The sequence below is a fragment of the Berghia stephanieae genome, chromosome 3, assembly GCF_034508935.2.
Source record: "Berghia stephanieae isolate SIO BIC M18660-M18661 chromosome 3, UCSD_Bste_1.3, whole genome shotgun sequence".
NCBI classification, from domain to species: Eukaryota; Metazoa; Mollusca; class Gastropoda; order Nudibranchia; family Aeolidiidae; genus Berghia; species Berghia stephanieae.
The window spans coordinates 79,024,977-79,097,065 of NC_088362.1; the positions used below are offsets into that span (position 1 = coordinate 79,024,977).

Consider the following 72,089-nt stretch of genomic DNA (forward strand, 5'->3'; position numbering starts at 1 on the left):
ATTCATCTCTTACCCTTATTAATTTCCCAAGACAAGATTATTTAGATAATTATCTGAAAAATTGTGTATGATACAATATCAAAGCAAGAAAGAAAAATACAGGACAAAAAAAAAACATCTCAAAGGAAAAAAAATCAGTCATCCTCAACTGGAGATTATTCACCTCTGTTTGCCCCATTGTTTTTTGTATTCTTTTTCTAGGCAATAAAATTAATAATTAAAAAACTATTTTAAAAAATGGACCTCGTACAAGGCTTCATTGGTACACAATTTTTTTTTTTTTAAATGGATTCTGCACATTTGAGGAGTTTGTAAATGTTCAAATTTCACACACCAAAATGTCCAATGCCATTACAGAACAAAACATGATTATTGAAAAAGAAAAAAAAACAAAAACAAACAAAATAGAATACCACTTGTCAAGTCAAAATAAAATAGATTTCTAATTAAAAAAATTTGGTCACAATATATGGAATAATAAATAAAACGTTCATATCTTCAAGTAACGTCATTGATAAATGATTTAACCCCCCCCCCCCCCCCCCAATAAAAAAACAAACAAACAAACAAAAAAAAAAAAAAAAAGACAAACTCTAATTTTCTAAACAACCAAAACAATCGTTGTAACTTTATGCTAAACGTCCCATGCAATGGGAAATCAACAAAACATAAAAATGGAACACAATGCAATTAGCTACAAAGTCAAATCAAAGAAATAAATATCTCAACATTGGAATGTTGAAAAGCCAATAATCAAAACAAAAATGATAATCACTTCACACAAAAACAAATTGTTTTTAATTAAAATTTCTTTGTCTATTGTTATATGGTTGTAAACTATAAATAAAAAATAAAATTTTTATGAATCATAATAATATAAAATAATAATAAGTTATCTTACGTAGAAGCTTTTGATGAGATAATCAAACATACGATTTCCAAATTTGACTGAAAACTGCAAACTGGTTGTGGTTTCTACAACACTATAAATTCATATATGATAAAATGTCGCCTTATTTCTGCTTCCAATGTCATGCACACTACACAAAATAATTGGAGTAATCCAATGTTGTTATCTCAGCATTACATACTTTTAAAAGAGCACTTCAAAATTTTTGAACAAAAAACAAAACATTAACACAACATACGAGCCAATCTTTCACACAATTGGACAAGCAATATCTGAGCATCATGAAAAAATAAATTAAAAAAAAAAAAGCAGGGGTAAAAATATCATTGCTGTCTGTAGTATGGTAAAAAGATATGATTGAAACAAAAAAAAAAAAAAATGATGAGAGGTCACTATGAAGATGGAATTCCACCATTATATGCATAGTCTGCCTTGTTATGCATGATGAGCTTGTCCTCTACAAAGTAGAAACTGTCTGATCTTGTCTCATAGGGATGCTGGACCATGTCCTCAACTAGGCAAAATAGAAATAACAAATGAGAACCAGAAGTCAAAATAAATAATAAATAAGTGAATCAACTTACTACAGGACAAGATAATATCATCTTTGTTAAGTCAGAAAATAAAACATTTTGACACTATAGCAATAACATTTGGACAAGAATATGAAGTGGGAAGATGCAAGATCATTATATTGGCAAAGCTATACCACTGAAAAATAAATGAAATTTTCATCTCTGTAAAAACACCAACATCAACAGACCCAGCTGTCCAATCACTGCTGAATGGACAAGGGGGTCAGAAAAAAATCTTGACTGCACAAAGTTGACCTTGGCCCCTTTGCATGTGAATCGGTTGTTCTACCAACTGAACTATCAGGACCTCTACTTTAAGTATATGTCACTCTTGTTCTATTCTTTCATGGAAGTTTGTGATTTTACATAAAATTAACTCTATTTCTGAATATTTTTAATGGATTTAATCAACATAAGTTTTCATTAGTCCCTATTACTTTTATCAATTTTGGAAATTTTATTCACGAGCCAGATGTTATACCAAGAAACTATTGGGTGTGAACATGTTTTAACCAGTCACTGTTTTTACCAACATATGAACCACCGAGGTGGAAAACGAAAGCAGAGACCAATGATCGTAAGAACTGGTCATTGGTATACCCCTTGTAAGCACCCCCTAAGACCCCCACCAATACTGACAACAGTTTGACTAAAAAACATGCACCTCGCGACAACTCACCAACATCAAAACACATTTTTTTCCAGTAAACAACAGCAAGATCAACAAACAGCACACAAAAAATCAACTGTAATTTGTGGACGGTCATCCAGTAACTACCCTGTTCCTTAACAACCACCCAATTAATGTTCTCAATTTGACTTGAGTACTAACAGACAACCAATGATGCACCCAACAACAAAACAATCTACACATAGCTCATCTCAACACTCAATCATGCCAAAACAAAACCACTAGGGTGAGGTGGTGTCTTTGAAAGAGGAAAAACTAAATGCACCTCTACTCACCCTGGTACAATGGCAGGGTGAAATGAGCTAAGAGAAACTGTAGGTTGGCTGAGGGATAGTAGAAGAAGAGTGCACTTATTGTAAAACAAGAAATTTATAGACACTGGAATTTTGAGGCAAAGAAAGCCAAATCGTAAACAAATTTGTTTGATTTTCCCTTCATATGAGAGTTAAACAACAATACAGTTTATGTAACAATCTATTGGGTAAGTCTAAATCGCTCAAAATACTTAATGAAAAAGAATATGCAGTTTAATATATGGACAAAGTTGAATCCAACAGGGAATTTTTAGGTTCATATGATGATCATGAGGAACTCACTTCTCAATGGCCCTCAGCTTTCCATGTTAAATGCATTCTCTCAAGGTTTAGTAAAGGACATAATCTTAAAAGCACCAAAACAAAAAAACAAAAAACAAAACAAAACAAAACAATTCATGTTTAATTGCCTTGATGATTTTCTTCCTTCAATAACTAACATAACAAATACTTCTTTTCTTAATGGTATTGTACCATCTTCATTTGGTAAACAAAAAATGGACCTTGATTTGGAAAATTACAAAATTAAGGTTAGGGACAGTGAAGTCAACCTAGGCCTCTCAATGACATAATTTTCTTGAATAAGCCTAGACGTTCTTATTTAATAAAATTGAATGATACTTACTGACATCCTCTCCAAGTTTTGGAAACTCGTATATATGTTCAACTGTGTTTCTACTGTGGGGGATGCAGAAACCAAACTCAAAGTCAAAGCTTTTAAGGACTCTGTCTCGGAAATAATGCTTCTCAATCATACGAAACTTGTTAACTGGTTTGTCACCAACTACAAACTCCACTCTGTGAGAGAAAATATAACAGGAAAAAAGAATGTACTGGAAAATGAAATCTTGAGATATCTTTCCAAGAAAAACTACAGTGCATGATGGATATTTCAACATCAAAAGGATAGTGATTAAATGTCTATATAAAGGAAAAATAAAAAATTATGTAAAACAAAATGCTAAGCTATGAGGTAATACCAATCAGGATTATATGAAGACCCTTAACAGGATTGATATTCACGGCAACTAGTCCACACCACTTAAAATACCATCCAAGTCAAACTAGCACAGGCGTTTTCCCGGTCATATTACAGTCAGTAGTTCTTCTGCCAGGCTAGAATTTTACATGGACAGGATTAAATTTTTCTGTGTTGCCATTGGATATTTGTTGTTAAAAATAATAAAAATATTGCCATACCCTAATTCTTTTTTAGGTTTTAAAGATAAGTTAACTGGAGTTTGTTTGCAACAAAATTGTAATGGCAAACATTAATTTTCGAATATTTGGAATGACATTAAGGGGGGAGGGGGGGGGTGGGGGGCGACATTAAAAATGATGAATTTTGACCCAGTTTGCTAAAAATTAGATTTTGGTGGGATGTTGCCATGTGACCATTTGTCTGCATAAAAAATTGCATGAGAACTTCATCTTCAGTTTTTTCGACTCAAAAAAAACGTATTTTGTGACCCACGGTATGGTTAAATCCAGCCCATTTTTAGTTTCAGTGGACTGATTTCATGAAAGAATATCAAATAGTCTTTATAACTAAGTAAAGGCAAAAACATATCAATCAAAAGTATAAACTCTCCTCTATCTTCAACAACCAATCACTTGGTTCTTAATTATGTCATATGGTCACAATCCAATCAGAGAGCGAGAGGAGAGTTTTTCCCTAAACTCGTCTACTTTGACTTTTTAAATGCGTTTTTCTCAAAACTGCAATTTTCGTCACTAAAAACCTCCTTCAGTTTTCAACCAATCTTTCTACAAATGAGTGTCATACAAATATGCAGGTCCTCTAGGGGCCGGATTTTTGAAGAAAAAATAATTTTTATGAGTAATTTCAAATTATGTAACCTTTTTCAAGGGGAATAATCGAGTAATAACTTTGAACTTAATTTTTAAAGTTTCTAATTAAAAAATTAAAAATCGGGCTTCTAGAGCCTCTTCATTTTCCTTTGTTCTACCTCTGGCCAAAATACTATGGCAATCGGTTGCTAAACAAAAAAGCCTTTGACTTTTTAAGATGTGTTGTTTATTTTCCAATATGGCGTCATTTCCATAGCAACGTGCAACTTTTTTCGAAAAAATTATATGCAATCATCCTTCCCAAACACATACATTATGACTGTGCATAGAAATTTAGGATATTTCATCAAATAAAAAAAAATGACCCTTTAGTGTCGCTCCCCCCCCCTTAACATTGTCTTTCTGCAGCTGAAAATAGGACAAACTTAAAACTCTAACAAATATGACTAAATTGACCTAAACAATTATAAATTGAATGTGTAATCTAATATAAAAATGATATTTTATTCGACAATAGACAAATACATGTAGAATCAGCTCTACTAATGCTCTATTATAGTAAAGCAGAAAGGGAGCTGCTAAAGCTGTTCATGCTAACCTCATTTTATTCAATTAGTCCAGATACTATGAGTTTATATCAGATAATACAGGGAATTCAATACTTTCTGTGGTCTATTTCAATAAAGACCTAGAACTTGTATGTTTTATGCTTGGATATCAAATGTGTGTGTGTGTGTGTGTGTGCGAGTGTGAGTGAGCGAGAGAAATAGAGTGTCTGTGTATGAGTGTTTTTTTTCGTGTGCATGTGTTTGTATTTCCAGAGGGCAGTCCTAGATAGATGTTTATTCAAAGTTATTCCACCTGATGTGAAATCCAGATATTAAATCTTGATTTAATTAATAACAGAAGAGAAAAGATAAAATCTTGGAATGTTGTCCTCCTACCATACTAAAAGTTGTATAAAGTATTATATTTATTAGAAATGACAGAGAAACTTCAGATTTCACATGATAAAGATACAAATTATTTCATTGCTTGTCTAGTGCTGAGTTCATAAGTCAGTTTGCAATATAAAGATGCTCCCATAATGCAAGTTTGATTCTGACTGTCTAGTCTTAGTCCTGGGGGTTGGTTTTTAACCTTCTCAAATGTGGCATTTCACTTCACTGCTAGCCAGTCATCAGATGTTAATTTCAACATTAGCTACCTTGCTGCTTACAACAACAACCAAAAAAACCCATTTTTTTAAAATACTATTTTATATTGATATTGAACTTTCTATAAACAATAGAGAGTTTCACCTTCAGGATGCACAATTTTATTAAAACGTCATGACGTAACCCACATTGACATTTTAACACTGAAACAAACACTTGTATATAAAACGTCATAACTAATTTTCCCCATTTAAGTGTTAAATTTGTAGGCAGTATTAAAATTATTCAGTAAACAGACAATAAGCAAAATAATGTACTGTACTGTACATTAAAATCGAAATATTAATGATTTTAAGAAATAATATAAAGCCAACATGGAAGGTACCAGGAGAAGTTATCTCCCTTTGCTGTCTGAGTAGACAAATGCAAGGTAAGGTCAATTGACTGTGAACAGATGGAATGCTGAAACCTGCTGTAGGTAGATCAAAGGAAACCAAAGTATCATGAAGCAGGACTAGTTGCCATGTAATGAAGAAGATGATAAAATTGGTAGCTCATGGTCTTTGGATTTGAAGAGGTCAGCGATGGGCCTCTGCTTCTAGTTCACAAGGGATCAATTTTTAACTCATTGTTGTTCATTGTTGGGCATATTTTTTTCCATTTTCATTGACTATATATTTTCCTTGCTGCTGAAATATAATTGGCAAGTAATATTTTGTTTTTATTTCTTGCCGAAAATTTTTTGCCTTTATTGATAAAATAATGCGATGTTGACATATCCATCTGCACTATTAAAAAAAAAATTTCAAAATAATTCTTTACTGGTCTAATGAGAATATTGCTACCCATTTTAATTATTCAGGATTTGTTCAAGATTGGAGACACAAAATGAAGGCACATACTATTAAACATCAAATAAGTGAACTAATTACCAGGATATATGCCAGAAGACTGAAAGTTTACACACTGCAGCAAGCTCAATTGGACTCAAAGTAAACAGCAAGAAGACTCAAGTCATGAGAATCAACACATTAAAAAAATATCCAGTGCTTATATTGATGGAAATCATCTAGAAGATATTCAGGAATTCAAGTACTTGGGCAGTAAACTGACAACAGATGGTGACTGCAATGCAGAGATCAAAACCAGAATCAGTAAGGCAAACCAGACATAAGCTTCCCTCAAACAAATTTGGAGAGCAACGGGATTATATTCCAGCACTAAAATAAAGATTTTAAAAAGTAATGTCTTGAGCATCAGAATGTCTTGAGGATCAGAATGTTGGAAGATCCAGAAACTCGAAGTATTCCAAAACAAATGTTTGCGACGAATCTTCAAGATATTCTGGCCAAACACAACCTCAAATGAGGACCCGAGAGTGAGAACTGAAGTGGAGTCTCTGGAGAGTCTCATTAAAAGAAGATGACAATGGTTGAAACACCTGATGAAACACTGGTAAGGAAGGCTCTGCCATGGACACCCCAAGGAGACTTGCCGACGTACAGTAGAGAGGGACCTGAAGCAGGTCTGTCCCTCGAGATGGTCCCAAGAAAAGCTGTTGACAGGACCAGGTGGAGATCCCTTGTATCGCCTCAAGTGCCATCAGGCCCGGAGAGGATTGAGCGACTGAGTGATTGAACTAATTATCTGGTTTATCATATACAGTCTGTCAGTTTCAGAATTTAAACAAGATCAAGACTCCCAAAAAAAAAGTTCAAATTCAACGTAATCAATATCTGAATACAATTCCATATTAAAATGGGTTGATCTATTTAGCCTTGCAACCAATATATATATATATTTTGGGGGGGAAAGTGAAACCTGAAAATGAAATTTCGATCTGCATTAAACCTAGAATACCACATTTAAAAATCGGGAAGGATGTAAATGTAGATAATTTTAAAAAATTTATAAAATATGAATTCTGATATTTCATATACAAGATTTCAAATTCTGTACGATGAATACTAGAAGCATAACTTATACTCACGTGGCCCCAACTGTCCTCAATTTCAAGAAATGAGGAGTAAACTGATATCGGACAAATCGACCTGCATTTGGATCCTCTTCAGACTCAGACATTTCTACCTCTTCCACTTCATCAACTCCTGGTAATGAAAAATATAAAAATGTGTGAAAAAAAAAAAAAAATTGAAAAAAGATAAAAACAAAGTCTTTTTTTAAAAAAAAACAAAGTCATGGATTCCTGAGATTTGGAAAAGAGAGAAAATAACTCACCAGTCTCATAAGATGGAGGAGGCTTGGCTACTTCAAACAGAACTTGGTTAGAATCTACATCACGGAGCTTAAATCTTGTAAAATCTATCCCATAGATATTGGCCTCTGGAGGACACAGGTACTCTGGAATTCAATGTAAATGGTGAAAACCAATTTTTAAAATGAATAAAATGATGGATCTTCGTACTAGTTTACCATATAAATTAAACCATATTAAAAATTCTGATGTTTATTTTCATAAGATTTTAACAAGATTACTCAAAATCTATAATATAATAATCTCCCACTCCCCCCAACTTTCTCCCTTCCCTCCACTTTACATCCATCCAAACCTCTAAAACTATTCACTTGTGCCACTGAGGTATTCATGAAATCAATAATTATAATAAAGAACTTGAGTCAACTAAAACTAACAAACAAGGCTGCTCTTCAAAAGAGTTGCAAAAAATTCAAATGAGGAGAACAATTGCCTTTAAGGTCCATTTTTACTGCATCATTCCCCACCTTTAGTGAGATGATAAAAAAAAAAAAATATATATATATAATATAATTAATGTTATAGCTAACATCTAAAGAGTGGGAAACAGTACGTTCCAACACACATCAACTCTCTAACTGCCACTAGATTGATTGGAGGGGCATGTATTATTTTTAGAACGGGGAAATTCCTCCTCTGACTTTGACTTCAAAATCGCGGATAATAGTAAAACCAATAGCACTGTATATAAACAAACTTTTGACTTTTAAAACTGAAGTAAAAAAAAATATTAAAAAATAATACTATTTATAAAAGCTTTCGATAAGAAATTTCTACTAAGAACTGGAATACACTTTAAATTTGTTGTTTTAAATGTTGGTTGTGGGTAAGCAAGATTTTAATAACAATGTACATGGAAGTTTTCCTTTTTATAACTTGCCAATAAAGTTAAATTAAAACTGCTAAACTGAAAAGAAATCAAAATAATGTCAATTTTTCCTTTTTATTTCTGTCACTCAAGTCACAATCATTAAACCAAAAGCCACAATGCTCAAACTATCTTTAAACTAAAAAGAAATTGACGGAATTACCTAAGAAAGAAAAAAAATTGATTACCGAACAAAAGTCCAGTTACAGCAATTATTTACTGTGCTCTCCCTCACACAGCTCCGTTGAAACCCTCTCCAACCTCCCAGTCCCCTCCTCCCTCCCATCTACAACGCCTGATTCATCTCTCTCCTCCACCGCTCATTTCCCCCTCCTAACCAATCTAACTCCGAATGCATGAGTCCATTCTTACTTGATGGTGAGAGCACAAGAGCAATAATGTTGTAATTCTGTGTAAAGATGATGTTGGAATTATAACTAATAATAATAACACTATTGCACCTACTCATACTCCGCATATAATAGGTACACAACACCCCCCCCCCCCCCCTCACAGACAAACAGTACACCACAGAGTCACAAAGTTGAAGAATTCAATGCTATCACTATCATGCATGCATGTGAGTGTGATAGTGGCGAGATGAATGATAGCAATAGCAGTGGAATTATATACTACTAATACGCTTGGTAAATAATAATAATAATAATAATAATAATAATAATAATAATATTAACAACTTTTTGAGATGTGCCTACTAATGCTACTAAACCGAAAAAGAATATCGAGTCCCTTGAATTTCAATTTAACCGGTTTAACTGTATTTTCGTGATGACCATACTGAACTGGCCAGGGCCTCTCTCCAATTGCCTGGAATTTTTATCGCGATGATATCTAGACTGTCTAGACGTCTATTCTACTATCTAGTTCTATCTAGTCCTTAGTACTACAGTACTACTAGACTTAGACTAACTAAGACGTCTAGTCTATCTATCTAGTTCTAGAGAAGAAATAAAATTAGAGAATAGAAGTAGAAATACTACAAAGTAGTGCTGCTTTTTACATGAAGGTGTGTGTTGCTCGAATAAAGCGATATCTAGTGTCCCTAAATTAAAATAATCGAGATATATTTAGTCACTTCCACGAGAAAATGAGAAATAAATCATTATAAAATCCATCTTCTGTCTATCATTAAATAAACTTGAACTCGAACTCTGTCTTCACTGACTGGCTGGATTGACAAATCAAACTGGTGACTGGTACTGGTGGTGAGGAAAGATTTCTCATTGCAAAAACTCAAGAGAAAAAAAAATTATGACATACTCTCTGTTGGTTTTCCTAGCCGAAGCACGTCATCTGGAAGGACCATTTCTTTTTTCAGGAGTTCTTCCTCTGACACCAGGTCAGTTTTTGATTTGACCTGACGACGAAGGAACCCTTCCTTCTTCTTGGATGCTGTTTTTGATTCTGAACTCATGACGCCGTAATCAGATATCTAATCAGTATTATCTATTGAACATGTGTAGTGTCTCCCAATACAAATGAAATTGAATTAAGCGATCTGAAAGGTCAGAAATATAGGGATAATGAATTGTAATCGGCTCTTTGTTTACTTCTTCAACACCTTTGTGTCACCAATAAAAAGCGTCAATAATGGCGGCGTTGACGATAGGAATGTTGGGATGGCTAAAGGGAGATTATCCTACATGGATCATTTGGGTTTGGGGCTCATTTGTTTTTGTGTTGTGTTTGGGGTGGGGAAATTTGTCCGACCAATCTGGTAACTAAATTAAATTTCAAGGAATACTGATGATTAATTTATCCAACCATTGGAAGAAAATATTTTAGATTTATTAATACTGAGGATGATTGTATTATTTACATATTACTCATATACTGTTTGATGGATGTGCAAACTTTTAAAAGAAATAATGGTAATTTAATATATCTCACCAAAGGAACTGGCTATGTTTTGGATACAAATACAACAATTGTACTTTCACTTTCAAATGTATTACTTTCATTTTCAGTTTTCCGCAGAGGGTTGCCAGTTTGGCATTTTAAATGCCAGATTCCAAAAATCTGGCATTTTTGAAAACCGTTTGGCATTAGAAAAATCATTTGGCATTTGGCATTTTCATTTGGCATTTTCTTTTCTTGTATATTATACTTCAAATGACACCTTTTCTCAACCGTGGTGAAGTGGTTTAGCACTCCACTTAGTAGTCAGTAGGTAAAAAATTACCCCAACAGGAAATTTAGTATAATTCAAAAAAAAAAAAAAAAAAAAAAAAAAAAGAAAAGAAAACATGCAAGCCACCAGGATATGATAGTAAATTGTCTATCAAAAGTGAGTAGTTTTCTTAGTGGGGGTGGAGTCAACAGACTTTGGCATTTTTTTGAGTGTTTAGGCATTTTTTGAGTCTTCCCCTGGCATTTTGTTGAAAAATAATCTGGCAACCCTGTTTCCGCAGTGGTTTCCTCACCTGGCAAAAATAATGTGAAATATGAGCTTTTTACTTACAACTCTGAACGAAAAGAAAGATGTTGACAGAGTCATAACAGAGACAGAAGATGTTGTTTTGGTTTTACGTTTCGGGAGGGACATTGACTCAAGCTGCTTACAGCTAGATGACATTGTAAGTAGGGAGTTTAATAATTTAATAGAAATTCTAAATGTAACTCACACTCACACACTACACACTTGAAAACCAATGTCATATGACATATGAATATGAAAGAGCTAGCAACACAGATAACAAAACAGTTGGAATTTTGTTTCTATCTTGATTAGAAATGTAGTTACGGCAGTTCAAAGTCTGAAATTTCAGACCGATTTTTACCCCAAAATTGCAAAGTTGTGACCGAAATCGCGTGATGTTAATAAAAATAAAAAATGGTTTAAAACTTAAAACGTCAATATGGAGATCTTATCATATATTATATACCAAAATGTTCGTCTTATCGAGGACAATGCATTTACATTAATAATGAGGAAGATAAACATTTCAAATTAACACATTATTACATAATATGACGCAAATGTTACATAATTAAAAACTCGGCTAGACGTGAGAAACAATTTGCTATATATCACTTCTGGATTTGTCCCCAATATCTCACTGAAACAATTGCAAATAATTCCCCTCTTTGATTTAATACATAGAGAATAAAAAAGGGTTTGAGAGTATATAAATGAAAAGATATAAACATGTTGCATAATGACATATGAGTTTATTTTTACCTCTGGCAATTTAATTGCATATAAATAAAATGGTAGATTGAAAAAGTTCAAATAAATTGAAACAGATTCCCTATTTTAATTAGAAGGAAAGTTCTGGCTTTTAATACTTTAAAAAATTATGCTGAACCACTTTGGGTTTATTGCTATTACATCATTTGAACTGACAATTAATATAGGAACTGTGTTTTCAGTCCACCAGTGGACTGAAAACACAGCTGTGTATTCAGTCCACGGGAAATAACAATATTTAAAAAGGACCAATTATCGTCTATACTTATAATCGATAGTGACGACTTTGGTACTGAGCATTATAGGCATCATCAGAAATGCACAGGCATAAAATTTATAGCAATTCAACGGCTTAATAATATCATTTACAGTGTTTTATTTACTCTCTTGATTGAGAGTTGTTCGAAACCGGGTGCCTGAAATAGATCTCAATTCTCGAAACCGATTTATCAAACATTGACGAGATTCTTACCGTGGCTGCGAGATAGCCATTGGCCTGGCCAATTTGGCCAAAATTGGCCACACATAGAATAATGTTTCTAGAATTAATTAAGAATTAACATTTATATCTATTTTTTATTTGTCCTAGTCCTTTAGAATTTTTTTGTGATTATCAAAACCGATGAATTTTCCAAGGAGATCAGAGTTTTAGTATTGCTTGCCCAAGTAAGGTTCTATTTTGTCACTTTTCACATCGATCACTGGCCTCAAGTACGGCTATGCCTCTTCTCCCCCCCCCCCCCCCCCCCCCCCCCCCCCCCCGCCCCGGGCAGTCTTGACCTTGTCTTCTTCTTTCCAAGATCCTTTTCTTTCAAAATCATTCCTTGTCCTTTGAATTGTAGAGTGGGTCTATTGTTTATCGTCTATCTTGTAACACTATCATTTTTTTGACTGGTATCCCATTTATTCCTTTCTACTAGTCCTAAAATGACCTCAATGTTTTATAAGCGCCATCAAACCTTGAAAAACAAAAGAATCCTTAAAAGAATGTAGAGTCATCTTCCTTGCTGCTCACGCCGATATTATCTACACCAAAAGTGTTCCAAGCTGTAACCTAAAAATAAGGATAGGAACCAAAAGAAAAAAGAAAAATCGAGTGCAAGTAGCTACAAAGCAGTCCTAAACCTCTCTCTCTCTCTCTCTCTTCTCTCTCTCTCTCTCTCTCTCTCTCTCTCTCTCTCTTCTCTCTCTCTCTCTCTCTCTCTCTCTCTCTATCTATCTATCTATCTATCTATACTCTATCTCTATCTCTAATCACTCCCACCCCCACCCCCCTTCTCTCTCTGCCGCTCCCTTAAACACATTCAAGACCCTATAACCATAAAGTTGTTCTCTCTTTTTCTTTTTTCTTTTTTTTTTTTTTTCTCTTTTTTCCCTTTTGGTTGGTGTTGTTTTGTTTGTTCGTTTTTGTTTCGTTTTTCTCCGGATTCATATTGCTACGTACAAGAAATACACAAGGCAATACATTTTGACATCTCTGTTCTAAATTAAAATAACAATCTCAAAAGTGAGTAAAAGTAAATAATTTTTTTTTAAATATAGGTCGATCAAACTTCTCGAGTCACCAGGAATGGCATCAACGTGTTGAACTTGAAAATTAAGAATTTTTTGCCAAGGGAGGACACAGAGGTGCTCGAGGCCAGTGATCAATGTGAAAAGTGACCAAATAGAACCTTACTTGGGCAAACAATAATACTAAAACTCTGATCTCCTTGGAAAACTCATCGGTTTTGATAATCATAAAAATTCTAACGGACTAGGAAACATTAAAAATAGATATAACTGTTAATTTTTAATTAATTATAGGAACATTATTCTCTGTGTGGTCAATTTTGGCCAAATTGGCCAGGGCAATGGCTACCTGGCAACCATGGTAAGAATTTGTCTACATTTCAGGCTCCCGATTTCGAACAACTCTCACTCAAGACTTTCCGAGAGTAAATAAAACGCTGTAAATGATATTATTAAGCCGTCAAATTGTCATAAATGTTATGCCTGTCCACTTCTGATGATGCCTAACCTACAATAGGCTCAGTATCAATGTCGTCATTATCGATTAAGGTAACAAGTATAGACGATAATTGGTCCTTTTTAAATATTTTTATTTCCGGTGGACTGAATACACAGCTGTGTTTTCAGTCCACTGGTAGACTGAAAACACAGTTCCATTAATAAAATGTTATTCCCCTCCACTCCCCCCCCCCCCCTCTTCTCTCTCAATGTGTGGGGGTGTCATAATTTATATCTAATAGAACTTCTTACCATAATAATTATTAAGGCTAAGGGCTTTAGAATATGGATACAAATGATAACAAATATATCTAAGCATATGGGAAAGAAACTCATTGACTTGATGGCAAAATAAAATAAAATTAAAGCAATTGGTATTTTTAAAATATCGATATTATCAATATCGGATTTCACATAGAGAAGATATATACGAACTTTTAAATCAAAAACTATAAAATGCCCATAAATAAAGTTGGAAAGTATGTATACAAAATAAAACCATAGTAAATAATAGTACTGAAAATAATATGGACTAAATTTTAAATAGTACATAACTAAATTTAAAATATCGATATGAATATCGATATCGTCGGGCAGCCATGATGAGAAGATAATGTAAATATGGCGCAGAGTTAAAAAGTGTCTAAGCATAGATATAGAGCCCTGAAATTTGTCATGAATAAAGTTTAGATATTATTCTAAAAACATGCGTTTTTATTTTTAAAATACACGCGCTTAATAAAAAAATAAATGCAATTGAAAATTGCCCAATTTTAACTTCATATAATTCTGGAGTTATTAATGGATTTTTACTTAATTGGCACCATTTAAAAGAAAGACGAAAATAATGATACCAAAATAACGAAGTTATGCATCTTTAATTGAACCCCCCAAAACGCGAACGGCAATTTCCAGTCACAACTTTCCTATGGGCGAGTTGGGTCACAATTTGACTGCCACTGCTGCTGCTCACTAAACTGCCTATCATAAGGCTCAACCAACCCACTTTTTAAAACTTGTCATGTCCATGTCAACTTGTCTAGAGTCTAAGTCTGAATAAATCATAAACTAGGCATAGGTGAAGGTGGGGAGAAATTCCATAAGTATATAAGCTTCTCGGGGTAGCATCTCTTTCAATTAGTATTTTCACCGCAGATCTTTTGTCGCGTTTATTTTTTCAATTTGTTAATATAAAGAATAGACTATATCCAATGTAATGAACGACGCTGACCATGGCAGTCCAAACTGAAATGGATTTTGAAATGGGTGTGATTTTATGGAACAACTGTACATTCACAAGAAAACAGTTTTGATAGTTGAAAATAGTATCATTGGAAGTGAAAATGGTTGAATTTTATAATTTATTATGTTTCAAGGGAATTTTTTCATGAATGATGATACACTGCTTAATTTTCTTGCCCACTAACATTAACATTAAGCTATCTTTCCATAACAATATCTTCTAAATGAATTTAAGGAGGGAAACCTTAATTGTACCAAATGTTCAATGCCCTTTATTTTGGTGTTTAATTTATAAAATTTTGTAAATAAACACGAGAGATATCTCAATTTAACCAAGGTTTTCGTCTGCAGCTCACAGACGATAACTAGCGGTCACACAGGTCAATGGGAGAACTGTGACATAGATTTAGCCCATCATTTAAGTGCCTAATATTGGCATTTTTAAACGTCCGGCTCTATTTCTCCGAACGTCCGGGAAAATAAAGTTGAAGTCTGTTTCTCCGAACACTCTGGAAATAAACTTGAACTATGTTTCGGAACGCTCAATGAAATAAACTTGAACTCTAATTCAAATTGTCAACTGTTCGGCAAAATAATAAGGGGAGGGATTATTATCTATCTAGCTCTAGAACATGCTTCCTCTCGGTCCTGGTTTTGTTTTGTTGGGTCAGTCCTGGCAGGCTCTTCCTTTTTTCCAACTTTTAAACCATGCCTACGGCCACTGCTACAACAAAAACCACCACCACATCTTCATTCCTACAACAACCACCACATTATCTGTACCACCACTACTACAACAACCACCACCACATCATCATCTGTACCACCACTACTACAACAGCAACCACCACCACATCATCATCTCTACTGCCACTACTACAGCAACCACCACTGCCATCACATCGTCATTTCTACCACCACAACAACCACAACCGCATCATCATCCCCACCACCAATACTATTACAACCATTATTGCCATTATCATTCCTACCACCACTACTACAACAACAACCACCACCACATCATCATTCGTACCACCACTACAACAACTACCACCACATCATCATTTCTACCACCACCACTACAACAACAACCACCACATCATCATTCCTACCAACACCACTACTACAACAACCATCACCACCACATCATCATCTCTACCACCGCTAATAGTATCCACAAACTTCCACTTGAATAATCGAGAGGCAACAAAAGAACTGAAGATCACAGCCGGTAACTCAATACTACCCCCAGACCCCAATCCTAAATACCTTGGCATTACATTGGACAGACAACTAAATTATTGCAAACATATTGAAGGAACCGCAAATAAAATTGCAAAAAGAAACAGCGTGGTGAGAAAACTCGCAAGTATCACCTGGGGGGCCTCACCACAGGTGCTGAGAACGTCTGCTTTGGCACTGTGCTGTAGTGTGGGAGAATACTGTGCCCCTGTTTGGATGAGGAGCCCACATGTAAATCGCATTGACATCCGATTAAGAGAATCAATGAGAATTGTAACAGGATGCCTCAAGTCAACTCCAACTCAGTGGCTCCCAACACTGAGCAGCATTGCACCACCAAGTTTAAGACGACAAGATGCTAATCAAAGGATGCATGCAAGAATTGACAAAGCCACAGACAACATTCCCATAAAATCAATCATAAAGGGGGCACCTTCAACAACTAGACTTAAATCGAGAAGACCTTTCCACCTAACAAAAATGGCAGACTTCAGTGTGGAGGAAAACTGGAGAGAAATGTGGAACAGGGAAACACCAAAAGGAGGAAACATCATTAAAGATCCAACCAAAAGAGTGCCTGCATTCAATAACGCCAGGAAATACTGGATTTCCTCAAACCGCCTCTTAACTGGACATGGCAGAACTGCATCAAATATGTGCAGATGGAAACTTGGAAACAGTGATACCTGCCAGAAATGTCGGCAGCCCCAGAGACCAGTGATCACATCGTCCTCCACTGTCCAGTCACTAAACTTGAAGGTGGCTACGAAACCATCCTTAGGGCGGAGGAAGACTTTAGAAGCTGGGTTGACGAAATACATTTGGGGGTGTAGCCATACGCTACTACTACCACCGCTAATATAACAACAACCACCATATCATCATTTCTACCACCACTACTACAGCAACTAATTAGATTTGTTATGATTAATTATTATGAAATTTCAGATCTTTTTAGGCTTTGTATTTACATCCTGCATGTATAGCATAGCTTTGTAGTAAAGCATACAACGAATAATAGGTTTTAGATCAACTTTATGAAGAGAATTATTTTCAGGTTTTGAGAGTTGACTGAATCTGGATTTCAGGTTTCGGCACCCTCAGTCGCTGTCACCCATGACCAGTGCCCCCCAAAAGGTGAAAGAACAAGTATACTATGCTTTAGTCCGACCCATACTGGAATATGCGTGCACATTGTAGGATCTTTATCAACAAGGCTACATCAAGAAAATCTAACAAGTTCAAAGAGCAATGTCGAGGTTTTCACCAACAATTACTTGCATGAACGAGGCTGAGTTACTGAGGCCCTGAAATTGTTGCAGTGGAAATGCCTCCAACTCCACAGAACAGTATATTCAAACAAAACAGCAGTGACTCTACCATAATATTTTACAAAACAACTGTACATTCACAAGAAATGATCATAGCTGTAAGTTCACCATTCTAACATACAGAACCAACACATATAAAAATAGTTTTATTTTCCCCAAGGATCATCAAGGAATGGAACTCTGTCCCACCTGAAATCCTAGATATTACCAGCAATAACAAATTTGATCAACTATAAAACATTTATTTTCCAACTCAATGACACAATAATGAAGAACGTCACCACATAATATGTATAAAATCTACAATGATGGGTAATTCACCTTTTTGCAGATAAAAACCTAGAACTAGAACTTCTGTATCAGGTAGCGGCACCTGACACATGTACTGAATTTGTCTGTAACAGAGAAACTTCTTGCTTCAAACCAAAGACTTGCCTGGGTTACAATCACTATTGTGGTGAATGTTTGTCGAGATACTGTTGGTTAAGAAGTGGTCTTGTTTTTTTATGACAAAATATGATGAAGTGTGGGGTCTCCACGACATACCAATTGTAAAGAATATATTTTGGTGATGCAGAGGTAGGTCAAAGAGGGAGCAGGGCTGAGATATGTCTTATTGTCCTAAACAACGCACAATACACAAATGTATGTGTGACTAATGACACACTCCTGCTTTGTATGCTTTGTGTTCGATCTCTCATAAGGCCTCAATCTGCTATCTCCATTCTGATTGCTTGGCTGTGTTTCTCGATTGGCTAATTGTACAGGTAGTTTTGTGTCTACCATGTTTTATCTTTCCTTCTGGAGCCCACCATTGTCTTCACACAGTCATTATCTGATTCCTTGATAGTGGCCGATGCATTTCCATCTTTTTCTTCAGACTTCATCACTCATTGTCTTCATTTTAGTTCTTTGCAATTCATTTTCATTGCTTGTGTGGCCATCATAACCTACACTGACCTATTTCATTTGTTTAAATTTGTCTTTCATTTTTCAGTTGTCCAAGTCATCCAGTGATCTGTCCAACATGGCCTCAATATATCTCGTCGACATTGACAAGGTTCCCGTCTACACACAGTATTTTGATATTTCCCTCATTCCGTCCACCATATTTTTCTTCAATGGTCAACATATCAAAGTTGATTGGGGGTGAGTGTTCAGTACTCTAACATAAATTGATTACAAGCATGGGCATGAAAACATATAGTAGGTTATGATTAATGAAAAGCATTTTAAAATGCTGTTGACTTAAAACATGCTATACATTTACGCAAAGGGTTGGGGAATGGTTATTGGTGATGCTATATGAAGTCTAATTATCTAACAATATCTGTTGTTGCCTCTAAATATTTATTTTTCAGATGAATTATTCTTGTTGTTATTATTATTATTATTATTATTATTATTATTATTATTATTATTATTATTATTATTATTATTATTATTATTATTACTATTATTATTATTATTATCAATACTACAGTGCAATGCCTGGAGAACGACACTGGAAAAGGATGTCGTTATTAAGGGATGGTGGAAAAAGGGGGCATGGTGAGACCTATGAATATAAAGATGCAATGTGCGAACCATTGCCTGTGATAAGACACATCCCAACCTCATTAGAATGTGTAGTTTTCCTAGTGACAAAGGGTTTACCAGCTAAGCTTTAACTTTCCTGTGTGTACTTTCATTTTTTTAAAATCGTAAACTGCTCGAAAGCCATTTTCCCACTGTAGTTTATTTAGGCTTTGGATAAATGCAACTGTTTTATTAAATGGCATTTTAGTAATACAACGGAACACATTGCCACATTAAAATTTTTTGGTATTTTTTTCTCTTGCAATACTGTTGTACAAACTGTTTGGCTTGGACGGTTTCTTGTTTTTTTTGCACACTTTATCCTCAATTATGAAATAGCATCAGACCGTCCTTGTGTTGCAGGGCAAAACATTTCAAGGTTTGCAGGTCGTAGTTGCATCACTTCCCATGATAGGTGGGACAGTTTCATTGTCATCAGGTGGCTGGTCTCTCTCCTTGATGTTGTCAACAATGACATCAATTGATACCTCGTTGTTCAAGCCAAGTCTTCATCAATGTTGACATGTTTACTCCTCTTTTTGTCAAAATTAGTGAGGATTTGCTGCGTGACATCAATGGTGAGGACTTTTCTTGATTCTTGATTTGTCAGAGGGGTTGTCAGTGATAGGTAATGAATGACTTGTAGGAATACATGCATTCTAATTGGTCGGTAACAAAGCGATCTTGTTGTCTGTGATTAGCTTCGAGTTAAACATTTCATTGGTCAGAAAAGAATCGTTTTTATCAACTAAGAGTACAAAATGATGCTGTTCAGAAAATGGGTTGCTTATTTGGCTAGATTTTGTGTACCAAACATTGGTGTCAATTTCTGGTTACTGCTATATTGATATCGCTTAATAGGGGTTATGTAAAAATGTATGTTGCTATTTTGGGGTTTTATTACTAATAAAATATAGCAAAAATAATTGGGACCAGAGGTTGATGTCACCATTCAAGGGTGTCATTATTCAGAGGTTGCACTGTATTATTATTATTATTATTATTATTATTATTATTATTATTATTATTATTATTATTATTATTATTATTATTATTATTATTATTATTATTATTATTATTATTATTATTATTATTATTGCTGTATTATTGTTACTATTATTATTATCATTATTATTATATGTTACTATTATTATTATCATTATTATTATTATTATTATTATTATTATTATTATTATTATTATTATTATTATTATTATTATTATTATTATTATTATTATTATTGTTATTGTCATTATTTCTATTATTATTTTTTATATTATCAGTGTTATTACTTTATAATCAGTCGGTAAAAAGGTAGATAGATCATCATTAGAGGACCTGGGTTCTATTGTTCTCTCTGAGTGAGAACCCGTTTATTGTCACTTTGTAGCTTGTACATGGGTTATGTCTGTGAGATTTTGAAATAGACAAATATCCCATATGTTGAATCATTGAATTTACATATTTCATTCAAATTGATTTTAATTCTTTGCCCGTTTATATATTATATACACATATATATTACATACTTTTTGTTATAATTTCATTTCATAGAACGCAGGACCATACAAAGTTCATTGGTAGCTTCAAGACCAAGCAAGATTTCGTAGATGTGGTCGAAACGATTTACCGAGGTGCAATGAAGGGAAAAGTGATTGTGACAAGCCCCTTGGATCCCCGCAGTATTCCAAAATATCACTTGATTTACAAAGATATATGAACAGTTATGGAGATTGTTTTGGCATCATTACAATCTGGGAGATTCATTGGCAATGAAATTGTTGCCTCTGTCAAAACACTGTCAATGATGAGAATCTGAAAAGAGTATGATAAAACAAAACTTTCAGTTACATTGCAGCTGTTTCAACTCTCATCTCAGACTCTTTAAGTTCTCTGGAAAAGTATTTTATCCATGGACGAAATTGTGAAATATTACTAAATTAAAATTGATGGAGAAAATAGTTGTTGTGATCATAAAGTTAGGTGAAGGCTTTTCTCTTGTTGCCTAAAACGGTTGCCAGTTTCCATAATCATGATTTTTGCTCAATACTCAATTACACATTTCATTCTTCCTAATAAATTCAAAGGGAGAGTCAGTTATCTTTTTCAGTTTAGAGATTTTCTCATAATATTAATTTTAAGTGTCAAAAAATAGATCTGTGTTCAGCTCTAATTTATCACTTAGACTTAGATCCAAAATGGTTAATAAACTACTACATTTCTTTTCTAAACTTAGAATATTTGGTCTTAAAATAAAAGAATACATACATCTCGTAAAAAAAAAAAAACTTTATTTTGACTAAGAAGCAGCAAGGCAAAGATCTGAATCTTAAAGGAATAATGTATTATTCAGTTCATTTCCTGTTAAGTGGATACTCTCAAATATTTCCTTACATTGTCTATATTTATTTCAAATTTAGTTGCTCACTTTATTTTCCACAAAGAAGGAAATATTATTGTAAAGATATTTAAAATTACTATTTTTGTTTAAGCAGATCATAGAATTTGGAGTGTTTAAAATATGTCATAACATCAATGACGTTGTAAAAGTAGCATCATAATTGTTGTAGCTTGTAAAAAAAATTATCCTTAATAAAATATTATTCACTTTTCAAATGGGTCCTAAAGTATGTTCTGATGCTTGAGTCCCTCTCTGGGCAGCACAAAGTTGAGTTCTTGGATATAACTCTCTATTCATTTTGTCTCACTGCACTCAAGTATAAAATGGACATCTAGTCATTAACAGTGTTGTTGCTATCCTTATCAAAAATAAGCCTACTTATACTTATACATCTTGTCCTACATTTAAAGTGTTGCTTTTTGCTTGAGACCCCAAAGTGCTTTGAATGCATTTGAACTACTCTTTTTTTCCAGATTTTTTTTATTTCCAAGCTGAAAAGAAAGCTTTTACTGTTTACACCATGACGTAGCTATAGTTATGTCATGGTCTACACTCTATAGTTTTCTTCCTTTATTATATCTATTATAATAAATGTCTACATTTGGATATACACGTGTTTTGTTTTGTTTATTGTTTTTTTCATCTCTCTCTTTTAGCAGTGTAACAATTATAAAAAATGTAAAGCTGAACACCAAAGCAGAAAATTGTAAAAAAAACTCAAAATTATACTGTCAGGTTTGATAGAGCTTCGCCGGGGCTGAGATTCGAGATGGTGAAATGTAGAGAGAGTGGAAAGTCCACAAATGAGAAAAGTAGTTATTGGGGGAAAAACATTTTATGATCAGACTTGAGATAGCAACAAAGTTTATTGATGTGTAAGAAAGTGAAAGCAAAAGAATATTAATGAAAGAGCGGGAAACCGAAGAAGTCATTATATACTGAGCGCCATTAATTTCTGACCAGCTTTAACTCGAAAAGTATCACTCACAATCAAAAACAGTTGTAAAAACGATTGAATAGTTTTTGGGGTTTTTTTTTTTTGTTTTTTTTTTAGCTTTTATATAGCGCAATATCCACTAAATGTGCTCAAAGTGCTTTACAAGGGGTCCCTGATCAACAACAACATTTAACATGTAGGACGGGACATGCCGCCTGTTAGGTGATATTACAATTTTTCGGACAAAGACAACGCTGTTAACGGCCAGGTACTCGTTTTACACCTGAGTATGGTGAGAGAATGTGAGTAAAGAGTCTTTTCTTAGGACTCAACTATGCGGCGAGCGAGGCTCGAACCCAGGACCTTCCAATCCGAAAGCGAGTGTCATACCACTAGACCACATAGCCGCAGTTCAAAGTCAATAACTTGTTAAAAGCATTGAAGTTAAAATACTTAAACATAAACAAGAATTTCAAAGGGTAATCGAGAAACTTATGATCCAAAGACAAAACGGATTATTCTAACTTTACATCAGTAAATTCATTTCATGTAGAGCATCCGGCCAACAACTTTTTAGCATTCCGACTGCTAATAGCGGATGTGGCCTCTCAGTCTGGCATGTCCTATCCCCTTTTCGGAGTTGCTTTCTGTCTTTGTCTTGGAATGGGATTACTTACTTTTGTTCCAGCCCTGGCTGGAGTCCTTGACTGGAAAGGAATTACATACCTAGTCATATGTATAGTTACAGTTTTGGGAGACGATATTTTTTTTCCTTGTAAATCACCTCTCTGTTACTGTTATGTATTCTGTAAACAGTTGAGTGTGTTCCTGTTAGTGGGATCCTGTGACTGATGTCTGGATGAGCTTTTAAAGTGATCTCAAACTAATTGATGGTATGGTATCTACATCTGTTCCCCATTTGAGTTTGAGCCAATTCCCCTTTTTTACTTACTTTTTCTTATGTGCTTTGATTATAAATCTAGAATATTTTGACTATTCCATTTTCTTCTTTTTATTGGCGCTGATATCACCTAAATATGTCGCAAACGCCGCACAATCCTTAAAAACAAACAAAACAAAACTCAGTTTCCAAAAAAAAGTTATAATAATAAGAAAACTTATATATATATATATATATATATATATATATATATATATATATGTATTAATACCGGATAGGGAGACTTTTGGTACCCCTATTAGTTCATTTTACAGTACTTTACCAATAGGGAGACCAAAATCCGGTCCCCTATTGATTTGACCTCTAGCACATTCACTTTTCTATTTTTAGTTTAAGGTTGTCAACCCAACCGTCAAGGATATATAATTGTAAATCATAGTATTGAAGTTATTTGTTAAACACCACAGTAAGAAGAGTTATGCCTAAATTTTCACGTTGGTCAATAAGGTGACCGCCTGAAAAAAGTACAATAGGGGACCAGTGTTTTCATCGATATATTTCAATAGTGAGGCAATATATCTTTCCGAAATTTTCTCTAAAATTCTAGAGCATTATATGGATTTTTATAGTAATGAAAACCTAATATAAAATTGTGTGAAAGTTGATGAACTGAGGAATGAACAAGATATACGAATTATAATCTATTTTTAGAAACAGATTTATCGAATCTTGGTCCGGATTCTTATCTTGGTGACAAGAGACAAGCAAACATAGTAACTCTTTTTTTCGTGAAACGTATGTTTAGTCAATTTCGCGCATAAAGAGGCACTCGGCACTCACTCACTCTGCAAGTCGGTAGTAGGTGGTTATCAGTTATCAGCTCGGCCTTTAGTTCTTAGTCAAACGCTTCATCAAACCCATTATTGAGTAGCATGTTGATGCCTGATGCCAGTTGAAGCCATCTCGACGTCGTGAAATGGAGCATCTTCTGTCATAGCAGTAGAATCGTCAGATGCCGCATTTAAATCCTCCATTCCAGGCGTTGCTGTTGCCATATCGATCTTCGAAATGATTTGGTCTAGACGTCAAGTTGACTCGTTCTATGTCTGAAGAGATTTTAAAGTGCAATACCTAACATTATAACTTGATCTACAAAAGAGTCTTTTTAAATGAACCGCTGTGTTTCTATATTTTTCAAGAACCAAGGATATCTGATAACCACTGACTACTGACTTACAAAGAGAGTGGCCGACGGACGTCCTCTCTATAGCCGCAAGTATTTTTTCGTCACTTGCTGAGTTCCAAACTAGACGTCTATGGCATCGTGGGGTAAATTGATGCTGGAGGCATCATTGAAGAGACACCGAGATAATTATAATGGTAAGTTATTGGCCATTCTTATTACATCACAGTTGATTTAAGATTTTCAATAGGGTAGACATCACACACCGATTGATGATTGTCACTTGTCAGTCAGTCATTTGGAAGTGGAGTCAGATAATTCGGGAACTTCTGTAGACTGTAGATTCACACTAGTGAGTAAGATCTGTCGTTTACTACTAATACTACTACTACTACCACTACTACTTTTAGTTTTAGCGCTATCCAACTCAACACTTCTCGTGTTTATTTTATTTTGGCAAAACTAGAATGGATTTTTGAAAAGAATATAAAATAATTTAAACTTAAACCTGTCTTTGCATCTTGCTTTATGCATACAGTATGCCATATCACAGCCATCACAAAATCATAGTTTAATGTTGAGAATATGCTATTTCTTTTGTAACTTCAGATCAGAGAGATTTGAGCTTTAAAAATCCTGAAAAATGTCTTGCTGTCAATCCAGACAACCCTTTTGATGTGATCTATGATGTTAATGGTAAGAATGTAATTTGATGAGGAAATGAATAACATTGAGGTACACATAGTTTGCTTTTTTTTTTTTTTTTGAGTCATGATGTGTAATACTATTACAGTCCACTCCGGATAATTGCAACTCATTTAATCGCAACTTTCGGTTAATCACAATATTTCCTAAGCAATGGAAATAATTCTATATAAAAGTCACTGGTTAATTGCAACAAACTTCGGTTTTTTAAAAAGTGGTAAATTCAAGAAATCAAACAGTATATCATGATTAAATTTCATCATGGATGAAATCGTGACAGGTTGAAGAATCGAGAGTGAGCAGGATTTAATGCTACAGTAGTGTGTCACCACTCTGTTAGAGTCGAAAGAGGGCGGGGCTCTGCAGTATGGGTTTGTGACGTCATCGGTGGCCATTAAATAGAAGAGGGGTGGGGCTGGTCATAATCTTGACAACAGGTTATAAATGACAGTTATAAAGAGAGACTGAGCGATATCCTTTGTTTTAGGATTAACAACTGTGCATTGTGACCAATGAGTTTGGTGAGAGCTTATTGTCTCTCATTAAGGCTAATCTCTTTAACTCTGACAAATGTTGAATTGTTGAGAAAAAAGATTGAAACTTCTTCCAATCTGAATAAGATATCGGCTTGCTTCATAGCTGCTTTTGGTTGACAAATCTACACGGGGCTGCCATATGGTTTTTGTTTCAATCAAATTGCTCTATATGTGGTTGACTAAGAATATTATTTACTGGTTTGAGTTGACAATAAATGTGTAAAATGTTGAAATAGTGGACAGGAAACTGAATTTCGGTTAATCCCAACATTTTCGATGATCCCAAGGTATTGCGATTATCCTAAGTGGACTGTACCTGAATCTTGAACGAAAAACTATCATATGGATATGATTATAGACAGATTGGTTTCTGGAATTATATTTCCGTCCTCCCTTGCCAACTCTGACGTTCTTGAAATTTAAAAGAAAATAGCCAGAAGGTTTCGGACTTAATTTTCTTTTTTTTCCAAAGGACAATAGTCATAAGGTAAATAATTTTTAAAAAATCCTTTTACAGCATAAGATGGCATGATTTTTTGTTTAAGAGTTTAGTGAAAAACTTGCACATGATAGTCTTCAGCTTTTTTTTGTTGTTTTTATTTTCTATATAGACTCCAACTCAGAGCCTGAAAGTGATGCAGAACAAAGTTCCATATCACATGATTCATTTGTGGTAAGTATGTACATTAAAATAAAATCATAACATTTGTATAGCGTTTATCCACAGTTGGCACCATGTTCAAAATGCTTCACATCACCATATTTTGTGGTGGACAAAACACATTTGCCACAAAAGATGAGACCTGCAGTCTGTTAGGCGCAATACAATATTTCAGGACAAGGACAAGACTGTTTTACACCAGTGAGATCTCCTAGTTTTTTGTTGTTAAAAATTTTTCTTTGCAGTGGACTTCGCCAACAATAACACTATTTTAAACCTTCCTCGTTATATTTTGAAGTGATATTCATTGATGAGCCATTCACATTTGAAGTCGTTTGTTTTTTATTTGACAAAATGTGAAAATGATGCGTTTCCAGGAAAAATTAAAATAGCTTCTGTTGGGATTATACTTTTGATCTCGCATTTTGTCCAAATTCTCTTGCATCGTAATGTTTATCAACTTTTTTTGTTAACTATATTGCAGTTGCAAGGTTAGGAAGTTCATATTGTTGCAATGACAACCGTTTATATGTCCAGAATCGTAGTTATATAAAAAATTGTTTTGTAGTTGTTGGTCCTGGTGTAGGATTTAAAGAGTTGGTTAAAAACGGTTTACTGAAACCCTGGTTGGTGTATCTATATTTATCCAAGCACAGTTGAACATATTAAATACTTAGACAATATGTCTGCCTTTCTCAACTCTTTTTTATTATACTTGCATTATTAACCAGCTAATTGTTTAGTTGGATTATTAAACAATGGCTCTTCATGTTTATTGTCAACATGAATAAATTGATTGATCTGTCATCTTTTCCACAAAATATACAGGGTCCCGATTTTGTTGCTGACTCCGAGTCTGATTCCTCTACGTACTCTGTGAGGTACCCAATGCTGAGTACATCATTGTCTCTGGAACCTAGTGCTCATTCCCCAACTCAGTCAGAGCCTCATCCACAACTATCACAGACTGAACCTCGTTGCCAGTCTGGGACCCAGGTTCAACCCGAATGCTATACACTTGCAAACCAACGTGTTACGTGCAATGGTGAGTCATTTTTTTGTCATTCTTCTCCTTTGATATTTGTGGGATCAATTTTAATTTACCCATTCCTTTTAAAAGAAAACTTCCACCCCCTCCATGGTGCTGCATTTGTGTTATTGCATTTTTTTTCTGTTTTGGCAGTGCTGCGTCGCAAAATACGCTACCATTTACATAACAAGCACAAATCCAAATTTGATAGGGTGGACATCTTAGAATCTGAAACCCAATGTGTGAGTGATATCAGTGAAACCAGCCATAAAAATGTTCATGTTTATTTTATTGGGGTTTTTTTTGTCTGTAATAGACTTAAATTGCTTGTATTGTAAGTGTTAAAATGGTTTTTTTGTTACAACCCATCTATATATTAAAACTGTTTCTTTGTATTTCTATGATGCTTAAGGCTTTTTTTCACAGACCAGCTGGAAACTTAACGAGAATCAGAGTAGATAACATTTTTATTAATCTTGCAACCTAAACAGTATATGATGATTGGGAGCATTTAAAGAAAAGCACATTTTCTTTTTAATTTGTCGGTACTAAAATTATACTTTGATAATGTCTGCTGTGCTACAAACCCTTTTGACTTCCAGGTTCAATATTTTTCTTTATTCTAAAATTCTTGGGTGTCCTTTCAATGACAACTGAGATCATTAAAATTCAGCTCACAACATGATGTGTGTAGATTTGATGAAAACATATGTTCGAGTTGAGAAGCAGTGTTCACGAACTTGCTGATCGTTTTTACTAGCATTTATTTTCCTAACTTACCTGTGTCAATTAACAAAGGCAAGACTCAAATATTTTCTATCTGAACAGTGTGTTTGTTATTGAAATATTTCCGGCATATACATGTCATATTTCATTCCCACAAAATATAAATCAGGATTAAGTTGTCTGGGCATCAGCATCGTTCAGGCAGTTGGGGGGAAGTCTTTAAGGAATTAATGAAGCCGATGCTCAACCGGTCTGGAGGACGTTTGATTGATGTCGGCTGTTTGTTCTGCCAGCCGGTGATGTTTTCTCACTCCCTCAATGACAAAGAAAGTCATTGTTATGACTATGAACTATAGTCTATTATTACTTTTGTTACTATATTAATTGTTACTTATTGCCGCTACTGTTATTATTATTATTATTATTATTATTATTATTATTATTATTATTATTATTATTATTATTATTATTATGATATTGCCTTCATTGCATTCTATTACTATTATTGATATAATTAATTTCTGATTGTTGTAAATAATTTATGTGAATTGAATTTTGTCGATTGGCCAAGGGCCTACAATAAACTTAAATGAAATGTTAGTCTTTGGATAGGACTTGGGTCTATTCTTGATTGCTTTTCCGCCTGGGTCGAGTGAAGCATTTGGAGTAAATTTTGTTGCTCAACGTAAAAAACATGACGCTTACCATTCCGCTGATACTGATCCCTCCAAGGGGTGGTTGGGGAAAAACCTAAAATTCTTTTGACATTCTGTCTGATTTTTCGCTGAAACAACAAAGGACAATCTATGTATTCAGATGAGACTTCAATGTGTTACTATTCCGATTTATGTTCATATTTTGATTATAATGAAGAGGGAACCCTGAACCCAGTGAAGTGGGTGGATTGATCTATTTATTTCTATTTCAAAACAAAAATATGGCGTCTTTTCACTGGATTTGTTATGTGGCAGAGGTCTCCACAAATCTAACATACCTCTTCCAAAGGAATAGATGGTAGAAAAGTATATAACAAGAAGGAATTATGACAGTTACTTGTCCAGGCCTTAAATATTTGGAATGCTATTCCTCTCTATCGCTGTCATGTAGCTGATGTGCATACGATCTGTCTATTGATTTATTTTCATAGTTCATAGCATGATGTGCTTTATTTTCTTCTTTTTTTTTCCAGAGAAATACAAAAAGCCAAGGAGACCCTGTCCATACTGTGGACAGTTGCAAACAAAACTCTCAAGGCATTTGATGAGGAAACACAAAGATGAGACAGAAGTTACAGAGGCCATGAAACAGCCTGTAAAGGAAAGGGATAGAACAATGGAGAATCTCAAGAAAAAGGGCATTTTTTATTCAAACACTAGAAACAATTCAATAGTTATGCGTGAGAGAGCACAAGGGTCACATGAAGTTGTTATGTGTGCTGGCTGTAAGGGGTTTTACTCTGGACGAAGGGTTTATGAACACAAAAAGAAATGTAGTACTGAGCATGCTCTGTGTACTGGGGTTGTAAAATTTTATCCCGTGGCTCCCAATGCAAGTAAAGAAATAAAGGAGAATATTCTTGACAAATTTCGGAATGATGAAGTGGGAAATTTGTGTCGATCAGACAAAGCTATAGTATTGTTAGGAACAAAATTGTGGAGTAAAAGTTCAAAGAAGGAGAGAAAAGTTATAATGAGTGATTTACGCATCTTAGGAAATTTGATTTTAAAAACTAGGAAGAGAACAAATCAACCTTCTTTCTCTGGAGAGGACGTGGTGAAGCGTTGTAACTTTAATGAAATATCGCAAACCATTTCTGAAATGACTTTGAAAGAGGATGGGACATTGAAAGCAGGCTTGAAGCTTTCAATTGGATTTATATTGAAAAAGTTAATTAATTTCTTAAAAGGGGAATATATAATGCAAAACAAAATGGAAGAATCCGCAGAGATAGATTTGTTCAAAGCTGTCCTGGATTATAATTGGGATAGTATTTTTTTTACAGCCAGAGTTCAATGTGAAGCAAAGAGAACAAATTTGAGAAAACCCAAAGAGATGCCATTAGAGAATGATATAAAGAAGCTACGGCAATTTATTACTGAAGAGATGGTCCGTATTTGTGAGGATGATTATCAATTATTTGATTCACATATGTTTGTTAGGCTTCGCAATGTCATCGTAGCTAGGCTTACAATGTTTAATGCGAGGAGAGGCGGAGAACCCGCAAGGATGTTGTTAAAAGACTGGAATGATGCAGATTCAGGTGTATGGGTTGATCCCCAGCTTGTACAACATGTCACTGATCCTCTGGAAAAAGCGTTACTTGAGAAGTATAAGCTGGCCTATCAGTCTGGAAAGGGAAGCAAGATGTTGGTCCCTGTGTTGATACCCAATGACACAATTCAGCCTTTAAGGAAACTTGCACAGGAGCGTAAAGCTGTTGATATTTCAGACAACCCATTTCTTTTTCCAAATACAGGAATATCCAAAGATCATGTAAGTGGTTACATTGCCATCAAATATGTCACTTCCTTAGTAAAGGATTTAGAGAAACCCCAGTTGTTAATAGCTGATAAATTCAGGCACCGAGCTTCGACATTATTTGCCTTACTTGATGTCCCACAACACGAGAGAGATGTCTTCTATCGACATATGGGACACAGTGAATCAATCAATCAAAACATTTATCAGTGTCCACTTGCAATACGAGAAATAACAGAAGTTGGTCATTTTTTGGGTCAAATTGATAACTCAGCATCGGTCACTGGGGAAGGAAATTGTAACATTGAAACAAATGACTTTGTAGTGAATAGAGACTCAAATGCAAATTTTGGAACATCCATAGTAACAGCTGCAAATCAAGAAGAAATATTTGATGGTGAAGCAGGAGTGCCAAATCAGCTTACGTGTTCTTCAAAACAAACTGAACCCAAGAGGAATTCAAGCAAAAATCGGAGATACATGTCATGGTCAGATGAGGATACAGATAGAGTCAAGTCATATTTTAAAAACTTTGTCGAAGATGTTTCAGCACATGGTTCAAGGGGATCATTACCTAGAAAGTCTGAAATTATTCTGTTCTTAAAACACCACAGGGTATTTTCACAAAAAGGAATCCCTGAAGGTACACTAATTAGTTTGGTGAAGACAAAGATTTTTAATGAAAGAAATAAATATAGAAGGGAAAGAGCGTTTCAATCGGTGTAATGACAATCATGAATTTGATTTGTATTACATTCATTGTATTGTATAGTGTTATTGACATATTTTGGGGGTTTACAAAAACGTTTTATCTTTATATAGTACAATCTGTTCATCATTGCAATATCCTTTTTTATATTATATGAACATTCATTTGCTCAGCTTGAGAGACAAATGCTTTGTAGAACCATAGCTGTCAACCGTTCTGTTAAAAACGGATTTGTTCCGTATTTGACTTCCTGAGTCAGTAAGTGCTTATTTTTAGTTCAAAATCCGTATTTTGTAATTTTTGACTAATTTGTGGTAAAAAAGCCATGTGAGCCTAATGAATTATTATTATTGATCCATTATTATTACTATTACTACTACTACTATTGTTGTTATTATTATTATCATTATTATTGGTGTCCAGTGAGAGCATAATCTCCATTTGTGTAGCTCTTTAATTTGAATTATTTTTTTTTTTTTTTTTTTTTTTTTTTAGACCCAGGCCATACTATCTAATGACCCTCTTAATTAGTAAAAATTGTATTTGTTAGGTTAATTATTATGTGTTTAGTAGTAGTAGCAGTAGGAAGGCTTTGGCATTAACTGCTTCTGTATCGTACGTTACGATAATAATTTAATTTTTTTTTTTTTTTTTTTTTTTTTTTTTTTTTTTTTTTTTTTTTTTTTAAATAATGGTTGAAATATTAATGTTGCCTAACGCGTTCATGGAGGGTGGGGGGTTAATTGGGCAGTTGGTCAGTTAGAGGTTATATTGGGTTGGTGGGTTGTAATAAATTTTGTTATTTTTTGTTTTTTTTTTAGATGATTTAAATTGACAATTAAATAGCTGTTCATGGTTGGATGTGGAGAGTAGATAAAATGTGTTGCGATTGGTGGATGACAGAGATCCTGTACCAATCGGTTTATTGATGATTCAGGGTAGTTTGTAATGTTGTTTAGATAAATCATTGCAATATCCTTTTTTATATTATATGAACATTCATTTGCTCAGCTTGAGAGACAAATGCTTTGTAGAACCATAGCTGTCAACCGTTCTGTTAAAAACGGATTTGTTCCGTATTTGACTTCCTGAGTCAGTAAGTGCTTATTTTTAGTTCAAAATCCGTATTTTGTAATTTTTGACTAATTTGTGGTAAAAAAGCCATGTGAGCCTAATGAATTATTATTATTGATCCATTATTATTACTATTACTACTACTACTATTGTTGTTATTATTATTATCATTATTATTGGTGTCCAGTGAGAGCATAATCTCCATTTGTGTAGCTCTTTAATTTGAATTATGCCTCTATCATAAATGATTTTCAACAATTAAAAAAGTTCCATTCGTTTATATGACGCCTGTATTTTACTCAAACCTTTCATAATGTATTGGAGATTTGCATAGGATATGGATGTTAGCCTCGATATACTTTGAATATTCTAAGACAGTATTGATACTTTCACTATTTGTTACAAATATTATTTTAATTAAGAATAAAATTAAATCCACCTTTTTGATTGGAAGGTATTCAATAAGAAAATCAATTGCTTATATTGATTAAAGATGACAATGATTATTTCCCTTTATTAATTTATGAAATATATAAATTTAATCCCTTTAAAAACATCTTCATCTGATTTTAATTTTTTTTTTTTAAGCAAGCTTTTGTAACGGTTTAGGTTCAAGAAAAATAAGTATACTCCATTTTTAGGTGTGTTTATCTTGTCAAAGTAAAGAAGTAGGAATTCTCTAATATTTAGAGGTGCATTTTACTATAACTACTATTATAGTATACTACTTACAGACCATTATGTTGCATGAAAGAAAACATATATGCAATCGTCTACTTTTTATCTGAACTCACCTAATTTTTACCCCAAAACGCCCTCTCAAGTGATGTACCAGGTTGGTAGTTATGCATTTCTAACCATCTTAAGTTATTTCATTTATTTTACAATTGTGCTTCTTGTGTATTGGTCCTTATCAAAGTTGAGGCAGTTGAATTCTTTCTTTATATTGTCCGTTCTGAATTTTGATCTCATTGTGGAAAGCTCCCATAGCGGGCAGGGAGGTACACACTGTGTCTTCTATCCCCTTATATCTGTTTTCCAACATGCTTTCAGTCTTTGTCTTGGAATGAGATTACTTGTTTTTTTCCTGGCCCTCGCCGGAGTCCTAGCTGGGAGGGAAGCAGTCAAATGCATATTTATTGTTTTGGGAGATGATATTTTTTTCCTTGTAAATCATCTCTCTGTTATGTATTATTACTATATTTGTTATTTTTTAATGTATAATGTAAGCATTTGAGTGTGTTCCTCTTTGTTGGATTTTGTTCTTGTGTCCGGATAAGACTTATAGGTGATCTCAAACTAAGTACATTGGTGATACGCTCTTGGAATCTACATCTGATCCCTATTTGTTCCAGTTCCCCTATGTCTTACTTTCTCTTGGATGCTTCAACTGTAATTCTAGAACTTTTTACTATCCAATTTTCTTCCTTTTTACTGGCGCTGATATAACCTAAATGTGTTGCAAGCGCCGTAAAACCCTTAAAAACAAAACAACAATCATTGTGGAAAGTGTCATTTTAACGATTCAAATGTGCTGGTACTAAACCCGATAATTGAGCAACATTTGGACTAGCCTCTGTCATCTCAAACTTGTTAGTGTTAGTAATAGTAATTAAAAAGGCTGACTTTTATATGTTGCGATTCGATGAAGGGGGGGGGGTGGGGGCTTCGGCACACATCGTCCCTCATCCCGGGCCAAATGAGCGTTCCTTATTTTATTTTTGAAAAGTTGGCAGCTATGTAGAACTATCTGAAAGAATCAGATATGGCAGAATAAAAAGTCTTTCTACTAACCCTAACTTAATTGGCCAATGTAGCTTTATGTTCAGCATTTTCTAGATACCTAATGTAAAATTTCACTATTCTTTTTATGATAATTTTAAGAGTTGCAATCTTTAGAGGCGACTGTCAAGAAATGACACCTCTGTGCATTTAATTTCATTCTTTCTTTATCCCCTCATCCTTAATCAGAATAATAATAATTAATAATGAAAAAAAATGCAGCAACGACAGCTTAGAACGGCATAAAGTGCTTAAGAATTTTTTTTTTTTTGCATTAAACTTTATTCAAACGATTTTCAACACTTTTGCTTCACAGTTTATGCTTTTTAACAAATGCAATTAAGCAACTTACCAGCAACAACATATTGTTTTGTTATCATTTGAGGGTTTTATCAGTAAAACTGTTTCTATCCTTTTATGTTGCACTGTACACATAGCAAACTTCATGCTTTTATTTGGTGACCAAAGACTTATGTGATACAGTGGATGAATGGTTGTGATGGCTTTTGGAACTGAAAATAACCTGCAATATGATTTGTAGACTTCTATCGTTATGTATCATTTTTCGGTCAAATGTAAATGTAATTTTACACGAGCTTGATGTATCATAAAACCCACAATGAGCTCAACGTGCAGCTGGTAGTACATTTATATGGACACGAACAGAACAACGTTGTTACAATTCAGTAACGTACTCCAATTAACACAAGTGAGACTGTAAATGAGACTTTTACAATGACTCTGCATCGCCACAAATATAGATTCGAACCCTGGCAACTCGGGCGTCAGACGAACTGTCTACCACGAAACCAAAGCAAGCATTGTGCAAGTTAAAGTGAATGAGATGTTGATTGAAGCCGTTCATTGTGTCCATCAGATCTGCTGTCCTATCCATCCAACTCCATTCACTGGGTGGGGTTCCCGACTTCCCATAATGGGCAGGGACGTACTCGTTGCGTCTTCTATCCCCCTATGTCTGTTTTCCAACTTGTTTTCTGTCTTTGTCTCGGGATGGGATTACTTGGTTTTGTCCAGGACCTGGCTGGGAGGGAAACAGTCAAATGTATAGTTCGAGTTTTGGGAGATTATATTTTTCCCTTGTAAATCATCTGTCTGTTATGCTCTTTATTGTTTTGTTTACATATTATTTATGCTTTGTAAACATTTGAGTGTATCCCTCTTTGTTGGGACCTGTGCTTGTGTCTGAATGAGACGTTTAGGTGATCTCAAACTAAGTACTTTGATAGTGGGCTCTTGGAATCTACTGTTTCCTATTTGAAACAAATCCCCTTTGCCTTACTTTTTCTTGGGTGCTCTAATTGTAGTTCCAGAACTTTTTACTATCCCATTTTCTTCCTTTTTACTGGCGCTGATATGACCTTAATGTGTTGCAAGCGCCGTAAAACCCTTAAAAACAAAACAAACCAAGTCCATTCAGTGGTATACAACAACAACAAATAAACTCCTCTGCCTGGTCCCTTCTATCTCTGATCTTAACCTGGGTCGTCAGGTTTCTAAAGGGGTCGGGGACTGCAAAAACAATGGCGCACGGAGCAACTGGGAATATTTTTTGCCGTGTTTGAGTCCCAGGTTATTTCCCTGAGCGCCCTTCTGAGGGATGGACCTTCCCAGGAGTTAGTAAATGCGTTGCTCGGCCACTTCACTCTACGCACACTGGGACTGGGATAAGCTTCGACACTATGGCCATGAAGCTCTTAATCTTAAGGACTTACTTTATTTTAGACAATTTGGTGGTAGCTCACTTGAAAATGCACTCTTAGGTATACACATATATAAACATATACTGGGCTCCCTAAAAGGGTTTTTTAATGTGGTCTCCCTAAAAACATGTTTTTACCAAATGTCTCCTTAAAGCTACAGAAACACTTAGTAAAACATTAGGGGGACCGAGTAATTTTCTATATACCATTGTGATCATCAAGCATCAGAATTGTGTTCATAAATCATTGTAGGGAATCAAACTATACTCATTTGAACAAAGATTGAACAGTTTAATCAATTTGAACAAGACATATGCTTGGTCCTCCAATTGGTGCATTTCACAGTGGTCACCTTAATAGTGGATTGATACTTATATATATATATATATATATATATATATATATATATATATATATATATATATATATATATATATATATATATATATATATATATATATATTTCCAGGCAGTGTCCTTGGTTTTTATGGGTCGTTTCCGTTAACTTTTGAACCAGTTATTTTTTTCAATGAGCAAAAAATAATTTGCAATCTAAGCCATCACGTCAAATTTCAACGAACTTTATCAGACGGTTTCAAAGATTATGTGAACCAAAGAGTGTGATCATGAATATTGAAACGGACTATGGGTTTTACTTGGGGCCCGTCTAATAGCCTGATGGATTTGTCTTCTTTTGAGAGATGTTTTGTTTTTTCCTTGGAACCACCGGAATGAGTCCCATGTGGTGGATATCCTGCGGTAGTATTAGTGTGGAATTATAAAGACGTTATTGCATAGCTGCAGTAATATATTGCTCTAGGATCTATTTCTGATCTCTGCTTACCCACCTAATATTTTAACGATCTAAAATGAAGTGTAAGTGCTGCAAAATCCATAAAATCAAAATCAAAGACTGATCTAAGCTAAAATGAGGTCAGAACTTATCGTTCATAAATTTTGCCAAAAGGGAAGAAACCTGAAATACCATGGGCCAATTCGTGGTTTTTGGTTCAAAAATGGTCGCAAAAACCTGGTGTAATTGAGTACTAGTATTTGAATATGCAGTAAACGATACTGTAAGAGTGCTGGGGCAAAAAGACCTATAATTATAATGTTAAAAAAACGTATTCTTGGCTCCATGACCTGTTTGGAGGGAATACATGAAGCGCAATAAGCATGGTGCAACATTATCATAATTTATGAGGCACTCCAGGGAAATGGAGCGACGTGTACATAATATAATATGCAGATAAGGGCACGTCGGCCGCCTGTCACTGGAAGTAATTTTGACATAATAAAAAATTTTACTTTATAAACTGTTCAATTGAAATTGGGTTTTCCCAATAATATAATTGTACGTTTATTTCTGCATACTTGTACAAAATTTGGAAGTAAAACTGCACCAGACGACTTCTGGAAAAAAAATAAATAAATAAAGCTTCGGACAGGTCTGTGGCAGAGTGCTTTAGATACGGGCGGCCCGCCAACGCTCTAGGTGGCTACAAACGGTCTCTAGACAGCCCCATACACTTCTGGACATTTTAAGTTTAAGAGCCTCCGGGTGGCTTCTGAATGCTTCTAACAGCTCTTAGGGCCTCCGGGTAGCTTCGGAGTGCTATAGATAACCTCCGGACGACACCAGACTCAGACTGCATCCGGAGGCTCTAGGCGGCTATAGACGGTTTCGATTGTCCCCTGACAGTCACAGGGGCTCCTGGCTCCTAGGTGACTGGGTGGCTCCGGACGGCAATTAGTTATCTCTCTCTCTCTCTCTCTCTCTCTCTCTCTCTCTCTCTCTCTCTCTCTCTCTCTCTCTCTCTCTCTCTCTCTCTCTCTCTCTCTCTCTCTCTCTCTGTGTGTGTGTGTGTTTTATTATTATTTTCTTAGTGCACTGTTCAGGGCTGTGGATGTAAAATGAGAGCTGGGGTTGAAAAATGATTTAAGCTTTAAAATTTTGCTTTTTATATGTAAAATAGAATACAAAATGAATGATCTAAAAGCCGACCAGTGCCCCTAAATAAAAACACCGAAATTTTTATTTTAGTTGCTTATGGAATGGCTTTAAACTGTTGAACTACAAACCTAATGTACTATAAATTTCTCCTCAACTTTGTTGAAGAGTCTTTGGTAAACCGAATTTGTGAAATGTCAATAAAACTAAAACTTAGAAAGTTATAAAAATATAACTTTAAGCATGTGTTTTGGTATTGGAATCAGCTGCATATTAGCGTTTATCGAAGTGTTACCTTTTGTGTGCCTTGTAACAGTTCCTCTTCTAGGATCGTTCTTTGGAACTGACATCATTTATCGTTTATCACTTTTGCTCATTTTTCACTCTCTCATTGTTGAACTCATCCCCAATGTTTTGGTAAGTTTATTATCTCAATGAACATTTTCTTAGAAATAATACTTAATACAAAATACTTAAATGGTGTGGCAACAGGGACAACAACTACAGCAACAGTTTCAATATATTTTTACAATTCACCAACAGGCCACATTGTCATTGATGAATTATCATATCATGAATCATCATATGAATCACTTCCATTTCATATTGTTGCCTATTTTTCTTTTTTACTCATAATTTTCATCTCTGGGATCCGTTGAGTTTGGATTTATACACAAGTAAAATGGTTCCAGTTTGTAATGATATTTATAGATCCCCAATCGACACATTCATTTGAGTGCAATAAGTAACGGACGATATCCATTGACTATTGACAAGATATCCATGACTGAAGCTAAAGTTTATATTATAACAGTACGACAGTGACTAAAACTTTCAAACAAATATGTACAACCAGGAACCATAGTTTTCCCTTTTTTTTCATGTCTGCCTCACTACACAATTATGTTGCCTTGGAAACAAATTATTCCAGGTATAGAATTGAGTGTAACAAGAAATGGCAGATGATATTATTATTATATACCTGAACTTCCACCCCTTTGTTAAATGTTATTGTCTCTTTGATGACTGAGACTGATATAACACCACCAACATTTCATTCTTATCAAGTTATTCCATTGGTTTGATTTTTGATATTTTTATCTCATTTTATAATTTAGTACAAGATCATCCCTTTGCTCAATTTGGTCCTTTTCGGATTCATGACATGCCTTCCATTCTCGCTTACACCTTGGCCTGTGGTTTGGCTTTATGACAAGATTGTATGGTTCACTGATCCATTTCTCATGATTGCAGAGGTGAGAATAACTCTAAAAAGTGGTCCACATAATTATTTTTTTAAATTTAGAGACGAATTTTTATTCACACAGTGAACAAGCAAATTATTTTTCGGTATTGTGGAGCTCTGTTGTAAAGTGAAATGGCAGAAAAAATGAAAGAGAATTTCTAACCTCTTTTAAGATAAGTAGTTATTCCTTCGAGATTGATACACCACTAATATACATTTCACTTATTTTTTTGAGTTTTGTTTTTTTTTTTACTTATAGATGGAGTTCAGTAGAAATGAGCACAAGAACAGTGACTTATCAATGGCTGATTTGTAGGAAAAATAGAGAGATTTTGAACATGAATAATTATATTGTAAAGTAGCTTGGTCATTTTAAATGGAAAAGGAGCTAAAGAAATGCCAATAACAACAAAAAAGAGAATTTATTTATGTATTTGACAAGGTCAAAATACCTAATATGAAAGAAACTGTTACTGTTATTAGATTATTATGACTATCATCATCATCATCATCATCAACATCATCATCACCATCACGATCATCACCATCATCACTGATTTCTTGCATTTTCATTCATCCATGGTTGCTGGGATTGAAGTGCGGAATTTATCTTCAGTGTTAAAGATAATGAAATATAAATGTACCCTTTACTTATCAATGGGTGTCAGTATCATACTCTAAGTGGATTACAATTTCTTTAATTGACAACGTACACATGCAGTGTTTTTATTGCTTGTACACAATAATTTTGTAACACAGAGTGACCAATTTTTATATCCATATTCAATTTAAAAAACAATATATAGTGAATTATTGGACATCACAGATGCCTTTATAGGTAAACCATGCTAGCCACAATACTGTATGGTAAATGGGGTTCCCAATAGCTCAATTGACAGGGCAAGTAACATAATGTTTTACTTATAGATTAAAGGATGTTGTGCAATTTTCAGCGGCATTCAATGTTTCTTTTCAGTTATTCATGGTATGCATCATCATTTATTTAGTGAGTTAAATACATCTATTATTGTTTACTTTACAGATGGTGCTCATTCAAAATGTTGTGATGCGATATAGTCAGTCAGCAGCCGATGAAATCTGGTCCAAGGATGCTGATGAATTCAAGTATAAAGTGAGCTCTTACCTGTTTAATGTTTATATCAGTACATCAATGCTTGAGATTAATACTTATATGAATTTGCATTGTAGTAATTTAAATACCAAAGCTGTTATTAAAGTTATATAAGAATTTAATAGTTACTGCTCAATAACAATAACATAATGTGTTGTTGCATTGTTATGTTTGAGGAGTCGTAATGTACCTGCTTTCTAAATTGTATTGATTTTGATCTCCAATAAGAACAATTTTTTCACCATCAATTTTTTCCGTAGTAGCAAATGGTCTCAATTAGTCTGGTGAAACAAAAGGCAAGATGGAGATGAACTGGTTACTGTTCATTTTCAGACTTTTAGACTTCAGACTCATTTTTAATTAAATATGTTTTTTTCAAATTTATATAGATTTTAATTGTCTTTGATTGATAAATTTCCATCTTGACAGATCGTCATACTGATATTTTCATCAATGTGTTATGCTGTATCAGCTTCCTTGGCTGTAGAAATTTACAATTCTGCACCTGCAAGTCAAGTTTTGTAAGTAGTATTAACAATTAACGTCTTTTTCCCTATAAATCTTATTCTTCACATTAATAATGATTAGAGTATAAACTCTATTTTATGTCGCCTATTTGATTTTAGGCTTTACATTTTATGAAATAGCAAAACTACGACATGTTACTAGTTACTAAATTAGAATAGAAGGTATTTAGTCAATACTGAACCGAATAGCTGTGACATATCACTATTGAATGATTCTCCTCTATAAAGAAATATCTAGGTATAAATATTTTGTCATTGACGACTTCGACTGCTGGTCTCTTTATCAAATGAAATTCAATACTAGCACTTAACAACAGCCCCTTTTTCTTTCTATGTAGTCACAAAGTGTTAGGCTCTCAATGTTCCCTTGTCGCCACACAGGGCCATTAAAGCCCATTCACCTGTTTCTGATGGTTTTCACAATCTGGATGGGTTTCCCTGTTCTAAGCAAAACTTCGTTTGTTATTCTATCTGACCATTTGATGTTTGGCAGATGGAAGATTATTTCAGTGTACAGTCTGAAAGGTCTGGTGATAAAACATGTCCTTGCCTCACTCCTTTTTCAATATAAAGAAAATCTGAGGTCTCATTGTCCATTCTTACACATGGTGTTTGTTTCCAGTGCAATTTTTTAACAAGTTGGAGGTTAAAATGCTCTATTCCAATGGATGTGAATACTTCAAAAAATTCTTTATGTTTAACGGAGTAGAAGGCTTTTGTATAGTCCACGAAGCAGAGGTACATTCTTTGTAGTTTCTAAATAGACCCTATTTATATTTTTTTATTGTTTTTATTGTGAAGATGGCATTCACAGTACCTTTGTCTTTAATGAAGCCGAATCGTTCCCTACCGATCTCTTGTGAATCATTATTTTCATTATGATGAGTAGGAGGATCTTTGTGATCTGGCTTATTATACTGATCATGCTGTGTTGGTCGCACTCAATTGCAACCACTTTTTCCGGGAGTGTGATAAAGACAGACTTTCTCAGCTCATTTGGTGCGATGCCTTTGTGGTAGATCATATTGAAAACTTTTGTCAGTATGTATATACAACTATTATCATTTATTATATACCATACCCCCCTTGCTGAAAGGGCTTATTATATTATAATAGCATTTTTTTTTTTTGGTCAAGTTAGTACATTCCGTACTAAAATCCATAATTGTTCTTCTTTGCAACTTTTTTCTTTTGGTGGTAAATCTGTTATCAATCTGCATCTTGCATTGTCATTTGTTGTGTTCCTTTCCCCTTTACATAGATGTCTGTTTGTCACCGTAGTGCTTCTCATTGCTGTGCACAACATGATGTGGATGGCTCATGAAGGTAAGAAGTTTTTCTTGACTTTGGGTATAACCGTTATAGAAAAGCTATCAATGCCTGCTTTTCAAGGGCCATTTTAATAAGACATTAAATCTGATTGGAAAAGTAGAAAATTGTCAACAAAGAGTGTGCAGTTATGAATTATGAAGACTTATTTCATAAGGAGACATGATGGCTGAGTGGTGTAAACTCTCACTAACACCTCACATGGCCTGGCCACAACAAAGATTCGCCATTGTAAACTCTCACTAGCATTATGATTATGACACCTCGCATGGTCTGGTGAACGACAAAGATTCACCGTGTAGTAACATGTTGCCTAATTAGCCTTTGTAACAACATTATGGCACTATTGCATGTTCCCAAAAATAATGATGTGTGAAGTGCATTTCCATTGCCAATGATTTATACTGTTTGTAGAAGAAGACCGTGCAGTTATCCAAAACTTGCATGCAGTTATGGAGACAAATTATGTAGAAAAAAAATTCTGCCACCCCGGATATCGTGCAGTAATGCAGTGCATGCAGAAAAGCTATATGACTAATGTGTTGACTTTGAAAGTTGCAATAGTGCAAGTCCTAAAAGACTAGGTTTACCAGCTTTTTTGGTTTTGCATTGTCAAAAACTGGATCCAATTGCTGCTCATGTGACTATTTTAGTCAGTTGTGTCATAAAATCAAATGAGAGAGTACTTTGTTATGCCTAAGAAATGGGGCAGCATGGCTTATTGATAGTCTTTGCTTTATATCCAAAAGGTATCAAGTTTGACTACAGGTCATGCTTTGTGGTGTTGCCCAAGTCACCTCACCCTAGCTCACCATGCAGCACAGTGATATTCCAGCCTGCCCTTTGAATAGACCCTAAGGACACATTTTCTCATGGGGATGAAGTTTTATCTTTCAGCCTTTCATTTTAAATATGAATTAAAAAGGATGTCACCATTTTTGTTATTCATTACACTTTGGATTTGTTCTTATTGCTTGTTGAGGCTCCCTTTTCTTCTCTCCAGGTATTATCAGTGATTGTGCATTTTGCAGTCTATGTAGCGTGACCATCATTTATGCTATGTTTGTTGAAACTAGACAGATGAACTCTCCCATTGATCAACCATCTCTTTGGAAATCGTAAGTCACAATCTTTTATAGTTTGTACCAATTTGTCATGCAACTGGGAGGCAGGATTGGATTATTTTGATCAGTACTGATCCGCAACCCATTCCAGCTCGTGTCAGGGTCCACGTAGGGGCATTCTTCCCCGCCCGCCTCCTGGGCAACGGTTGGAGTATTCCGAAAGGAACTTTCTAACCGGCTGATGACACGAGTTTCTATGTGTCTGAGGTGACGGATGAAGGGAGGAATCAACCGCCGTGGCCAGATTGCCCCAGTTCACGCAATAAGCTGTGCTAGCCCCATGACGCTGGTGGGGTGAAGGGAAACTGTCACTCTACAAAGATACCCTCCTGGACTCCCAGCCTAGACACCATTAATGGGTGGACAGAGCTCATAGCCTTGGAAAGCAGTCTGTCTAGGAGAAGGAAACTCCAACTTCAAACCACCACTGCCTTGTGGATCTGGGAAGATGAAAGGCTATGGAATCACATCCAGAGAATAAAGAACCGCTGAAGTCGGAGTCGCAGAGCCGAAAGGCGCAAATAGTCTGGAGAGGGAAACCAACCCAAAAATTAATGTGACACGCATCCTCCTCACCATGATGGACAACAAAACTGTCGGACGATATGGCGCGAAGTCTGGGGATTCCCGCCGGACGGACCTAGCGTCGAGCCCTGATAAACAGGGTTCACCCAAGCGATCTGGTGGTACCTTGCCCTCCTACTGTGGAACCAGGGTAGGAGATGCAAGGTTACGGACTACTGGAACTATCAAATTGCTACAATGGAATGCAGAAGGGATACAACATAAAAAGACTGCCCTCTCCAAGTTTCTTCAGGATGAGAAGATAGATATTGCCTGCATACAGGAGACACACCTCACAGAAAACATTAGGTGTTCAATAAGGGGATATCAACATTTTAGGAAAGACAGAAAAGAACGGAACAAAGGTGGAGTAATCATCTTCGTCAGAAATGACATAGCGACAAATGAAATAACGACAGATGAATCTGTTGAAATATTGGCTGTAAAAATTACCAAAAACAAATTGCAATACACAATATATAACTGTTACAGCCCACCATCAGAGAATCTGCCAATTGAAAACATAAGAAGTGAAGAAGAACAGTTCATTGTTGTGGGAGACTTCAATAGCCACTCCCCAAGCTGGGGATACAATGACTTAGACAGAAAAGGTGAAACCCTTGAAAATTGGCTTACAGACAGTAAGCTTCAAATTGTCAGAAATGAAGATGACCCAGATACATACTTCTCAAGAGCATGGAAGACAACATCAACCCCAGACCTAACTCTCATATCTGAAGATCTCACCGAAAAGTCAGTAAACAGATAAAGGAACAACTAGCAGGAAGTGATCATCGTCCCATTCTGGTTGAAATAACTGAAGAATATGCAAAAGACAGAAAGGCACCACCTCCGAGATGGAATTATAAAAAAGCAGACTGGACTCTGTTTTCAAAGTTGACTGATAGTTATACAAAAGAGATAAACTGTAAAACAAGGAATGTAGAAAAATCAGCCAAAGCTTTCACAAAATCAATCATGAAAGCTGCAAAAGAATCAATCCCCAGAGGATCAAGAAAGGACTACTGTCCAGGATGGACTGAAAAATTAGGAAGTCTCAACAGCCAAGTCACTGAACACAGAAAAAAAGCAGAGAGAGAGCCAAATGATGAGAATATGGAAATTTACAAAGAGGCTGAAAAAACTCTCAGGAAAGAAACAATAAAAGCAAAACAGGAAGCATGGCATGAAAAAACCAGACAACTTGACTACGACAGAGACGGAAGAAAGTTATGGAACCTAACCAAAGCTCTAAGTGGACAAGAAAACAGATATGCTGCACCATCAGTAGAAGATGATCAGGGGAGGATTCTCAACAAAAAACAAGCAGCAAACTGTTTTATGAAGCAGTACTCAAGTGTTGGGAGTATACAGATTAGAAAAGAACGAAAACGAGAAGTCCATAAAGAATTGAGAAAACACAAGGATACACCCAAAGAATCCACAGATGATGTCATGTTCAGTTCGATTAAAAAAGAAGAAGTAGAAATTGCCTTGAAATCTCTAAAAACGAACAAATCACCAGGTCCAGATGATGTTACTAATGACATGTTGAAACACCTAGGAACCCTCACAAAGAGGAAAATGAAACAACTGTTCAATGCAAGTTGGAAACAGGGTAAACTTCCACTCAAATGGAAACAGGCAACCATGATACCAATTAAGAAGGATGGCAAGCCAAAAAATAAACCCGAAAGCTACCGACCAATAAGTTTGACAAGCTGCTTGGATAAACTGATGGAGAGAATTGTTAATCGCCGTCTCCAATGGTATTTAGAAAGCAATAAGTTGATATCAGATGAACAGGCTGGTTTCAGACAATTTCGCTGCACAGAGGACCAGATAACATACATCTCGCAGCTGATCGAAAATGGTTACCAAGAAAAAAAACACACAGTCACAGTTTGGGTGGATATGGAAAAGGCATTTGACAAAGTCTGGACAAAAGGACTACTTCTCAAACTTAAGAAAGCCAACGTTTCACACAACATGTTTGCATGGATTAAAGATTACCTCACAAATCGAAAAGCAAGAGTCCAATCTCAAAACTCTAAAAGCAAGCTAACGAACATGACAAATGGAGTACCACAAGGCGGGGTTCTCTCACCAACCCTCTTTGTCGTTTTTATCAATGACATCTGCGAAACCAAATGCAGAGGAGTAAAAGCAGCCATGTATGCAGATGACCTTGCACTGATATGCACTGAAAGAAATATTGGTACTGCAAAGGCCAGGATACAGATGACTCTTGATGCTTTGAGCAAATGGACAAAAGACTGGGGTATGAGAGTAAATGCTGATAAAACCACATACACAACATTCAGCTTATCAACCAAAAAGCAATCTATGCGATTAACTTTAGATGGAAAGATTCTGAGAGAAGACCTTATGCCTAAGTATCTAGGAGTGAAATTTGACCCTCGACTCACTTGGAAACAACAAATAGATGAAAGTCAACAGAAAGGGTACAAGAGAATGCAGCTTCTCCGAAAACTTGCTGGAACGCAATGGGGAGCAAACTCAAACGTCCTGAAGAAGACATATCTTGGATATGTAAGACCTGCAATAGACTCTGCCATATCGGCATGGGGAACGTGCTCACAGGCTCAATTTCAAAAGGTTGAAAAAGTCCAAAACCAATGCCTACGCGTGATCACTGGAGCAATGAAAACAACACCAATTCACAAGATGGAAACCCACACAGGAATAAAACCTCTCAAAGAACAACGAAATTTAAAAATAGTGACACAATTCTCAAAGATAAAATTCATGGAATCCCAACCACTGCATCCAAGTACAATGGAAAAGAAAGAGAATCGACTCAAAAGGGAAAACTTCATCGCCTTGGGACAAAAACTAGAGAGCGAATATAAAGTGACACCAAAGGAAGATATTGCCCAAATCAATGTCCCAAATCTCAAACCACCACCGTGGAAAAAGAAACAAAAATCCATAACCATCAACAAGAAAAACATTCGAAGCAATAATGACAATGCTCAAACCCTAAAGATGATCGATAAAAAATACCCAATGACCAACTGGATAAGAGTTTATACAGATGGCTCAGTTTCCGGCCCCCTCATGAATGGAGGTGCTGGTGCACTCATACACTGGACAGATAAAACAGAAACAAAAATATCTGTATCAGTGGGTTCAATGTGCACAAGTACTAAAACTGAAGAAAAAGCCATCCTCAATGCAACAAAAGAACTATCCAGAGATCACAGAATATACGGGAAAAATGTGGTTTACTTGACAGACTCTGATGATGCTCTCCGGTCTATTGAAAATTACCAGGACTCTGAAGCCGCACACACTGTGGAGGCCCTTGAGGGCTTATCTGATAAAACAGGAAAAATTGTGCTGCATTGGATTCCAAGTCATGAAGGTATATATGGAAATGAAATTGCCGATCAACTGGCCAAAGAAGGAGCCCAGAAGGAACAACCGAAGTCGTCAATCACTTACCATCAGCAAAAGAAAATAATAAAGCTAAAAATAGACAAAGAAAGGAATGACACACACCTAGAACACAACAAGCAGGATCCAATCCATGCCATTCAGCGAAGTAGCCAAGTCACTCTATTCCGCCTCCGAACAGGACACAATAGACTAAGAGGACATATGTTTACAAAGCTAGGTATTGGAACAACCCCTTATTGCCCATGTGGAACCGACCATGAAACCACTTTACATGTGCTTATGGATTGCCCATTATACAACGTGCAACGTTCGAACCACTGGGTCACCCCTACAACACTCAACACAAAGCTCTATGGTGAGGCTGAGGACCTAAAGCGGACCACAGACTTCATAGCAGATATCGGACTGCAGCCATAGATGTCCATCAGAGGAACGAAGAAGAAGAAGAAGAAGAATGTCATGCAACTCCTTTTACAAATTTACCAATCTATTTTTGGATAAGCATTGTGTTATGTTTTTATTCATTCATAGTTTTTTTTAAAAATTAGATTGTATTACTCTCTACTTAGCTAGGTTGATGTGCTATATATAGTTCATTTCCTTCTTTATATAGCAGGCCTGTTGTGTTATAGTCTCATAATAAAATCACCTGTTAATTAGCTGGGCTGATGTGCTGTTGCTTTTTCATAATAAAAGTCGGCTCGTTTTTGCTCATAACACCATCACTATCTGTTGGGTTCCAATCAACTTTCTCATGGTGCCTTGTAAATGTCAGACTCGGGTGGGAATCCTACCTGGCTACAGGCTGTGACGGATATTTTAAGTGGGTTAGTATGAAAAAGATGCCTAACAGGCAACTGGTACTGTATGAAATGGAAATACGATTCCATTTGGCCTACATATTTGGATTGGTAGATCGATGTAAATGGCTGTATTAATGTTCAGATTTATTTTTATTTTAATTACCCACGACTAAGTGATATTCAATTGCTCAAATTTCACATTCATTATATTGGTCATGTTATGATAAATGTCTGGCAAATTTTTCTAACAAAAAAATTGCAATTGTTTATCAGATTTTTATATCACTCTTTTCATCTCAGACCTGACAGCCAAAACTCTAGTTTCTTACAGTCTCTCAACTTTATCTTGCATTTGACAACAGGTAACTATTCTTGATGAAAATAATCGTTACATTAATTTGTGTTTGTTTTTAAGGATTTTTGTTCATAACAACCAAAATGAAGGGATTGTTGTTTCATTCAGGTTTGCTTTTTTTTTTTCAGTCCATTTTTAATATCCAGTTTGAATTAAAACAGATCTCTATTTATAGTTAATATAATATATTTTATGTATGTGAGGCTGATACAAAAGGTCATTGTTGTAAATTATGCCAAAAAATTACCCCAATACTAAATTACTGTAAAAAAAAAAAAGGAAAAAAATTATTCGTCATTTTCACTGGTTTGAATAATGAAAAATAAGCCAAATACTGGCGGTTAAACCCCAATAAAAAACAGTAGAATCTGCATAATGTCAGCACTCTTAAAGTCAACACCTTGTTGCCACCAAATTTGCTGTTCTTTATCTAAGTGTGTTCCACTGATAATGGGTTAAGTCAATCTTGCTTAAAGTCAACCAATATTTCTGGTCCGGCAGTGTTGGCTTTATCAAGATTCCACTGGAGTAGAAATAGTTTTTAAAAGGTTAAAAAAAAAAAGTGTGGGCCAAGTTTTTCATCACTTTAAAAAGCTATAACTACTATTATTTCAATGCTAGATTGGTTTTTGGTTTATATTTCTTTGTTTTTTTTTAACCTAGAGATACTGATGAAATCAATTTTTGTCTTAAGTTGTTTGAAATGACTTTGCATTGGGGTATTTTCTTTTTTGGTCGTGAATGTTACGAAAAGACCTTTTGGCACAGCATCATATATGTATATATTTTTTTTATTTTTATAAATGTATGATTTTAAAAATGTGTTTAATAAATACCTCAAAACAAGAACTTTTGAATTACAAGAGTTTGGAGATTTATTATTTGGTATTAAAAGCCTTTAGCTGAAACTGATGCCCTGTTCTAATTCTCATTCATTGTTTTGATTCTAATTCATTTTCAGGAAATGCCCAAAGTTCTATTGAGTTCCTGAAGCGTTTCTTCAGTCCATTTTTCCTGGGTCTGTTTGCAATTCGCTTGTACAGTATCCTATTTATTGTAAAACAGATCTCAAAAAACTTTTTCCAGGTAATTATTTGTAAATGCCCTGTCAAAGATTTTAAATGAATGTAGCTCATCATTTTTTAAAGTTGAGTTATATCATTATTACAGACTATCAGTAAAGTACTATATTATTTTCAATGTTGTTATTAATGGAGCATTTATATAGTGCAATATCCACTAAATGTGCTCAAGGCACTTTACAACAGGTCCCTAGCCAACAGCAACACTTAACATACAGGACGAGACATGATGCCTGTTAGGTGATATTACAATTTTTTTTTGACAGATACAATGTCAGATACTCATTTTGCACCTGGGTAAGGTGAGATAATGTAAGTCAAGAACCATTTCCAAGGACTCAACTAAATGTCAGGCAAAGAGCGGGACTCAAACCCAGGATCTTCTGATCTGAAGGCAAGTGTCATACCACAACACCACATAGCCGTACAGTGCAACCCAATTATAACAACATTGTAGGGGGACCAACAATATGATGCTGTTATAATCAAATGTTATATCAGAAATATATATAAAATAAATTTAAAAGATAAATTAAAATTAGCTTTTTTATAGCGCAATATCCACTAAATGTGCTCAAAGCGCTTTACATAGGGTCCCTGGCCAACAGCAACACTTAACATTTAGGACAGGACATAGTGCCTGTTAGGCTATGTTACAATTTTTTTCGGACAGAGACAACGCTGTAAACGGCCAGGTACTCATTTTACACCTGAGTACGGTGAGATAATGTGAGTAAAGAGTCTTTTCCAAGGACTCAACTATGCACAGAGTGAGGCTTGAACCCAGGACCTTCCGATCCAAAAGCGAGTGTCATACCACTAGACCACATAGCCGCACAATAAATAAAAATTGAAGGTAAAATACAAGGCAATGTGTGGCAACAAGAAGCAGTCAATTGTGAGTTGCTGGTTGCCCTTAAAAGGGCCGTTTTAGTTTTAGAGGAATTTTGAGTTTGACATCCATGCAAACTCAGTTCTGTTCTCTTGGGTGGAGTAGCCATCATTGATTTCATTAATTTGTCTAGGTTGAGGTTGTGAATGAATTGATAATATAGAGATGATAACCTCATCAATGATAATTGCAGTGTCCTAACCCAATAAGCATTGATTTCGGTGCAAGCTTTTCCATCGGATGACTACATTTTTAATTAAAATTTTCAAATCTGTCTCGTGAGATTTATTGAATTTTATGCCGTTATATTAGATATATTATTTTTTGCTTTAAAATATATGGGGGGAAAATGGGTCTTTTGACACAATGTCATCATGGGTTGGATTGTGCTGTTTTGTTTGTTGTTTTTTTTTTCCCCAGGGTATGCACAGTTTGACTTAGTCACTTGATTTATATTTTAAAAAGAAGAAGAAAAATAAATATAAACATGTCTATTGCATTCAAAGTCCTTTGCATCTTACTTCTGTGACATGGAACTGTCTATGTGACAATGGATATACACAAGCTCAGATCCAACAAAAAAAATTTAAATCCTCATATTTTTTTTCACCTGTTTGACACTACTAAAGGCGCATCGCATACAACGAAGTTCATAACCCCACACCTTGGCTGCAACAAAGTAACCCAAACCGCGAAGAGCAAGCTGAGTGGAGACAAGACTGGCATTAAGCTAGTCAAGACAATTAGGGGTTAAGGGTTCACCACAAGTGTTGTGGGGCTAGCATTGCAATATGACAAGGGATGTAATCCATTTATTTTTACCAACTTTAAGTACTTACAAGGTTATATACATTGTATATAGCAGAAGTGACACCTCAGATATAATGAACTTTGTCATCCAGTCCTGCCGACTTCCTTGTAACCAAGGTGCACTGTATTAGATAACAACTCAATGACCATAGAACAAATGAAAAAAAAAATTATTTTCCAGTCCTTGAGATACATTTCAAACTTTCAAATGTCCAAAAATGGCGTAACTTTCTTACAATAATAGAGTTTTTTGATTTGGACAAAATAAAGCACACTACCCACCTATGCAAGGTAAAAGGTATACCTCTCTTCTCCCCTAACTCAGTAATAACCAGCCAATGGAAATAGAAATAAGCAATGTGTCCTTAATATAATGCTTTGAAATTTTCAAAAGAAATCAATCCTTAAACGATTTTCATTTCAATTTTAGCACACCACAAAACATATTCATCCATTATTTTTCTTCACTTCAGGGCGATGAAGACTTTAACAAGACATTACTTTTTAATGATGAGGATGAGGAAGAGTTTTCTCCCTGGAAGTCCCCGGTGCTACTAAAAGTGTCAATCATCTTTATGTTGACTCAAATGACAGCAAATTTTCTGCAAGAATGGACTGGTGTTCACTCAGGATATGTGTCAACGCTGTCCTCATATGTTGACAAAGTCTGGCCCTCTGAAATTTTAATCAGTCGTCTTTTGCAAGTTTTAGCTGTCAATACATTCTATATTTGGAGATTGTATCGTGCTGACGATTGGACATGGAATCCATGGTTAACCCCGTAGCACAATGTTAACAATTTTAGGTTGTAAATAATATTCAATTACAGTTTGTTTTTGCTTTTTGTTTTGTTTTTTTTGCGAAACAATTATGATCTGAATTGGAGGCTGTGACGAGGAGTCAACGTCGTGTTGTTTTTAATGAAAAGACAAAGAAGTTGTTTAAGGCATTTGTAGGGGATTTTTTTTTCTCTTTCAAAATCTATTCTATAGAAAAAATACCATCTTAGATGAATAGATCATGGTGAAAAAGGAGGGAGAGAAAAAAATGTCATAGAGACCATGTTATTCAAAATATCAGTTGGAAGCAGTCTTGCCAACTTTTCAGATACAAATTTCGGGAAAATCCTTGGGATTTAAATGGTTAATTTGATTATGATAGTGATGTTGGTGATGATTATAAGAAAAATGATGATTGTTTGCCTGGAATTGTAAAAATAATTATTTAAAAGTTGGGAAAATAAATGAAAATTAGGGAAATTGGGCTTGTGAAACAAATATCAGGAATTTCCCAATAAGATCAGCAGAGTTGGCAGGTCTCTAGAAGTTAAGTTCAAAAGACTGGCTCTCAGAAAGACTAATTTGATAGAAAATTTTGTTTAATAAGAAAGAGAGGCATTGGGGTGAATTAAGCATTTAAAGAATGTGGGAAACTTTGAGAAAACCAATGTATTGAAATACATGATAAAGTGTTCTTATATAGCGCTAAATGCGCTTTACAATATACTTATCAAACCATAAACACACTCATACCAAACCACTTCATCCATTCTATATTTACTCAGGAATCCTCTTATTGTTAGCTCAGTTGAAAGAGCACTTGATTAATGAGCAAAGGGTTCAGCACACGTCTCTGATTCAGTTAAGATTTGTTATTCATTAAACCAGAGAAAACGTGTTGACTATTTTACCACTTCCTCTTTACATGCACTATGCAACAGCCATTTGTAATAGTAATCGCCTCATTATAAAAAAAAATGAATGTAATTGTTTTTAATTTTCTAAAATTTGTTATGTTGATGATCATCGATGTAAGAAGAAGTAAGTTTACTTTAGCTTTACTTACTTTTACTTTTAGAATAATCAATTTTACTTAGTGGATAGATTGAATGAGTGGAGATGAGGATGTAGTTCATTGCGTAGTGAATGAAAGATTATAACACCCCTTTAGTAGACTCTTATAACATAACAGAACATATGGTATAGGGCGAAATAGGATAAATCCTTTGAATTCCCTTAATACGAGGGCTCTTTCAGAAATAACCGAAAAATGCCCATTGCTCAGCAACCAGTGGAGATTTTTTAATTCTGTAAACGACATGATATTCCTTATTTCCTTACGGATATTCCCAGAAATTATGAAGTGCATCATTTTGCACAATGAATTTCTAGACGATTTTAAAGATGGCGGCCCACCTTGAAACTTGGTCAAAGGAGGAAATCAGAGCTGTCATACGTTTTTTGAACGCCAAATGTCTGAATCCTACCGAAATTCATAAAGAACTTCAGAGTGTATATGGTGAGCATGTTATAAGCCGTACACGTCTATCACTGGTGTAATTTGTTTGAAGCCGGCCATTCCGACTTGACAGACAGGTTAGGGAGAGGGCGTTCGATAACTGCGACGTCAGAAGACAATGTGAAGCGAGTTGATGAGCTTATTCGTCAAGACAGGAGGTTGAAACTTCATGAAATCGCAAGCAGTCTTGAAATTTCGGAAACTTCTGCCCATAGAATTGTATTTGATGAACTTGGCTACAGAAAAGTCAGCGCAAGATGGGTTCCTAAGCAATTGACAGACAATCATAAAGAACAAAGATTGGACATCTGCAGGGAACTTTTGAGAAGAAGCAAGAGCTCACGCAGGGTTCACGGGCATACTGCCAACGCCGGCGGAGACTTTCTAGGGTACGATGTGACTTTTCTTGACAGCATAGTCACCGGTGATGAGATTTGGTTGCACCATTGCACCCAAGAAACAAAGCAAGATTCGATGACATGGAAACATCCATCCTCACCTGTCGAAATTAAAAGTCATGCGGTCAGCAAAGAAAATAATGGGAACTGTTTTCTGGGACAGTCGTGGTGTTATTCTGTTTGAAACCTTACAACCTGGAGAAACAATCAATGCTTCAAGGTACTGCCAAACTCTTGGCAAGCTTAGGGAGGCCATTCGCAGAAAGCGCCCAGGGCAGTTGACCAACGGGGTCATTTTGCAACACGACAACGCTACACCCCACACAGCACGAGTGACGCAAGGTTGGCTAGAGAAATATGGATGGGAGATTTTGCCACACCCACCACACAGTCCAGACCTCGCACCATCTGATTATCACCTCTTTGCGCCACTGAAACGTGAGCTGGCAGGAAAGCGCTTTGATGTCGATGAAGATCTTGTTGACCATGTGCGGAAATGGCTACAAAACCTTGACGGAAATTTCTTCCGAGAGGGTATCTATTCCATGGTGCGGCGTTGGCAGAAGTGTGTCGACAGACTTGGCTGTTACGTAGAGAAATGAAGGACGAGTCAAGGTATGAACACGTGCAAGAATTTTGTTGATAGCATAAAAAACGCGGATTTTACAGGCATTTTTCGGTTAATTATGAAAGAGCCCTCGTATTAATAGTAATGCTAAAAATCTATTGATTGAAAGATTACAATAATCATACACGTGGTAAAGGTAGTATATCAACTTAAATGTACTCATGTATGTGTGATGTACAAACATATATATCTTGAATCTTGACATGCAAAGCACACAAACACACACACACACAGGGTAAAACCAGTTAAGACCACTAACCTTTACCTTTAATATGACATTATTGTGTTTAGGCTTTAACAATTTATATAGAAAGTTGTGATAAGCAGTCATTTATCGAAAAGCTGATGCCCACTAGCCTTCACCTTTTAAAGGTTTTAAAATAGTTTTCAATGCTCTAAACTAATTTTGACACTTGATCCTAACACCAGAAGACAAAAGTTGAATTGGATGTCAAACTTATTACAGTCTTTAAAGAATACAGACACAGCAGAATAATATGCAACAATGTGACGCTGTTAACATTTTGAATTAAACTAAAGTTTACTTATGTTCTCGTCTTTCTTTAAAATTATGTTTACTTCTTATGGTATTTTTGAATTTACTGACTTTAACAATGATTTTTAAAGGAAATGACACAATGGGGTGTTATAATATATTTGTTGACCCTTATCAATATTGAATTTTTTCTGACCTCGGAGTGAGCCTAAAATCTAATAAAGTTCAAAATCGGTATGTTAATGTTAGTATTAGTATTAAATACTTTTATATTGCATTGTTGACTGTGAATGATACATTCCATCAAACTTATTTTCATTTTGTATTTTAATGTGCCTTCAGAGATTGTACACACACACACACATATTATATATATATATATATATATATATATATATATATATATATATATTTACAAAACAATGCAACTCAGATACAACAAAGTCACCAAAATAAATTGACACTTTGATTTTTATGTGTGTAGCGTGCCATTTTAAGCAACAGGTTGCATGATTTTCCTATAAAAGCACCCAGCAATTAATTCTTAGAAGTGTTTTACAAAGGTTTCTAATACTAATACATTATACATTTTATGAGACACCTAGCAACTGTTCGCGACAAAAAGAAAAGAAAGAAAGAATTTTTTCTTTGACTTTAAATTTCTATAGTCCCTTAACTTTTTGACGGATTGCAAAATAGGTTGAAACGTTAAATTTTCCTTGATGGTAATGATGTTGAATTATAAAACCGAATTGAAAAAGAGAAAGGTCATTTAATCTCTACAACGAAGATACTGTAAAACCCAATGCATTTTCTGAAAGGCCAAATATTCGCCTCTCAACTGTATACACATTGAAATCTGCATAATGTCAACATCCATAAAGTGGGCAGGAGGTTACTTGCTATGTCTTCTTTTCCCTTATAAACTTATACAGACATATGTTTTCCCAGTTGATTTCTGTCTTTGTCTTGGATTGAGATTGCTTGGTTTTGTCCTGGCCCTTGCCAGAGTCCTTAGCTGGGAAACAGTCGAATGTTAAGTATTAGTTTTGAGTGATGATATTTTTGAGTGTGTTCCTCTTAGTGTGATCCAGTACTGGTGTCTGGATGAAACTTTTTTTTTTAATTCAATAGGAATTCCCAAACCTAAGACATCAGGTAAAGACAAGTCACAGTAAGAGAATTTGGTGCCAGCAAAGCTCTGCCTTTAGCAATTTAATTTCTAGTGACAAGACCGAAATGCAACTCCATTTTTATACAATGGAGCTTTTGTATAAATCACTACATCATCCTCTTTGCAAGCATCCGAATCAATCATGGTTCCAAGTCACATTTGTGAAACGGGGTCCCATCTTTAGTCGCATAGCCACTGTGCAAATTTAGTGACAATAGGCCAAATAATGGCCCTATTACATGCTATAGGGATTTTTTTTTTCTACTAATAGCATATGAATGATTGGGGAACAATTGAGGCATTTTGTAAATCAATGGCCTTAAACATTACCCTGCCATTTTTCAAAAAGTGTCAGTTCTGTATATAAAAAAAAAAAGTATGCTAAAACTGGTCTAACAGCCCTCAAACTTTAACTATGGCTTTTACCCTGCCATTTTCTATGACACTGCGAGTCATGAATTGAAGACCTTTATTTCTACACTGTGGACAAGGGAATTGCAAACTGACTCCATTGAACACAGTCATCATAAGATTTCAAATTTATATCAATTTTTGTTACAAATCTATCACATCAACCAATCAAAAACAATTTAAACATTAGTGATTCTCATTTTCTTTTTTCTGTTGTGAACTGTAATTTATCTGGCGTGATGTTTTGACATGGACATGGCTTGCAAAACTCAATACCTAATATATTGGTATTGGTATTGTTTTGTTTTTTAATGCCACATTTATTTTCTTGTTTAATGATTCTGTGAAATTATTAAATGATTATTGAGTTTTTCCCAAACTAATCTTTTTTAATAAGGTGTAATAAATCATTTTCTCTCTTCAAGACCTAAGGCCGAAAATCAACATGTTGCAAATTTGCATAGTAATAATAGTAATGCTTATTAATAATTAATAAAAGTTCTCAACACCAGGATTTTTCATGTCTGTGTTGAATCTGGAATGTTGTTTCCACATTGCTGTAATAAATTTATATTTTGACTATTTACCTAAATAAAGATTACAAAAAAAAAAAATTTTAAAATCGAAACGTTATTGTGCTTAATAAATAATACTATTAAATCAAATAATAGAGACGACATATTTCAACAGGAGCTTTTGTCCAATCCTCCAACAACTCCCGGAAGAATAAAAACAACTTAGACTCAATATTAAAAGTTGCCACAACGAAGAACTAAAACGAGAATGGAAAACACAGGGGAATCAAGTGATGCATAAAATTAAAATCAAAGCACAATCTATTGTCAATTATAAAAGCAAAGTCAACAACATGGCAATGGAAATAGAAACAGCCCAAGACAGCGTGAAAATGTTCCAAGCTGCTGAAAACGTTAAACAGAAACCAAAAAAGTCGTTTTATACTACTTATACTTATACTATAAGTTATAGTATCTGATGATGAGGATTGAGTAATCTGCTATGACAAACAAATAGTTGAAAGAGTTAAAAACTTCTTCGAGAATAAGCATAAAGGGGACCAACAGATAGAACCACTCGAATACCCCAAACCTAGGCTGAGAACCAATAGCCAATCTTGGGGTTAATGCAGCTTTTTACCAAATCAACAACCATAAGGCCCTGGAAATTGGATTCAATAGTCTGATGTCACGTCGCCCAGCAACGGCGGCCATCGTGGTTTTAAAAGAAAACGGGTACTTTTTATTCTTCATGCTGGCTAAAACTTTCCATGTCTTGTGATCGGAATATGTAAAAGTCAAAACATGATCAGATTTTTAATGGGGTTTTTTTCATCTAGATACGCCTTTATGCTCGTCGGAGAAATATTTCATAAGGGCGTCCGCCATTGTTATGATAGTTTAGAGCCAGTCACTAAGTTACCACGCGTCATTACGAGGGAAGTGACGTTACAACTGTTGAATCGTATTGATACCATCAAAGCAGAGGAGCTAAAATGTCTATCTGAACCACACCTATTTGCCATTGCTAATATGTTTAATGGAATGTTCAACTAAAACACATCTCGATTCCGGCTCTGGTAAGCTAATTCTGTTGAATAAACCAAACAAGAAAAAAGGACCATTAGAAAACCCAAGACCATGACCCGTTTTCATGAACGCAGACTAGATTCAGTTATTCACTAGTCTATTAAATGACTTGCTAGTCTTCAGCCTAAGCGGAGCAAGTGACTAAAAAACGGATTTTATGAACGCTTTCTAGTCTCTTGCCTAGAAGTGGGCTTTGTTGTAAGGACGGTGACACGAGTTCGGTTATTTCGTGCTGGTAACATCACGCTCTTGAGAACACGGTGAGATACCAGAAAAAGATTTCCAAAGACGAAATTAGCAGCACATCCGGTATAGATAATAACATTTTGTTCCTTTTCGTAATTTTAACTTGAGTTTGCAACGATGAATCAAATCAGGTGATATTGACTGTCGACTGATAGACTAGTATGATGTCCATGGTCGACTGTCAATTCTATATTTAGACTAATGAAAGTTTCATTGGTACTCAAATTGAACCAAAAAATAAACAAACAAAAGAGAAAGTATGTTCTGATGAAACCTGTTACAATGCCAGCAGAAAAACTTCCACTATCCTTTCTAATCATTTTTGTTTCTTTTTTGCGTTGTTCTTTGACGCAAACCCTTCGATTTTCGAGTATCCATTCAGTCACAACTCGCGAGCCGATTAGATTGTTTTTTTTTTGTTTTAGTTTTTACTCTCAAAAATGTGTACTTTCGAGGATCTGCATCCATGTTATAGTTTTGTTGTTTTTTTAAAGCCAGTGTCACTGTCAATGGCAACAGGACACTTTTTGCCTGAGAGTTGAGAGCGGATTCAGAAAAGTTAGGAGTACCAGTCTCATCGTATGGGCTAATATGTGGTTGAAAGCCAGAACTGAAAACACAAAGAGTTCAACTATTTTGACATGAGCTCTGTCTTGTGATACAATCTGCAGAACAAAGCTTTTGAAGGTACTAAACTCATTTCTCGAAAAAGATCATATCCACTACTACTACCACCACCACCACCACTACTATTACTACAACGAATTCTGCCACTACTTCTACCACCAAATTTACAATATCATCATCATCACCAACGACTACAACTACTACTACTACTACGAGTCGTTGCTAAGCGGCACGCATAGCAATGCTCATCGCAAGTGGTTGACTGGAACGAACGATGATAAACTGAGCGGACGGGCCAATGATAACTCATTCTATCGTTCGTTGTCACTATTCGTCGTCTGCGCAACCTCTAATGGCGTTGTTGCTGTGCAAATCGGTGGATAGCTACTCATAGTGGCATGACTGAAACTGATCCCAATGGTGTAATTTGACTCCATATCGACAACAATGGCATCTTCTAAAATTTAACAATTGTCGAGTGGTATTGAGACTGAGTACCAGTACCAGTGATAGTGGCATTGTGAACTTGCCGATAATGATGAGACCGAGAAGCTGAGCATCGGAACTGCATGTAAGAGAAATTAAGATATAGTTTTCTTGAGGGGAGGGTGGTAAAAGGTCTGTCTCATTTACCGACGCTCAGTCTCGGCAGACCGGGATTGGCCAGGCAGCTTGCCAAGAGAGAATAGATGAAATGGTTGATGTTGGGAGCGTTTCTCATTTTGTTGAAATCCAAGTTATATTATTGATATCAGCTTCTTAACTCTTCTCCATGTTCCCTGTGGACTTCCCTTTGTTTTGTTTTTAAGGGTTTTATGGCGCGTGCAACACATTTAGGTTATATCAGCGTCAGTAAAAAGGAAAAAGATGGGATAGCAAAAAGTTCTAGAACTACAAATAAAGCACCCGAGAAAAGCAAGACATAGGGGAACTGGGAACAAATAGGGATCAGATGTAGATTCCAAGAGCACACTATCAAAGTACTTAGTTTGAACCACCTATAAGTCTCATCCGGACACAAGCACAAAATCCAACAAAGAGGAATACTCTCCTCAAATGCTTACATTATAAATTCGAAATATCAAATATAATAATAATACATAACAGAGAGATGAATTACAAGGAAAAAAATATCATCTCCCAAAACAATAACTATGCATTTGACTGTTTCCCTCCCAGCTAGGTCTGGCCAGGACAAAACCAAGTAATCTCATTCCAAGACAAAGACATAGCATATTGGAAGACAGATATGAGATAGATGACACAGTATGTACCTCCCTGCCCACTATGACTATGGGAGGTCAGTACCCCACCCAGCTTGGCCTTCCCTTCGATCTTTTAAGTTGAGCCTTTATATAGCGCAATATCCACTTACAAGATATGAAGTGAAAAGAAAAGTGCCAGAAGACAACAGAGAATAAAAATTTTTTCGCGGCGGTGGTGGGGTTTGAACCTGCGACCTTATTGGTACGACAACTCCGCCTGGCAGGTGAGAGCGTGGCTCTACCGTGTGAGCTATCCACGAACACAAAAATATTCGTTTCAAACTCAAAGTCATTACTAGATCCCTCTCTCACCCACTTCTTGAGATCGCCGATTCGTTCGTACACCACCATCGCGAATAATTTTGACCAGCAGTTAAGCTTAATAGCCAATATTCTCAACACAAACATATAACATAGAAACGATTGAGACATTGAGTATGCTCCGGTGTATGGGGTGAATTTTAATTCAGAAAAGCGAGTGGAGCAGGCACTTATGTTGGTAACAACAAGATATGAAGTGAATAGAAAAGTGCCAGAAGACAACAGAGAATAAAAATTTTTTCGCGGCGGTGGTGGGGTTTGAACCTGCGACCTTATTGGTACGACAACTCCGCCTGGCAGGTGAGAGCGTGGCTCTACCGTGTGAGCTATCCACGAACACAAAAATATTCGTTTCAAACTCAAAGTCATTACTAGATCCCTCTCTCACCCACTTCTTGAGATCGCCGATTCGTTCGTACACCACCATCGCGAATAATTTTGACCAGCAGTTAAGCTTAATAGCCAATATTCTCAACACAAACATATAACATAGAAACGATTGAGACATTGAGTATGCTCCGGTGTATGGGGTGAATTTTAATTCAGAAAAGCGAGTGGAGCAGGCACTTATGTTGGTAACAACAAGATATGAAGTGAATAGAAAAGTGCCAGAAGACAACAGAGAATAAAAATTTTTTCGCGGCGGTGGTGGGGTTTGAACCTGCGACCTTATTGGTACGACAACTCCGCCTGGCAGGTGAGAGCGTGGCTCTACCGTGTGAGCTATCCACGAACACAAAAATATTCGTTTCAAACTCAAAGTCATTACTAGATCCCTCTCCTCACCCACTTCTTGAGATCGCCGATTCGTTCGTACACCACCATCGCGAATAATTTTGACCAGCAGTTAAGCTTAATAGCCAATATTCTCAACACAAACATATAACATAGAAACGATTGAGACATTGAGTATGCTCCGGTGTATGGGGTGAATTTTAATTCAGAAAAGCGAGTGGAGCAGGCACTTATGTTGGTAACAACAAGATATGAAGTGAATAGAAAAGTGCCAGAAGACAACAGAGAATAAAAATTTTTTCGCGGCGGTGGTGGGGTTTGAACCTGCGACCTTATTGGTACGACAACTCCGCCTGGCAGGTGAGAGCGTGGCTCTACCGTGTGAGCTATCCACGAACACAAAAATATTCGTTTCAAACTCAAAGTCATTACTAGATCCCTCTCTCACCCACTTCTTGAGATCGCCGATTCGTTCGTACACCACCATCGCGAATAATTTTGACCAGCAGTTAAGCTTAATAGCCAATATTCTCAACACAAACATATAACATAGAAACGATTGAGACATTGAGTATGCTCCGGTGTATAGGGTGAATTTTAATTCAGAAAAGCGAGTGGAGCAGGCACTTATGTTGGTAACAACAAGATATGAAGTGAATAGAAAAGTGCCAGAAGACAACAGAGAATAAAAATTTTTTCGCGGCGGTGGTGGGGTTTGAACCTGCGACCTTATTGGTACGACAACTCCGCCTGGCAGGTGAGAGCGTGGCTCTACCGTGTGAGCTATCCACGAACACAAAAATATTCGTTTCAAACTCAAAGTCATTACTAGATCCCTCTCTCACCCACTTCTTGAGATCGCCGATTCGTTCGTACACCACCATCGCGAATAATTTTGACCAGCAGTTAAGCTTAATAGCCAATATTCTCAACACAAACATATAACATAGAAACGATTGAGACATTGAGTATGCTCCGGTGTATGGGGTGAATTTTAATTCAGAAAAGCGAGTGGAGCAGGCACTTATGTTGGTAACAACAAGATATGAAGTGAATAGAAAAGTGCCAGAAGACAACAGAGAATAAAAATTTTTTTCGCGGCGGTGGTGGGGTTTGAACCTGCGACCTTATTGGTACGACAACTCCGCCTGGCAGGTGAGAGCGTGGCTCTACCGTGTGAGCTATCCACGAACACAAAAATATTCGTTTCAAACTCAAAGTCATTACTAGATCCCTCTCTCACCCACTTCTTGAGATCGCCGATTCGTTCGTACACCACCATCGCGAATAATTTTGACCAGCAGTTAAGCTTAATAGCCAATATTCTCAACACAAACATATAACATAGAAACGATTGAGACATTGAGTATGCTCCGGTGTATGGGGTGAATCTTAATTCAGAAAAGCGAGTGGAGCAGGCACTTATGTTGGTAACAACAAGATATGAAGTGAATAGAAAAGTGCCAGAAGACAATAGAGAATAAAAATTTTTTCGCGGCGGTGGTGGGGTTTGAACCTGCGACCTTATTGGTACGACAACTCCGCCTGGCAGGTGAGAGCGTGGCTCTACCGTGTGAGCTATCCACGAACACAAAAATATTCGTTTCAAACTCAAAGTCATTACTAGATCCCTCTCTCACCCACTTCTTGAGATCGCCGATTCGTTCGTACACCACCATCGCGAATAATTTTGACCAGCAGTTAAGCTTAATAGCCAATATTCTCAACACAAACATATAACATAGAAACGATTGAGACATTGAGTATGCTCCGGTGTATGGGGTGAATTTTAATTCAGAAAAGCGAGTGGAGCAGGCACTTATGTTGGTAACAACAAGATATGAAGTGAATAGAAAAGTGCCAGAAGACAACAGAGAATAAAAATTTTTTCGCGGCGGTGGTGGGGTTTGAACCTGCGACCTTATTGGTACGACAACTCCGCCTGGCAGGTGAGAGCGTGGCTCTACCGTGTGAGCTATCCACGAACACAAAAATATTCGTTTCAAACTCAAAGTCATTACTAGATCCCTCTCTCACCCACTTCTTGAGATCGCCGATTCGTTCGTACACCACCATCGCGAATAATTTTGACCAGCAGTTAAGCTTAATAGCCAATATTCTCAACACAAACATATAACATAGAAACGATTGAGACATTGAGTATGCTCCGGTGTATGGGGTGAATTTTAATTCAGAAAAGCGAGTGGAGCAGGCACTTATGTTGGTAACAACAAGATATGAAGTGAATAGAAAAGTGCCAGAAGACAATAGAGAATAAAAATTGGGTGAGAGAGGGATCTAGTAATGACTTTGAGTTTGAAACGAATATTTTTGTGTTCGTGGATAGCTCACACGGTAGAGCCACGCTCTCACCTGCCAGGCGGAGTTGTCGTACCAATAAGGTCGCAGGTTCAAACCCCACCACCGCCGCGAAAAAATTTTTATTCTCTGTTGTCTTCTGGCACTTTTCTATTCACTTCATATCTTGTTGTTACCAACATAAGTGCCTGCTCCACTCGCTTTTCTGAATTAAAATTCACCCCATACACCGGAGCATACTCAATGTCTCAATCGTTTCTATGTTATATGTTTGTGTTGAGAATATTGGCTATTAAGCTTAACTGCTGGTCAAAATTATTCGCGATGGTGGTGTACGAACGAATCGGCGATCTCAAGAAGTGGGTGAGAGAGGGATCTAGTAATGACTTTGAGTTTGAAACGAATATTTTTGTGTTCGTGGATAGCTCACACGGTAGAGCCACGCTCTCACCTGCCAGGCGGAGTTGTCGTACCAATAAGGTCGCAGGTTCAAACCCCACCACCGCCGCGAAAAAATTTTTATTCTCTGTTGTCTTCTGGCACTTTTCTATTCACTTCATATCTTGTTGTTACCAACATAAGTGCCTGCTCCACTCGCTTTTCTGAATTAAAATTCACCCCATACACCGGAGCATACTCAATGTCTCAATCGTTTCTATGTTATATGTTTGTGTTGAGAATATTGGCTATTAAGCTTAACTGCTGGTCAAAATTATTCGCGATGGTGGTGTACGAACGAATCGGCGATCTCAAGAAGTGGGTGAGAGAGGGATCTAGTAATGACTTTGAGTTTGAAACGAATATTTTTGTGTTCGTGGATAGCTCACACGGTAGAGCCACGCTCTCACCTGCCAGGCGGAGTTGTCGTACCAATAAGGTCGCAGGTTCAAACCCCACCACCGCCGCGAAAAAATTTTTATTCTCTGTTGTCTTCTGGCACTTTTCTATTCACTTCATATCTTGTTGTTACCAACATAAGTGCCTGCTCCACTCGCTTTTCTGAATATCCACTTACAAGGGCTTGAAGCGCTTTACAGGGGGTCTCCGGCCAACAGCATTTAGGACGGGACTAGACACTTGTTAGGGATATTACAAATATTATTTCGGACAGAGACAACACTGGTTAACAGCCAGGTGCTCATTTTACACCCAAGTAAGGCGAGAGAATGTGCATAAAGAGCTTTCTCAAAGGACTCAACAATAAGCCGAGCAAGGCTCGAACCCAGGACCTTCCGAAAGCGAGTGTCATTGTCATACCACACTAGACCACATAGCCACATGCCCTGAGGGTGCCAGTATAATACTTTGTTATAGTGGAGTCAATCTTTCTAGGTGTTTACAATCCACCTACATCGTCTTCTTCCCATTTCCTTTCCCACTGGTTTCTGCTTTGTTCTTATGGATAGATAGAGTGTCAAAGTAAAAGATCCGGAGCTTGAAGAAATAGATACCTACTTTCTGACAAAGATGGAAGCATGAAAGGAGAGCTGGCATGTCGGTTTTCTTTCCATCGCTTGCGGACGCAAAATCTGCAGCTTTTTACAAATTTTCGAGAGTGTGTGGAAGTAGATTCTGTCCGATGTACAGCTTCCCGTTTATTTATTTTTGGGAGGGATTTTTATCTGTTTTACTGTAACAAGGGGAAAAAAGGCAATGCAATTTTTTCACAGTGACATCATTACAAAAAGAGTTCCATATTTGCGATGTGAACATAAGTGGGGAGTAAATCTGGGACTATGCGGTGGTGAAACAGTTAGGAGTGAACTGGGGACTGAAAGATGTAGACACAAATTGGGAGTGGACAAGAGAGAAATTTACCCACTTTTTGAGATAGACACCCAGAACAATTGGAGGTGGATTGCAGCAGGAAGTGAACCCGAACTTATGTAAGGCAGACATAAGCAGGGAGTATGGGATAGATACACAAGTGAGTAATAAACCTGGGACTGGGTGTTGAAACCCGCGGAGAGCAACGCCAGGACTGTGAATTGTGAGATTTGGACTTGTAACTTTGGGATAAGGACACCAGTGGAGAGTGAGTCTGGGACTATGGGAGGTGGACATCACCGGCGAGCGATCATGGAACCACAGGAAATGGACACTAGTGTGGAGTGAACCTGGAACTATGAGAGGACACTAGTGGAGAATGAACCCAGGATTATGGGAAATGAACCCTAGAATATGACTATGAGTTTCAGTTTCATGAACCTATTGTCAGTTTTTACAAAAACCAATCACAATTTTTGCAAAATATTTGCAAATTTTATTGCTTTTTGCTTGCAAAAATCTGCCATACCAGGAAGAGGTGAAAGTGAAATGCACGGTTTCCTCGAACTCATTCGAATGTCCCGAATTTTTATCTTATTATTCTGTTCCTTCCTCAAACTAATTTCATTAATTTCATCCAGCCAACGTAAAAAGAAATTAATTAAATTGTCTTTTTAGTATGAGCCCGGTGATTTAGACAACTGATGACTTACTGTGACATTGACAATTATGTACTTGTGTATCTGTCTACACTGCATGTGTGTATTTAGCATGATACACAAGCAGACACTCACACACACCATCTCCGTTTCGCATTAAAGGTACCTGTTTTTTTCTTTTCACTACGCCTTTAGTTCCAATTCCAATAGCTCTCACGCACAATGATCATGGTAAATGAATGTTAAAGTACAGTAACCCCCCCAACACACACATCAACCCCTTGTAATGTTAAAGTAAATAATAATAAAGTTATCTTTATTCATCCACAAGCAGAAATTTGTCTTGAAGTCTTACACCCCTACCGCACAAGGAACTAGGACAGTCCTGTCCCAAATCTGTAACCTATGTAATAAAGTGAAATCTACCGCACCTATTGTGTCCCGGGCCGTTGTGAAATGCTTCAAAAGCAACGGGACAGTCCTGTCCTTGTGCGGTAGGGGCCTTTAGGGTCTTTTCCAAAGGAAGACCGGAATAACCCAGATGTCAAGACATAAAGCACACAGAAAGGACTAAGATAAGAAAGCAAGGCTGAGGAATGTTGAAGAATCCACTTGATCATGAACTGCAGCATTCCCCCGTTCGAAGGGGAACCCCACTCATCATTCCATCACATTGAGAGGATCTCCACCCACCACCCACAATGGCAATACAGTGAAAACTGGTTAAAATTAAATTCAAAGGACTTGGGTATTCTATTTCAGTTTACGTACAGTGAGATAGAAATCATGAGCAGTAAATACTTCAGGGATACAAATGTATCCTTATGAGTTGCCTTTTTTTTCCACAAGTCAAAAAATTCAGCCCAAATAAATTACAATACTGATTATATTGAGAAAAGAAAAATAGATTTGTAATTCTCTGACTAATTTTCATTGCAAACAGAGAGCAGAAAATTTTGATTCCCTAAAAAAACAAACAAAACACGACACTGACTGAGGAAAAACGTACAATGCACTAACTGGCATCTCATAGAAGAGGGCAATAAAGGATTGTATTCTCTCTGAAAAATGTCTACTGCTGACTCGAAAAAATGAGCACTTACTCAGTAGAAACAAAGACAATGAATACCTGCGAAATCAAAGGCTCGTTTTCAAAAATAAAGTAACTCCAAACAACTTCTAAAATTTTTTTACAAACTAGATAGTAATAAGTTGTATCAAAACGATCAAAAAATTTTTTAAAAAGAATTTAAGAAAACCTATTACAGCAAGAAATCTTTAAAAAGATCCTTGGGTTCAGACAATAGGCCAAAATAGAATCGTAGTACTATCCGAGACCCTTATTCAGAAGAACTGTGGAAATATTGTCTTAAGCTAAGGGCTATCTTGAACATTGTGCAGTTTTGTCAGACATTTATAATGGAGTATTGTAGTTCTGAATAACAGCACATCTCTTTTTTCTTCTCTCTGTCAAAAACAGAAATTGATACCCAAGTCCCTTGAAATTTGATCTCACCTGACTTCAATGCTAGCAAAATTTTCAACGAGAGGTGAAAAAATAAATCAGAAACAATGCAAGGGTATATTTTCAAATTTAATAATATAACACAATTAGATGATGCCAATCTGCAAAAGAGAAAAGAAAGAATAAAAAGAGTTAATCACATAGGCAAAAAGAAAGAATAAAAAGAGTTAATCACATAGGCAAATTTTTGTTTAAAGTGTCAAAAATAAAATAAAATGGGACCTCAACCATAAAGTCCTCTTTGAGACAATGTCCTTTTATCAATATTATATCATAGCTTGTTACAGGAAAATAATATAATATGGAGTATGATGAGGATGGTGTTATAGGGGAATGATGAAAGTGAAGGATTGTAACGGAAATATTAGGAAGGTTGTTGTGATGATGATGTTGACGATGACTACGATGTTGCTAGTGTGCATATGCGTGAGTGTGTCTATGTCAATATATTGTATTGTAATAAATGTGTAACCAAATGACAAATTGCCACAATTTTGAGGAAATAAAGATATATTATTATTAATAAGATGTCAATCATATTTTTTGTTTAAAAACACATGAGTTACGCTTCGCCTCATTCATAAAAAAAAAAAAATCACAAATATACCTTATTTTTAAACATTTAAAAAAAAACCTAAATTTCAATCTGCAAATGACCAACCACTACAGCAATTCAGTCTCAACTTAAAACTTAAATAGAGAAACAAAAGTAAAAATAAACAAAAACTCCAACAGGAATTGGTTCTAAATGAACCATTCTCAAAAGGTGGAATATTGATAGGGTGCCTTTTAAATTGGACAAAAACAAATAATCCTACTTGAGTAAAAGGGTATAAATCAAATATATAGTAAGAGTCAATTCAGGCATCTCGATTTTCATATTTTGAAATCATGGGTAAATCAATAAGAAAAATGTTGCAGCAGTCATCTATTCAATTCAATGGGACTTTTAACTAGGAAGACCAACTTGAAATAGAATATTTGACCTCTATCATAAAATAATAAAAAAAAAAAAGATTTTCAAACACAAGAAAAACTGATCTAAATTCATAGATGGCGTTTCCGCCACCATCTCAATGTCATCAGAACTTATAAATAAAACACAATCTCAAATGAGCGAGAGCTGAAGTGGAGTCTCTGGAGGCTGGGGCATGTCGGTCGCAGACCTGATGAAACACTGACAAGGAAGGGTCTGCAATGGACACCCCAAGGAAAGAGGAAGTGAGGCGACCCCAAGAAGACTTGGAGATGAACTGTAGAGAGGGACCTAAAGCTGAGAGGTCAGTCCCTCGAGATGATCCCAAGGATAGCTGCTGACAGGACCTGGTGGAAATCCCTTGCATTGCCTCAAGTGCCAGCAGGCCCGGAGAGGGTTGAGTGAGTTTGATGGTATGGGATACATTTTGTGTCATCAATGATGTCAGAGATTCTCCCATGAAATAAACTATTATTCTTTTTCCAGAAAACAATGAATAGTTATCTCTTTCTTTACAAACTCGAGTCTGAGATTTAGTTTGCTACCATTAGAAAGTAGAATCATGCTCATAGGGGTATTTACAATCTTTTTGCTCTTGAGCAGCATTAGTGAGACAACCTTTTGAGATTGACTCATATTGAATTTGGTGAAACAAACGAACAAACAAAAAACAAAAAAGGCACTTAAAGAGTATTCTTTTGTTCAAAAATTCAAAGCAAGAACTGATGAAGAAACTTTTTCTTTCTTTTGCTCTGCACTCTATTATTTGGTATACAATTACAATTACAAAACAAAGTTCCCAATAACAGCACTAATTGTGAAAATACCAATTTCTGAATACAAACCTTGTTGGCAACATCCAATGCATCGTAGTCTGAAGCCAAACGCACATAAGCTTTCTTTTCACAATCGGGCCTGAGTGAACATGAAAAGAAATGTGATTAAGCTGTATGATTTTAAAAGGCCTAACTGCATTTTTAATATTTGTGAAAGACTATTTTAACACTAGTAAAAGAAAAGTAAACAATTTAAATCCAACTGAGAATCTCAGGCCTGTAAATGGTTGGTGAAAAAAATTGTCTGAACTTTTTGAACATGCGAAAATAGACACAAAAGGACAAAAATATGGATTAATTAATAAACACAACACAGATATGACACGTCAATTGACTAGTCAAATCATGTCACTTTCCCCAACCTATTTATAATGAGGTCCTTATTTTATGGTACCAAAAAAAATAAAAAAATCCCACTTGTTTGAGAGAGTACCCACCTTTGCGAACCCAGGTCTGAGTTGTAAAATGAAAGAAAGAGAACAATTCCTACCCTTTTGAAGGATGTGTATCTAGTGTTTGACAGGGGAAGCTGCGTATCTTCGCTCCTGTTTGTGTTTCATTTTTACGCCGATTATTTCGTTTATTTGGTTTAATTCTTATTAAAAAAGAAGAAGAAGAAGATGAGGAGGTAGTGCAGTCGTGTGAGAACTTTCGAAGAAGAATTATTTCGCATTATTTTTTTCCGTCTCACATCCAGATGGAACGAATTAATCCAAGGGAAAAAGAAAAGAGGGACAGAGAAACGCATGTGCGTCGGTAGCAAAATAGAAACACTCCGGTCCGGTCCAACACACTTCTGTGCATGTTAGTTATTTACTCACTACGTGTGTTCAACGAATCACACAAACTTCGCGACCCTCTCTCACTGGCTGTGGCACAGTAGCCAGGCAGTGAATACATCCACGTCTAGTGGAGCGTGTAGATGGCAGGATAATATAGCTAACTGATAGATGGCCTAGTTTGTTTTGTCTTTGATGCGACAAATAAAAAGGTTTTTATGTTAACTCGGCATTTGAAACTGAATAAAATCTGATTTTTTCGAGGAACGAAATAAAACTATTTTGTTTTCATTTATTGGTTCTGTTGACGATGCGAATTTTATTTTTACTATTAATTTTGTATTTGTTAAATATTAGCACTTATAGAGCAAAATCGTACTGTCGGAAATCCGACAATAGTCGGAAGATTTACAGGCCTGGAATCTTTACAAAATCAATTTAACATAAAACAGATGGAAATACAGAATGCATGTCTGTGCCCTATTCTCATACCCCTTATAATTTCAATGAAATAAAAAATTACTGATAAAAAACACACACAAAAAATATAAATAAATAAATAAAAATTATTCTATGCCTATTATTTAAATCCACCATCTTTCTCTCTATTTCTGACTCCTAAAAGAATGTTAGGTGAGGTGGCAAACCCTGTCTGTCGTACACGCCTGTTTTTTGGGTTGTTTTTTTAGTTGAGTATGAATGTGGTGTGCAAGAGCTCATATGATAATGTAACTATATTTCAATTTGTAATTATGTGCATGTCTTGTCTTTAAAAGCAATTTCCTCCGTTTTAAATTCTTTATCCCTCTCCTCCTCAGACCCTAATTCAGTGATGATTTGTCAAAAAGGAAAATGTATCGACCCATCAGGCAAACGAGCAGAAATGCAATAATTACATATACAATATGATAGTTATGTAACATTATATATAAAGTTCTTTTGTAAATATAATGAACTGTCCTTTCCAGAATATAATTTGAAAGGCTCACAATATTAACCATAACTCTATCCACACCAAAAGAAAGAAAGGAGAAAAAAAAAAAAAAGAGAGAGAGAGAGAGAGGTTATAAATTGATTCTCTACTTTTTTACTTTCCAATCCCTACCCAACATCTATTCATCCAAGGACATCACTGGCTTTGTGTCACTTTGACATTTGGTGCCACCCCGTCTAGGTTGACATCACGAAATTTGAGTGTCACCAAAATTCATGCAAACTTTGACACAAGACATGATGGTGATATTTTTACCGTTCTACCGTGAAGCCACCTGAGTGATTTTCATAGAAAAATGACACTGCAAAAACAGCGGGACATTTCAAAGAAAATACCAAAATCCGGGAATTCCGTGGAAGATTATCATCACTGCTAATTAATATAATTACAAAATTCAAACTATATTTTGTTCAGAGATGGTGTCGCAACTGTGTAATAATAAGGGTTAAATTTTTTCTGACATCTGACATCTTTTTGTCAGATCACCTCACAAATATAAAATTTTGGATCCATAGAAATCAAATTTCATACAATTCTCTGGTGATCTTAACCACAGCCTCTTTGACCTTTGAAGATATGTGTTTAAAGAATAGACAAAGAAACAATATCCCTTTTCCTAAATTCTCATCTTATTTTTTTTTGTATGCATAGCTGCCAACCCACCAAGCTTATTAAGAGGGAGTTTTGGTAAGAAAATCAGGGAGATTCAGAAAAAATCAGGGAGATACAT

General features: G+C 35.8%; 5 protein-coding genes across 5 annotated transcripts in view; 3 read left to right on the top strand and 2 right to left on the bottom strand.

The window, feature by feature from the left end:
* Nucleotides 1–270: 270 nt before the first annotated feature.
* Nucleotides 271–10,230, bottom strand: LOC144968538 (protein unc-119 homolog B-like). Its single transcript, XM_078907002.1, has 5 exons — nucleotides 9,884–10,230; nucleotides 7,698–7,820; nucleotides 7,450–7,567; nucleotides 3,116–3,288; nucleotides 271–1,424 (listed from the first exon to the last, which is right to left on the bottom strand). Exons 1-5 carry the CDS (start codon nucleotides 10,035–10,037, stop codon nucleotides 1,303–1,305), a joined length of 690 nt encoding a protein of 229 aa, XP_078763128.1. The 5' UTR covers nucleotides 10,038–10,230; the 3' UTR covers nucleotides 271–1,302.
* A 770-nt stretch (nucleotides 10,231–11,000) lies between these two features.
* LOC144968539 (thioredoxin-like protein 4B) lies at nucleotides 11,001–22,228 on the top strand. The gene is made up of 3 exons (XM_078907003.1): nucleotides 11,001–11,199; nucleotides 18,639–18,790; nucleotides 20,774–22,228. Exons 1-3 carry the CDS (start codon nucleotides 11,068–11,070, stop codon nucleotides 20,937–20,939), a joined length of 450 nt encoding a protein of 149 aa, XP_078763129.1. The 5' UTR covers nucleotides 11,001–11,067; the 3' UTR covers nucleotides 20,940–22,228.
* A 161-nt stretch (nucleotides 22,229–22,389) lies between these two features.
* Nucleotides 22,390–38,080, top strand: LOC144969355 (uncharacterized). The gene is made up of 5 exons (XM_078908465.1): nucleotides 22,390–22,432; nucleotides 25,251–25,337; nucleotides 26,494–26,555; nucleotides 27,372–27,588; nucleotides 38,040–38,080. The coding sequence occupies exons 1-5, from the start codon at nucleotides 22,390–22,392 to the stop codon at nucleotides 38,078–38,080; spliced, it is 450 nt and encodes a 149-aa protein (XP_078764591.1).
* Nucleotides 38,081–38,150: 70 nt separating this feature from the next.
* LOC144968540 (uncharacterized) lies at nucleotides 38,151–53,317 on the top strand. Its single transcript, XM_078907004.1, has 9 exons — nucleotides 38,151–38,431; nucleotides 39,133–39,270; nucleotides 40,303–40,392; nucleotides 40,822–40,913; nucleotides 42,181–42,245; nucleotides 43,252–43,366; nucleotides 48,463–48,524; nucleotides 49,479–49,603; nucleotides 51,775–53,317. Exons 1-9 carry the CDS (start codon nucleotides 38,258–38,260, stop codon nucleotides 52,084–52,086), a joined length of 1,173 nt encoding a protein of 390 aa, XP_078763130.1. The 5' UTR covers nucleotides 38,151–38,257; the 3' UTR covers nucleotides 52,087–53,317.
* Nucleotides 53,318–67,830: 14,513 nt separating this feature from the next.
* LOC144968541 (large ribosomal subunit protein uL23-like) overlaps nucleotides 67,831–72,089 on the bottom strand; it is an 11,570-nt gene continuing 7,311 nt past the window's right edge. The window contains exons 4-5 of the mRNA XM_078907005.1: nucleotides 69,596–69,665; nucleotides 67,831–67,875 (exon numbers count right to left, since the gene is read on the bottom strand). Coding sequence (XP_078763131.1) covers nucleotides 67,861–67,875; nucleotides 69,596–69,665 — 85 coding nt within the window. The 3' untranslated portion in view covers nucleotides 67,831–67,860. The remainder of the gene's footprint in view (nucleotides 67,876–69,595; nucleotides 69,666–72,089) is intronic.

Coding starts and splice junctions, on each gene's coding strand:
- LOC144968538 (XM_078907002.1), bottom strand. CDS start 10,037: ATGAGTTCAGAATCAAAAACAGCATCCAAGAAGAAGGAAGGGTTCCTT. Junction 3,289..7,449: donor TTGAGGACAGTTGGGGCCAC/GTGAGTATAAGT, acceptor TTTCTCTCACAG/AGTGGAGTTTGTAGTTGGTG. Junction 1,425..3,115: donor AAAACTTGGAGAGGATGTCA/GTAAGTATCATT, acceptor TATTTTGCCTAG/TTGAGGACATGGTCCAGCAT.
- LOC144968539 (XM_078907003.1), top strand. CDS start 11,068: ATGAGCTTTTTACTTACAACTCTGAACGAAAAGAAAGATGTTGACAGA. Junction 11,200..18,638: donor GCTTACAGCTAGATGACATT/GTAAGTAGGGAG, acceptor TTCATTTTTCAG/TTGTCCAAGTCATCCAGTGA. Junction 18,791..20,773: donor CATATCAAAGTTGATTGGGG/GTGAGTGTTCAG, acceptor TTCATTTCATAG/AACGCAGGACCATACAAAGT.
- LOC144969355 (XM_078908465.1), top strand. CDS start 22,390: ATGGTGAAATGTAGAGAGAGTGGAAAGTCCACAAATGAGAAAA. Junction 22,433..25,250: donor AAAGTCCACAAATGAGAAAA/GTAGTTATTGGG, acceptor TTGTAACTTCAG/ATCAGAGAGATTTGAGCTTT. Junction 27,589..38,039: donor CCAACGTGTTACGTGCAATG/GTGAGTCATTTT, acceptor TATGTAAAATAG/AATACAAAATGAATGATCTA.
- LOC144968540 (XM_078907004.1), top strand. CDS start 38,258: ATGTGTTTTGGTATTGGAATCAGCTGCATATTAGCGTTTATCGAAGTG. Junction 38,432..39,132: donor AACTCATCCCCAATGTTTTG/GTAAGTTTATTA, acceptor TTTATAATTTAG/TACAAGATCATCCCTTTGCT. Junction 40,914..42,180: donor GCACCTGCAAGTCAAGTTTT/GTAAGTAGTATT, acceptor CCCTTTACATAG/ATGTCTGTTTGTCACCGTAG.